Genomic DNA, 72,089 nt, shown 5'->3' with positions numbered 1-72,089 from the left:
TGCCTTCTGTCCTATTACAAAAAATGGACAATGTATATCCAGACCTTCATGACACACTTGCCTGTTTGAATGCCTTAGAATCTTTTCATGACTTGTAATCTGAAAAAAAAACCAAAAAGAAGGTGGCTAAGTTTGAGACAGGTAATGTTAATAAATTTGTTCTCTATTAAAAGAAGTTTAAGCTTCAAAAGCAGACCTGACCAGCATTTGTTTCTATAAATGTTTTTATGCTAATAAAACAGCTTAGCATTCATTGTTTCTCTTGTTGCTGTTACCTCCCCTTGTGGTTTCTTCCTGCACAATCTCTTGCTCAGCATAGTAAGGTGAAAGGAATAAGATTTCACTTCCATTTTGAGCTTGCTGCAAGCCCTTTCTTTTGAACGCCATCACTGAGTAACATTTTTAGATGAAAGATGGGAATAATTTTGTCTTGCAATGAATGCATAAACTGTCACTATATCGTCAAAGACTTTCCTAATTTTTTTTTGCATTGCTACAGATTTATAACTGTAGCTCACTCTTGCAAATTAAATCTAGTCTTGGTGATGTAAAACTTAGGGCATTTCTTGATCCTGTTATAGATGTGTTTTATTTTTTTTAAGTCACCATTAATTCTGCTTGTTGTCATAGATGCATGGCAGCTGGAATTAGTGATCATGTTTTGATCCCATGAGCTGTTACTAATTAGTATATGATTGGCCTCTGAGCATATTATTACATATTAGTGTGTATATGTGTATGTATATATATACACATTCAAACAGGGGACAGTTGATACTCTGTTGCTCTCTTTGCTTTTCTTTTCAGGTTTGTCAGGCTTTCTGAGACTAAATGTTTCAAACTGCCATCAGTAGAAAGCTACTTCAGATCTTGTTTTTCATACACTTTCTGTGAATGCACTATGGCATTTGTGTACATACATACAGAGTAGAATAATTTTTTCCCTCCATTCTTTCTCAATCATTTTATTTTTATGCAATGGACTAACGGTTTTTTACTACATGGGGACCGAAATTAACTGGTTCTTGCTTTTTGATGTATTTTTGTATTGTCTGTATAAAATATGCGGAAAGGTGTAGAAGCTATACAGGAATTATGTGAACAGAGTGTTTGCATTGTTTTAAGACCTATTTAGAAAATTTAAAAAAATGAAAATAATAAATGCAGCCCTATACATCTTCCATTAAAGTAGTGAAGAACATGAGAAGACATTAATTTGTTCACTGTTCAATTTTGATTGAATGTATTACAACCTAACATCTGCTAAATCCTCACTGGTTTGTAGAAAGGGCAAAAATCACACTACAGTTCTTTCCAGAATTAATGGATGTCAGCACAACCTTTTCAGTTACCCTTGTTAACAGTTTTAGAAAGCCAAAGACTAAATGGGCAAGAAAATTGTGTTTTCCTGTAAAGGTCTACTGAACACTGGCAGGTAAAAGGGAGGAAGCTTTTCCATATAGCTGTGTGTATTCTCTTTTTGACCATTTATCTTCTGTTATCTGAAGCTGTCAATACGTTCAAAGCCACTAAACTCGCACTTCACATCCCTGAAAAATCCAAGTGTCATTCATTATTTCATTGCCAGCTATATCAGTTCCTTCCTACAGTAATCAGCTTGGATGTCTGTAAATGCTGCAAATCAACACAGCTTTCAAATGTACAAATGGATTCTAAAGATTGTAAAAATTCATGTATATCCATTGGCTTCTGTTTAATACAATGATCTTGAAGCTGCATCTGGCTCAAAAGGTAAAGGTTGAGTTTCTTTTTTTTTTTCCCCTTGGTTTTTTTTTCCCTCCACCCTTCAAACAGTTTCAGCAGTGCTTACACTGCAGACCCACAGAAATGTCCTTAGGTTAGCAATATAAATTTATTTCAGCCTTCAGTGACAACTCACAAAACAAGCATGGAATGAGAAGGGAAAGGGCAGGGGTGGGGCAGAGGGGAGAAAGAGCAAAGAGGTGGAATAAAAATCACAGACATGCGGGAAAATGGGAGATAGACTTTAAAAAACAATAATGTCTTCAATGTTCTATTACTATAATATGCTGGCTCTTCATTCCTGCCTGAAAATACTTACTCTTATTTTAAAACTCATCATTAAGCACTTATTCAAGACATGAAATCTCTGAAGTATATTTTCTTACAAACAACTCTCAAATTAAATTTAAGAGATTTTCTATGAGTTAATTATGTTCTCATGAAATAAGTTTATCTTTAAGGGCTTGCAAAACAGTGCTAGAGATAGACAGAAAAATATGTAAACAGGCAGAAATGAACCTTAGCTTTGTCAAACAATACTTACCTAACTCTTAGGACAATTATGAGAATTACCGTTTGCACACTTCTATGTTCTGTAAGTGCCAAGTGTTATCAAAAGCCATACTCTATTATTCATCCATGGGCAGAATTTTATTTTCATGCCACTTCTAGGTCACAAGTTGGCAATGAATGGTTGGGGTGCATTTAAGCTTTATTTCGTACTTTGTTCATAACAAAACAAACAGTGCAGAAATCAATACTGACAGAATTCTGTCTTTCAATTAAGAAACAGTACTGAAGATGCTATGTTTTAGGAGGATAGATTTATACTGTAAAGTCATTAGTTCAGTTTTGAGTATATTCTAATACAACTGCTGAATCAGGTGTGCTTGTTGGATTTGCCTTAACCTGTTTAGTTTAAGGACTTTAGTAGTACTACATTAATACATTAAAAATACAGAAAATAAAAGCAAGGTTAGGTGCCTTGTATGGTGAAGCATCTCTCACTATTTATATTTCTACAGACACATCCTGTAGAAAATATTAAATACATATTCTACTAATAATTCTATTTGTCTAATATTATTATATAAAATTTAAACCAGTATTCTGGCATGTGCCTTGCTGGAAACTTGTAATGGTTTTACTGTTTCATTGAAACAGACCATCTGTGGAAAGACTGTAACCAATGCTGTCCAGAGGAAAAAAATCTGCAAGGAAAGACAGGGCAGAATTAATGGCCAGCTGGAGCAGAAAAGTCTGGCAACGTTAGCTGATAAAACGTACCTGTGTTCAGGGAAACAACCAGTTGTCATCAGAAACGCACTCTGATACTGCTCTTACTTCTGCTGCCCCTTTTGGTTGGTGTAACGGAGTGATCTGTATCTGTTTTACCTTAAGTTTGCTGGAGGTGTTGTCTAAGGGTTGCAGAGTGATAAATGCTACTTAGATGTGAATTTTGTGTCTGCGTATGGGTTATATGAAACTTCTGCTGTCTTACATCTTTATTAACTTAGCTGCAAGGCATATAATCTTTGCCTAAAACAGTCATGTGTTTTAACCAGAGCATCTTCCAATTCACAGTTCAGGAAAGCCAGCTTTCGATATATGGCAAATATAATGGTGGATTCTCTGCTATTTTTGACATACTCAGTAAGGGTTGATTCTTCACCCATAAAATAATATACCTTTACAAGGCTGGGGTCCAAGGCTGTAAGGTGGAGAGGAAGATGAGGCGGGAAATAATCTTTATGCTCTTTTGCCATACTCCAACTACATGAGTAATCTTTATTTGGCTGAAAATGGTTTACTTTCTCATTCATTTAAAGCAGTGGCACCATTCCTGTATGTAGTTACAGACTTGCAACTTGCTGGATACAAGTTTAAGTTAGAAACTTAACAACTGAAGTCACCCATTCAATTAAAATGCCTGGGGTTTGACTTCGGTCTTTTTTTGTGAGCCTTATCAGTATATGGAAGAACTCTTTCATAGTACGTGTAACTTAATTAATTTTCCCCTCATTACAGAAATAATTATGCAAACTGTAGCTGTCATCATACAAGCAAATATTTAAAAATATATTGACGTACACCGCTAACATTTTTTTGCCTTGGAGATAAAATTATTTGGTCTTAATTGATAACATAACAAACTTGCACGAAAAGGAATTAGGTAACTTCTACCAAGTAGCTTTGTATAAATACTGTTGTACCTTGAAGCTTTGGAGTTTTCTATATCCAGTTCAGTGCCTGTCATTGTTGACCTCTTTTGCTTTCATAACAATAAAAGTTGCTGATATAAAGTAAATTATGCATTTTATAACTTGATTGATTGATGGATTGATGTCAATCCAAATCCACATGTCTATTTAACAGATAATGCCTCCCTTTTCTTGTGTGTTGTGGCTTAACAGCAACGTCAGTGACCCTTGGAAAACAAAAAGCTTTTCTTGAGGGCATACAATAAATTCAGAATTGCAGTCCAGTGGGTCAGACTGGTTATGTGCAATCATCTCAGATCCAGTACAAAAAGCTAGATGTTTAGACTAAGTGAATCCCTTGAGGACATGCAGGTCTACTCTAACCTTGCTGATTATGCTAAAATGATAATGAATAGCTCTATCTAATCCATTGACTTGAGTGTGGGAAAGACGGTTTAGTAAACTTTGACACAGGGGTAGTGGGAGAAGCTATAGCAAAATACGAAAGTAGTTTTTATGCATTGTTCTATAATTAAATATCAAGATCATCTATCATAATAATTAGCTTTCTGAAAAGCCTGTTGCTTGAGTACTTCGTTATTTTCATAGCTTCTCCCAAGCTCTTCATTCATATTGAATACATAATTAGTTTTCTAGTCTATCTTTCATATTTGCTAGTAGCACTAAGCACAGCATACTGAGGATGAAGGGTAAAGAATGGGAGAGACCAAAGTATATTTTGCTTTTCACTTTAAACTGCTAACTGATAGCAGCTCAAAAATGTGTAGAAAGCTCTCTCCTTCCCCTAAATAAAAGTCTTTAAAATGCAGAATGAGAACCCTATTTTGCTTCAGCTAAAGGAGTCTGTAATTAGCTACTGATACCTTGATACCTGAACATTTGCCTGCCCTACAAATAACTGCAGACATTCAAGGATGGATTAGCTTAGACACTGAATTTTTTAAACGATTCTGATAAGTATTGCACATATGTGAAAGTCTAGCTTCATTGATATAGTCCTGAAGTCAGCCATCATTTAGGTCTAGACTGAGAATATTATGTTTTTCATTCAAGCACAGGGAACAGCTGCTGGGACTTGGGACAAGATCTGCCTGACCTATTTAGAGCAGACAATTTGTTCACAGAATGATTTCTTTGCTGCTTGTGATCTGTTCATGAAACACATTGCTACTGCAAAAATGCTTGTTATTCTGGATTTGAGGGTTTTTTTCATATCAGGCAAAATCACCTTATAAACAGGTTAAAAACTACTCATTGCAATAATTGACATACTTTTTTAAATGTTAATCTTATGAAAATCACCTTAAAGTGGATATAAGGATAATACAGTGCGTTTATTTCCTGTTTCAATGACCTATAGAATCAACTTTTCAGTGCATATTTTTCAAATAAAAATTTCTTTCTGGGTGAATATTCTGCAATGTTCATGTAATGTTTTGGTATTTACTGAAGATTGTAGTGCGGGTATCTTCAGATTGGGACTTGAACAAATAAACGTAACGATTCTGGTCGTAGCAGTGTTCCATTAGTCACTGAAATGTCTGTGAATTTGGATAGTATTAGTATTGCAACTGTGATTTTTTTAGGTTTTTTTTTCTAGTTTTTCATATGAAGCATAACACTTATTCATAAATAATCTTCCCTGTTTTTGTTGACCACTGGCAAAAATGGACTGGTTCATGCATGACAGTAGTGTTTTCAGTGGGAAGAAAATAGGATGAAATTCTGGAATGTTTCTGACTTTTTTTTTTCATTGTTAAGAGAATAATAGAGGGTTTGGATACAGCAGAAGTTACAAATGCTTTCTCTGAACTCACTTTGAAAAACAGACATTCTTACAGTAAGACTTTTGCTCTGTACCCTCCAGAATGTTTTGGGGCATTTTTTAATGTAATTTCTTCAAAATCAGAATTAAAGCATCACTTTCAAGTAATATGCATCTATATACAAGTTATTGCTGTAACACATTGAAAATACACAACAGGAAGTTCTGCTTGTTGTTCAGAATCCGAATAAATTTTTCAAGCACTGTGCATCAGCCATAACAACCCCGAACCAGATTTTTAACTGCAAGTTATTAGGCATATATTAAGTTCATACTGACAGCTACCATCCCTATGCATCTTTCTGTGGTACCTATAAATGTTTATATTTCATTTTCCCTTTGCTTGGGTGTGCATACCTTATTTGCAAGGAGAGAAGATTTACTTCAGGAACAGATATAGAGAGTCATCTCTTCCTGAGTGGGTTTTTTTTTACCCTCCAAAGGGAAGGTTAAGAGATAGCTGATGAGTGACAATACTTTTAAGATGCAGATTCTTCTCTCCCACACCTCTTCATGTTATAGTCCCTTTTCCAAAGAATCTTAATCTAGAGTACTTTGGCATGGTTTGACGGAGTGAAGCTACCTGAATTCCTATGAGTGATGTCTTCAGATAAATGAATTTCATTTGAACAGTTTTGTTGTATGTTAGAACCAGAAAAAAATGGTTTGACAAGGATCTGATTTTTTTTTTTTTTTTTTTTTTTTTTTAAGGAGTATTGATGCCATTTCATGCAAGAGAAATCTTAATTTCTTATTTGAGGTCCACCAATGAACTTCTTAGTTATGATTGGTAAGGCAAATTGACATACAAAGAGTAAAACTGACTACATGGCTACAAGAGCAGTATTAAGGACCTTAATAAAGCTTTTCCAAGATTCAATGCACAATTATTTGAGTATATGTTCCATTCTTCCTCTAAGCATTCAATACAATGCATTAATAGAAAGTGTCATTGTCCTACTCTAACATACAGTTAAGTTGGTATGTCTGTGAAAAGCACAAGATTTTAAAAATAAAAACTATATATAATTTCTAAAGCAGTAACCTGTGAAGAAATATATTTTTTTTAATACAGCAATTTAATACCATTCTTAAAATCTATATTCCATTGCAATTTCTTATTGTTTCATGGATTCATTTTGGGTCTTTTGATACTTTATGCTAAAATATACTGCATGGGTGAAAGACATGTCCAATTGTGTACGGTTAACCTACCTCCTGCTTCTTCCAAATGTATGCTATTGAACTGCTGAGATTGATTCCTTTTTGTTGTATGTTCTGGGCATGGTGAAAGGGTTATCGCTGAGAGAAAAAACTGCATTCTCAAATTTTGCACTCTGTCAGGTGGGAGTTGAGGGGATAATGAGTTTGCCAGGAGTCAAAGATTACGAGCAAGAGGAAGGGTTTTGTGGAATGGAGCCAAAGAAAGAGCAAATTTGAAATCTGAGATGGGAGGAAGAAGAAAGATGAATTTACTATAGCTATCCTTAGCATAAATACTGCAATTTCCCTTTTTTATTGCTGATGCATTCTACTTACACATGCCAGCTGGATTATGTATAGGGAAAACAGCAAAAATGAGGAGGCTGATACCTAAGGGACAGTCAGAAAATGTTAGAGTAATTAAGTTACAGAGCCTATAACAACTGCAACATACAACCTGAACAAAGAACATATATTTTATTACTATATTGCTTAGTAGCCTTCATTAATATATATGTGCTGTTATTATTCAATGGCTAAGGAAAATGGGGAAATATAAAAAACATAGGAATACAGATGTGCATATCCAACACCAAATCACAAGAAGCAGGATCAGTCTTGGAAGGGTAGACTTTGTGTTCTGTAACAAATGAAGAGTTTATTCAGTACAACTAAATAGACTATTGGATTGGTCATGTAGTTGTCATTAAAAATACCCAGCAGTACATGTACAGAGTGCCTAAGCATAATCAACAGCTTATTTCCTTTTTAGTTATTCTGGTTTATTTTTCTTGTTTAGATTTTTCTGCTTGATGTGTTGACTATAAACATCAGCAATGTGATACCTCAACTGTTCTAACAATGTTTACTTTTATTTAAAAGTTGTCTTTATAGCTCATGTATTTTTAATGTTTCTTCAATTGTGACATGAACTTTTAACATTGAAATTTCATTACAGCTTTACCAAAGATTTGAGGACCTAAAGGTTTCATAAACAACACAGGAATGGAAAGTCATCTTGGTTTTCTGGTAATCAAAGGGTGATTTGGAAACATTAAAAGAGGAAGAATTGTTCTTTCTGTTTAACCTGGCTGCTCTACAGAAGCCACATTTCCCATTGTATCTTTGGCTGAACATTTGCTAGCATACTCAGTAATGAAAGACATATATTACATAGCTATTTTTGTTGTTCTGATCAGTGAGATTATGTTGAAAGAGAGCATGATCTCTGGGATTCAGTGCTTGTACCTCTCCTAGTGTTTTCTCATGTTTTCTGCACACAAAATCTACCACTTTACATGAGGAATCATACAGCTAGAAACACTCTCTTTTCTGCAGGCCTCACCTGCAGAATGGCACAATCCATCAGACTTCGTAAATCCCTAATTCAATTTATTCTTCACATTAGCTCTTTTTTGAACATACTATACATGGATTCTTATAACTGTATGTGCTAATGATTGGAGTCCCAGGCATAGCCATGATTTCTCTACCAAACAGCATACTAACAAAAGTTGTTCTTGCCCCTACGTATTTTCCAGTTTATATTTCAGCAGTCTGAACACTGTGAGAATTAGCATGTTAAGAGGTCAGTAACAAGACAGGTTACAGGCCTGAATACATTCCAGAATGACACGGACTCAAATAGTTCACCACATGGCAACTGACCCCAGTGAACTGAGGTGAAATCACATTTAACCATGTAAAATAGCAGTGATATACTTATTTCCAGCACTTTATCATGCAAGGATGAGTAATAACAAATGAGAGTTCAGGAATGACACAGTACCAAAATTTGTTAAGCATTATAACAATCCCTATCCAAGCAGTCTACCAGGCTACACACCTACAGAAGCATGCACCTTCCTCTTCAGTATTTTCTAACTTGAGGTTTGGAATCTGCATTTTTTGTTTACAGTAAACCTTAATACATAATGTAGTTTGCTTTTTCTCTAACTCAGTATAGCAACCGCGTTTTCTTTTTCCACTGTAATTATTCTGGCACAAAGCTAAGCATAGTTAAAGTTAACCTACCTAGCTGTAAAATTCTCAAATTGTGTACTATACTGTAATCAATACCAAAAAATTCTAATTCTATCATCAAAGTTATGAGCAATTCAAACCAGTGTGAAAAATATTTCAGATGACCACCTACCCTGGGGAGCATCTCTTTTTGATAGTATTGGCAAAAGGTATAGAATCATAGCTTAGAAAATAATTCCTGTAACACATTATGTCCATAAAAACTTGCAATGAATAATCAGAAGGGATGGAAATCAAGGTAAAAAATAGCTGGGGCCAAAAAGTTGGTGTTTTGTTTGACTAACATCCACTACCCACACCAGCAAAAATTAATATGCAGAAGAAGTATCCAGTTGGTTTTTATACAGCTTTTGCCAAGGAAGACTTACAACTGGAAGTACCCTGCAGACTTCTAGGAGTCTGCAGACATCAGGTTGCAGACTACTATTATATTTATAGACTGCCTAAGAAAATTATTTGGGAAAGACAGCTGCTAGAAGACAAAATGTGTAGGAATATGTACCTCCACTGGAAAATTTGTATGAATAATTTGAAGTTAAGGTTGAAACCACTCTTTTAAAAATGATACCTTTTTTTTGCATCTATGTTAAGGAAGCATGCAATAACATCTCTTGTACAAACCAGTATCCACCATTCCAATACATAGGATTCAGTATATTTTTGTAATGAGTTCCTTTTGTAGGAATGAGACTAGAGACTGATCCCTTCTTCTGCCCTGTCATCCTGACATTAATTTCTCTGTCATTAAGACTGTACATCTCTTATTGCTCAGCCTTCCACAAAAAGTAATAGTAATCTACTTCACTCTTCTGTAGTTGTCTGATGCCTGCCAACTGATTTTGCCCCACCCCAACCCCTACTCATTCAAACAAGTCTTCCCTATTAATCTCATTTGTCCCTGTGTGCATAGATACTTACTTTTATCTAGGGAAAGATATCTTTTTTTAAAAAAGAAGAAAGAAAATAATTTATTGAGATCTTTTCCAATAGCGTAACATTCCCAAGGGGAATGAAATCTATCAAACAGGATGGTTAGTAACTTCCTTGATGGTGACAATGGTATCCACTTGTTTCAAATGGCCATGAGTAATTCTGTAGTAACTTTGATTTTTTTTTTTCCTCTCTAGTCCTTTTCAGTTTTCTACAACTTAAGCTTTTGTTTTGGCTGTTATTGAGTGTCTGATAGCAATAGTGTTTATTCATAATACCTTCATTCTGTTATTCTGTTATTCTGCTAGATTTCACTTAAGACTGATGAATAACCTGAAAATGCACCTAAACCCCGCATTTTGTTCAATTCTGAGTGTTAGCCTTGGTTATCTTTCTTAGAACAGCTTTCATCTACTTAGTGTCACTTTCCTCCAGATTGATTTTTAAATAGCTATCAATGTTTCAAAAATCTGTTGTTTACAAGGTGCTTCTGGCTCTGCTGGCCATTACTTCATTTAGTGCTGTGTTAGCTGTTTCTGTCTCCCTTTTTCTTTTTTCTTTTTCCTTTTTTTAAAGTCTTTTCTTTCTCAGATAAATTCACGGGTTTTTTCCTATCCTTCTGGCACATCATTTTTATCCCTATCCTTCCTCCATTAAACAAAGAAAATGCGGTTGATACACTGAGTTAGAGAAAAAGCAAATAATATCCTTCTTCCGTTTTTATCAAATGCTTGGTATTGTTATTTAGTGAAAAATCTTCTCTGTAGTGCTTATTTAGAAAGCTTAGGAGTTTATTGTTATTGCTTTCAGATAAATTAAGACCATTTCTGTAATGTCATATTTGCTATGAACTCATCATGCTGAATTGCATGTTTTGCTTCAAATAACAGCAAGTACTAGGCTTTGTTCCTAGCAAAATATCACTAATGAAAATAAATCATATGGTCTGGAAAAGACTGACAATACTATCTGAATGTAATGAACAAAAATACCCAAACCAACATGATCAAGCTCAGGGAAAGTCTACTGGACACAGTACTCCAGGTGCAGCCTGACAAGCACTGAGTAGAGTGGGATGATCCTGTCTCTGTCTCTGCTAGTAACACTCCTGCAGATGCAGCCCAGTATCCAATTTGTCTTTGTTGCTGCAGCAGCACACAGTTGACTCATGTTCAGATTGTTGTCCACCAGGATCCCTGGGTCTCTTCCAGCAAGGCTGCTTCTCAGCCACACAGATCCTAGTCTGTCCTGGGCTCTTTGGTTATGTTGTCCCAGGTGCATGACCTTGCACTTGTCATTGCTAAACTTCATACAGTTCTTGCTAGCCCTCTCTTCCAGCGTGTCCAGGTCTCTCTCTAAAGGTGCCTCTCTCTTCTGACATGTCGATCTTGCTACCCACGTCAGAGTCATCAACAAACTTGGCGAGGGTTCTTTCATCATGCAGATTGTTTATGAAGACGTTGAACAGCATGGGGCCCAGTATAGTTCCCTGAGGTACCCAACATTTGACAGTCTGCCAGCCTGACCACCACCCTGAGAGTTTTCTAACTCTTTTGACACTAATTATAAAAAATTGTATTTCTGGTAACTCTAATATTTTAGTTTATAAAGTGTATACATAATGATCATGATAAACTATAATGAGGGGCTGGTAGTCACTAGTATCAGTGGGAATCCAGTAAGGATGACTCTAACTCTGAGTCTTTATAAAGCAATTTGTGGTTGGCAAGTCCTTTATAACATGGACTTACTAAATTTTCAGCATCCTGTCACCTTTCACATGAAGGGAGTTTTCTGTGCAGAACTGGGGGTCTAGAAAGCTTTATACAGGATAGTGTGTGCAAATATAAGAAGAAAATTTTGGTTGTTTTTCCTCCTGATGAACAGGCTACTTTAAGGTGAAGGAAGAAGGAGGCTGCAGTAAGGAGACAGATGAAGAACGTGGAGTATACATGCAGAAGTTCTGTGCAGGTCAATTTCATCCAGCAAACACAGACATCCAGGAAACTTGAAATAAATCCTGAGATCTGAGCACGTTAATGCAGGCTAAACACCTTCAGTCTCCACTTAGTAAGTAAGGGAGCTTCTGGCTGTTCACTGAGGTTGGAAGATGTCCTAAGGTTTCTTAAAGCGTCACAGACAAAACATTCTTGACTTGGAGAATTTAACTGAATTTAATTTATTCCCAATTAACTTGAACTTTTAATTACTGATTCAGTTATTGAAAAACAAAAAAAGGCAAACAGTATTAAAAAATCAACAAAAAACAACCCCAAAAACCTCTTAGGAAAATACATTTTCTGCCCCTTCCCTAGACTTAACTTCAGTGCAACATGCCTCCACACCTTCCTTGTCTCCATTCCTCTTGCTTTCACCGCATGCTACTCTCGGGCCCTGCAGTGAGGGAATGGAGGAGGTCTGGGTCAGCATGTAGTGGCTCCTTCCTGCCGCTCCTTGCTCTTGTGTTCCACCGCTCCTTCCTTCTCACTTGTTTTTTCTCTTCCACCCTGAGTGTGGCCTGTGGGGTGTCCCTGCTCCAGCACGGGTCCCCCATAGGCCACAGTCCATTTCTGGGGGTGTCCCTGCCCAGGGCTGGTTCTCCCCTGGGCTTCAGCCCTTCAAGCATTACCTTTTCGCTCCTGCATGGAGCGCCTCCTTCCAAGCGTTGGTCTCCAGCCCTGGCCTCAAGAATGTCCCCTCTCCACAGGCCTCCTCCTGTGTCTTCTCACGCTCCTCCTGTGCCACCTACCCCAGCAGCTATGGTCCTTTTTTATATGACTGTGTGCTGGTGCCCCTCTGACTGGCTTCAAGGAAAGAAAATAGCCTGCGAATGAAAATCTGATTAGGGAGATACCTTAGGATCTAAAATGGTGCTGGTTCAGGCTGTCAGGCCAGTGCCTGCAGGAGTAGGATAAATTAAAGGTCTGTCAGGTTGTGGTTTGAAAAGAGATGAGTATTGCTCTCGGTGGAAAAGTGAAAAGTGGGAATAAGACACCTGATTGCCTCTGACTTCATTTATATCATTTGAGGCACAAGAACTAGTTTCTACCAGTCACCTAATGCCAAAATTACCACTAAACACTTTGCAAAACAGAGTAAATATAACAGTTAATCAGCTGTCTGGTTTTGTTTTGTAATTATGTGTAGGCTAAAAAGAGAGAGAATGAAAACAAAAAAAAAACTTATTTTTGCTTATGGAGATTTGTATTTCCCCCTCTGAGCCTTCAGTCTAACAAACAATTATTAAAATTATTTTGGCAGCAGAATGATTAAAGGTGTAATTATCTGGATAGGCCATGGGAGCTTTTAGTGTGTTTGGAAACACTGTTAACGTGGATAAACAGAACTGTTAATCTAAAATCTGGAACAGATGATGATGCATTGATCTGTAAATTGTTAGTTAAAAAATTACTTTAAAAAAATCTGGAATACTAAATATATACAACTTGCTGGTTTAGTGGTGGAAGAGAAACTATCTTAAAAAACAACACTGAAATAATTTTAAAGTCAAAGTTGGGTTTTTTTATTATAAAGATTATTAAATGCAATATTCTGCAACGCGAGTCACTTTACATAATTTAAAGAGTGTACGCCATGGAATAAAGAGTCCATTATGATACCTTAGATCTCTGGTTGGGACGAGTTGCATTTGACAGGTTTTGCTGTCGTGACCAAATTTTGATCTCTTTACTTGGAATATGGACCTTATTTCTGATTTCACAGAAAGGCACCTCAGTTTAATGAAGCTTTATGGAATCTGTCAATTTAAAGTAGAATATGACCAATACTTGTTTTTTGTTACTTCAGTACTTGTCTTATAACTTAGCAGAATTGTTCCTATAGCTAGTGAAAAATTCTGTAAATATTTACATTTGGGTTTTACTCATTGAAGAATAAAGACTTAAAATACATTAACTTTGGTTTGTCTTGTACTTCTAAAACTGTTTGTGATTAAAACATATAATAATGGGAAAAAAATGAGTTTCTTGCTGAGTGGTCATGTGCTTACTTGGTAAGAATTGGAGTAAAAAGTGGAGGAAAACACAGGATTGTTAGAAAGTATAATCTAAAGTAGATTTTCAGCATTTAGAAAATACTGAACAGTATTTGTAGTGTTGTAGAATGTATTTTTAAACACTTGGATGTTTTTGCTTCACATTTTTCATGGTTGGAAGCATCATTTTAATGTTAGCTTTAAATTTCAAATAGGCAGATTTTAAAAATGGAAAGTCTATATGTACTTATTAAATCAGGCAGTCCAGCATGAAAGCTAGGCTAACTTGTAAAATCTCTTATGTACCATCATACTGTATCCATAACTCTACTAAAAATGGATAGTTTTTTCATGATTACTTCAGTTACTTCAAGATTACTTCAGTGGATACCAAGCCATATAGATTTTAATAGTCATACTGATACAGTGAAGAACGTATCATTGACCAATTATTTACTTCTTTACTTTTAGTTAGTCTAAGGTGAGAGTTAAGGGAGTTACAGATTAAAATGATAAAATGCATTGTGTCTAGCCAAATGACAACACTGCTGTGACTAAAGCATTCAGGGTACTTGACTCAGCTTTAAATAGGTTCTTTAATAAGTTATTCCTGCAAAAGCAATGCTGTTGTTAGGTGGCATAAGTGTTTAAAGCATTCCTATATCTCATTGTCACTGTTGCCAGCCAAAATTATCTTCAGTGCTAATAATTTACTGTAATGAATCTAGCAACTGCAATACAAAGTCTTGGCAGGCTAATTTGCACAGCTGAGAAAGACGTTTAGTTTAATACTTGGTCGGGTACCTTGAGGGTCTCCACTTCGATTCCCTCTTCAGTTCCCTCTTTCTGCAACAAACTTTCATGTTAAGGTGATTTAAAATGAAAACAAAAAAAGATTTGAAGCTTTTGTTTTGTCAGTCAAGAGTAAATTAGTAACAAAAAATTCATTTCCAGAGGAGGATTATTCTTAGTCTGTCCTCCCAAAGAAGTAAGGTTTATGCAGGTATAATCTTTCATCTTCTTGATAACTAAATAAACAATTCTCACTAAAGGTAAGTCATTAAGTTTTTCCTATCTTATGGAAATCATCAGGTGGGTTCAAGAGAAACTCAAAGTAATACTCCCCTCAAGATTAAGTCTGTTGTCATCACCTGAAAAAGCAGCAGCGATGTGCACTAGTGGGCCAAGAAACTCATTAATTCAAACCAGTCACAGGACACACTGCCACTTACCCAAAAAGGAGACAGAAGGGAGTCAGGGCGTGAGGAGGTGTGTAAAAGGCTGGTAAAGAGTTGTTCTGAGAAAAGCGAGAAGCAATTAATGTGTTGGGAAAATCTGGGAGATACAGTTCTCTACATGGACGGACTTTGCTTTACTGCTTGTGGAGTAATTCGGGTTTTAGCTATGAAGATTATTATCCATGTCACGTGTTTCGCTTTCTGTTCTTGGTAGTTTTTCAGTCTTCTTCAATAAGAGAGTGGGTAGGCTTGGGAACAACGTGAGATGAGGCAAGGTATAGTCCACAGCCTGGAAGTATAAGCTGAAATCAAATGTGACATGAGTATATAAAAAGAAAGGATAGGGGAGAAAGATTAAATTAAAAGTAATAGATAATATATATGTATCGTAAGCAGCTGTTCTACCACGCCCTAACAAGCTAGCTTCTATGAGGTTGGCAGGAGTACCTCATCAGGAATATACTCTTTTCTAACTGCAAATGTAAGGGGAAAACAAACAACCGAACAACCAAAAACCCTCAGGATGGCATTAATTATATATTAAAAAAATTAATAATCTAGACGCTGGGTTTTTTAAAAATAAATTTTAAAATTTAAATTCTTATCTCTCTTACTCTTTCATTACTATTAGTAGTTTCTTGCAAGTATGTTAGTAGAAGTGAATTTTCAGAAGGGATTTGTAGGCCAAGAGTAGTGTAGGTAACATGAATTATATAATGAATTTTCAGTTAAATATGATTTTCCTGAATTTATGTACGTTCTTATGTAAAAAAGAATCATTACAAGGATTCTTCAACTTGTAGGAAAGTGACAGCTGAGAAAAAAACCTGAGTTCTGATTTCATGCTGTGACTCTACAGCGGAAAAAAATGTCTTTTGAAATGAATTGTTTGGAGAGTTCACATATCCATTTTACATGCTGTTATTGTTAACATTCTGCTAGATGAACAAAACATTGAAAGTTTTTCCTATATGCACCCCAAAAGACAGAAAAAAGTCAGTGCAGTCGATATTTAAAAGAAAAATTAAGAAATCTATGACTGCAAACCATGGACCAGCTAACCAAAATGTTGGTTTTGCACAGAAATACATGAGTATATAATTATAGGTATAATTACTTTCTATGTACATACAAATAAGCATTTAATAGCTCAAGGGCTAGAAGCATCAGTGTGACTTGTTTCACTGACTTCACAGCCTATGTTTCACTGACTTTCAAAATTGTGCAGAATAGCATTTCACTGGTTTGGTTTAAAAGTAGAAGACACAAATCTATGTGCAGTGGTTACTACTGTTGTGTGGTGCACATTGATAAAAAACATACTAGTTTGAGAAATCTTATTTGGTTTCTCTTATCTACAGACTTACAAAAGAGTAAAGGATACATGAACTTACTGATATTTTTGCTGATTATTGTGGTGAAAGAGCCCAGATGCATCATTTAACATGCATTAGAACCTCAGATGCAAAATCCTGAATGTCTTCCTTTTACCTCTCTTCCAAGCCCTCGCTTGATACAACTTTCACATGCAGGATGAGATGCTCAGATAGGTATTCCAGTTGAAGGTGTCCCTGGTATTGCTGTGGGTAGAAGATGACCTTAATAAACCACTAGTCTGAGATACTTTTTATCTCAGAAAAAGGCATGACACAACCGAAGGAGGAAAGAGGCTTGGAATGAGACATGCTCATACTGTTATCTCATGTTTTAGTGTGCAACAGCTTGTAACCCTGCAAGCAGTCTAATACTCCTAATCTATCTTTTTAACTTATAATTGCAAATTTCAGTCAAGGCGAAAGACCAATAAGCCTAACTTCTCCCTGATGACTCACGGACTAGATTTCAAGCAATAAAAGGAGTAACCCCTGGTCACCTCTGGCTATTTCTGTTATTTCAGGATGTCTACCACAGCCACCTCACTTGCAGTTTTTTCACTGAATGTTTTTTTAAACACAAACAGAAAACAACTGAGTAATTTAGCTCAATGAAAATATTAACATTTCTAGTGACGATGGGTCTTGAGCCAATACCTTTTAGAATCTCCTCCTGGATTTCACACTTCTTATACTCCCTGTTCTTCCTGGGTAGCAACTCTAATTATGACCACCAGCTGGGAACTGGCATTATTCTTATTTCTTGCATTTTTGCATGGTTGCATTTGCAGGACACAAGCTGTTCTACCATTTTCTTCAATGGCTTGTCCTTTCTTCTACAGCTTTGAAGTATTTTAAACAGGTTAAGATAGAGTATTTGTGGAAAAACTCATAAACACTGCCTTTTCTTTTCATTTTTTAATGAAAACTGTCAGTCTGTAGACGTACTTGTGATTACATTCTAAATTTGTGGCAGCTACTCAGAATTTTTTCCATGATTTCTCAAACACATATTCATTCTTGAGTGCTTTCTGATACGTTCAAAGGGGAATGTTATGTTGTCATGTGCACAAACACTGATGGACTTGGGGTTTTTGTAATTTATATAAGATCCCACTTGACCATTTGGCAACTTTACTGTAGTTATTTCAGCTGTAAAGATTCCTCTGTTCTACAAATGATCAGTGACAACTATCTCTTAAGGTATTTAATGTGTATGTCTAGACAATTTTTCACTTTCAGGGGCTTTTTTTAGGAACTAAATCTTTAATTCAATTTAAGTGTGCTCGATGGTTTGAAATCCCCACTTTTAGATATATTCTCTGATGTTGCATCCGTAATGTAGGCTTAAAAGGTGGAATTTAGTTATCTGAATAAGTTTGTAAATGTTTTTTTACATGACAGACACTTGTCTGTGCAATTGATTTGTGAGGAAACAGTTAAAAGATGAGTTAAAACTGTGTGAAGTCCAATTTGTTTAAAGGATTCATTCTTGCCTTATAGCACTTTATCAATATAGTCCCAGCTCTGGGGACCTTAAAGATCTGTTTTTTCACAAGCTGGTCTTCCAAATTTACAAAAAGAATTTTTGAGAATTGCTTCAGTTGAAACACTTTTGAACAAAAATAATCCTTCCTTTTTCATGAATTCAGTAATTATTTGAGAGTGCATAAATAAAACTACTAGCTGCAGAAAATGAATTTCCAGCAGAATCTTTGTTCACTTTTCCCAGATGTAGTGAAACAATTACAAAAACAAAGGTTTTCCCAAATCATGCACTTCTCTTCAATCTTGTCTCATTCCTGGGTCACAAGAGACCCTCTTTCATAGCGACACAGTAGTTAAGTTCAGACTAGAACAATGTTATGACTATTAAAATTTAACATAAAGCATAGAATGTTCTCCTCAAAGCTTCAGTTTCAAAAATTAAGAATTTAATCCTTTGGTTCAGCTTTGGGCACATACAGGAAGAAATGATTACCCTAGTATTACTAATGACATCTAGTAATGTATCTGAACCAAGCAAAATGTGCTGCATTGTTTGATTTTAATACATTTCATGTTATCTCATGAAATTTATGTTATGTCCCCATCACCTTCAGACAGAAAACCATACTCGAAGTAAAGGGACCTGCTTCAGTAAAGGTTTGCCCTAGTCCTTTGCTAATGTGAGAACTATGGAGATTTTTATAGTATCAAACTGAATGTGCCCTATGGAACTTTCTGACTTCCTTTTTTCAGTTGACAATAATCTCTAAAGCAACTCCTGCTAGCTTATGAATTGCAGAAAAATTTAATTTTATTTTTGCTTAATAATAGCACCATACTGCTCTAAGTGTGAAGGGTCCCTGTATACTTAAGTGATGTCTCCTTTCACTCATATGGTACAAAGAATAGCTGTTTATTTCCATTTAAATAAAATATAAATTAATTGAAATAAAAAGTAAGTATCTATTATAATAAAAGTACTATTCATTTAATGTAACAAAGAACATACTACTCTAGCTTGCTAACACTGACTTTGGACTGATGCAGCTCATAAAACAATGAAAAGAAAGAAAAGAAGGAACTTTTTTTTTACTAAATTGCCAACATTCTGATGATTTTTGCAAGCCTTGTGCAATTAACCTCAGAGACATTTTGACCCAGGAGCTGAGATAGCAGATTATTTTTTTTACTGACGCAGGTATTATATCTTAAAATTTAGAGAGGGAAAAAAAAAAGTGTTTTTAGAATAATTGTGGGTGTCAAGTTCATTCTGCTTAGCAGAGTACTTAGCAGGGAACTTCTAGGACTGCTATTTAGGTACAGTTTGTTAACTTTAAAGAAGGCATTGTTACCCTATATTTCAGAGCACTACTGCTTTAGGAATATGCAAATGTGAAAGGAATTGTAGTATGAGGGCAAGGGAATGAATATTATTGATAAGCAGCTGAACCTCTTATTGTACTGGAGAGATAACAGTCCCAGAAAATAGTGCAGACTTGAAGTTGCTATAGTCATCAGTATCCACAGAGCTATTGTCTGTATGACTATTTACTGTCATAGTCAAAAGGAGATTGTTATCCCAAATTTATTTAAAATGTATCAGTGGATGAATTTTACAGAATTCTATGAATGGCCAAAGAATTCCCATTTGTGAAGTACGTAATAATTTGAATGTCTGAAAGTAAGGCAGAAGTCCTTCAGAAAAAAGAGCATATAATTACAGTCTAGCATGACTCATGTGTGAGCTGGTAGGTACATTCAAAATTGATTTTTGTCTGTATCTTAATATCTGGTGTTCTGTTTGTGAACTAAACTGATGATGGTATTTTACAGCTATGTTTTCCAGTATGACTAACTTAAAATTGAAACATTGAATATTTTCAAAGTCCTAGTAAGACTCAAAACAGTTTTTCTGTTGTAATAATTCTGTAGTATGTTAACAGAACTTTTTGTTTCAAGTGTTAACATCTAATAACATGATGAAGCAGGAATGAAAATAACAAATGCAGGGCTTACTTACAAGAGGAGAACATTTGGCTGAATGCTGACTTTGCATGAAATTAGACAAAACTTAAGATACACTTTATAACTCTTGGCTACTCTACTGGGTCTTTTCTTTTGCAAAGTATTCTCTTTTTTGAACTTTTGCCATGTTTCCTAGTGCAGTAGATTTTATATAAGTTTATAGAGATACTTATACTTTCTATACTCTCAATATGAAGGTTCAGAATTTGACAAGCAGATATGTTTACATGTGAGACAGGAGCTGAGAATTAAAGTGACTTTATAGCACTTCTGTGTGTTCATCCTACAACCATTCTCTTCCAAGGGGCCATGGTAGCCCTTAGTGCTCAGAGTCACTTCAGCTATAACTGTTGTTCTTTCACCCAGGCCTGCATCAGAGATTAAAAGATGAGTAAAAAAGAGAAAAAAGACAACCCAAAAGGTGTACATATACACTTTGAAAATTTTCAGTTGTCCTCATTTTAAACTTACTACAATTTGGTACTCTCAATAGAGCCCAAAAGCTTGAAAGCTGTCCTTAAAGTAGAAGTAAACATGTTTAAAATATTGCAGCAGATGAGAAATTATATCCTAGAATGACACCCACTGCTATGTTAGCATAACTTTGGGTAGAGATAACAAGTTCAGAGAAGCAGAATGGGCTGCTTTTCCCCATCTGACCTCTTCTGATATTTACAGGATGTTTAGGTCATGACGCCTGTTTGTCCACAAGGTCTTTCCAGGTTAGACTTCTTATGGTTTAACCCCAGCCGGCAGCTGAGTCCTACACTGCTGCTCCCTCAATCCCCCCAGCAGGACAGGGAAGACAATACGAAGGTAAAAGTGAGAAAACTCGTGAGTTGAGATAAAGACAGTTTAATAGGGAAAGCAAAAGCTGCACATGCAAACAAAGCAAAAGAAGGAATTAGTTCACTACTTCCCATCAGCAGGCAGGTGTTTAGCCATCTCCAGGAAAGCAGGGTTCCATCCCATGCAACAGTTACTTGGAAAGACAAACGCCATCAGTCTGCATGCCCCCCCTTCCTTCTTCCCCCAACTCTATATGTCAAGCATGACATCACATGGTATCTGGAATATCCCTTCAGTCAGTTGGGGTTGACTGTCCCACCTGTGTCCCCTCCCAGTTTCTTGTGCACCACCATACTACTTGTCCCTGGGATGGTGTGAAAAGAAGAAAACACTTTGACTCTGTGTAAGCACCGCTCAGCAATAACAAAAACATCCATGTTTAATCAATGCTATTTTCAACAGAAATCCAAAACATGGAACCATACCAGCTGCTTTGACTAAATTTAACTCTATCCCAGCCAAAACCAGTACAAGAATTTAAGTGTTAAGTAAAATCACTTGAGGATGTTCTTTAAGATGCCTGTGCTGGAAATGTATTTACTGGAAGTCTACAGGAGCCCAGTATATTATTTGATCCCTATAGTAACGGATTATTATTGAAGGTCATCCTGGCCCTGCTGAATTATTGACTGGAAATTTTGCCATTGAATTCCAGGATGCTAGATTCGTGCTTTCTGAATTTGACTGACAAAATCATTAAAATTATTTCATTTTAGAGGACTTTCAGCAGTATCTTGTTGAACATTAATTCATTTTTTAATATGAACATATATTTGCAGAGTGTATCTGTATGTAAAGAGCACACTCACTATTTTTGCATACAGAAAAGCATTCGAGTTTGTTGGAGGACATGACTGAATGCAACTAATTATTGATATATAAGATTATATTGTAATAATCCTTGAGCCTCGACTATGTTTAACTGGAAGGAATCTTTATGAATATACCGTGATGAGCTTTAGAAATTCTGCTGCATTTGAAATGCATTAGGCTTATTCTCCACTTGCTTGCTTACATGACAAATGGCCTGCAATTAGTGAGTTTTAAAATAAATCAGCCTAATATGTTCTATTTGCAGTGTATTTCAATAGCATATTTTTTATGCCATCTCTATGCTTTCCCAATGCATTATCTTCTATTAAGGCTTGCAACCAATAAACACATCTCAGTAAAACCCTGATGCTTTTTCCATAGAACCATAAAAGTGCTGCTTGGAAGGGCCTTTGGGAGGTCACCTTGTCCCATCTCCAACTTGAAACAAGGTTATTGCCAATGTTTGAGTGGGTAATTTATGGCTTTTTCTAGCTGAATCTAGAAAAACCTCCAAAGATAGAAGTTCCACAGCCTTTTTGGAAAACCTACTCTAGTGCTGCACTATCATCCTTCTATTCATAAGGTACATTTTACCTTTTCATGTTCTTAAAAATCTCAAATGTTATGTCACTAAACAAGTACAGGACTTACTTAAACCCTTTTTTTCATTATCCTGATAATTCAAAGGCTGTAGACTTCGATTCAAACAGCATTCCTCAACTGAAATGGCAAAACCCCAGTATCATAATGTTGATGTTGCACTGTCCAGTTTTTCAAAATAGTGATTTCTGATGAAACCGCAGACTTAAGATTCTTTGAGGATGTTATAGAAATAAACATTGCCAATAGGTAATCCTAAAATTAGTTGCCAAAATCATGAGATGTAGGAGTCTCCAAGATAGTCTGATTTTCATCCAAGTATTGAGTTTGCTGATTAACCTCTATGCATAGCTAACAGGATTGAGATTTTCATAACTTTTCAGTTTACCCTGGTGAATAAATTTCAGTAGATGGATTTCCATCAGGAGATGTTCATATAATCAAAATACTTCATGAATGGTGTCAGCTGCAGCAAAGTTACATTGCAGAAAAAAAATAGGGAAAGTTCTCCCCTACTCCTTTTTTCTACGTTCTTAAATATTTTTATTCTTCAATGTATATTAAAGTGTCACAAGAAGTTGAAGAAAATCTCTGCAAAAAATATGTTTCCACTTCATTTTTTTTTTGTTTACTTCAGAATTTGGGAATCAACAAATTTCTGTCTTCAAAATCTGTAAATCCTCACCTAAATTGAATTAGACTTCTATTCAGCTCAAAAGTAGGTTCATGCCATTTAGATGTACTGTATTTTGCATTATGTTAGGGAATTTCTATGGTACTCCTCAAGGCAAATTAAACACGTTAGTGCTTAAATATAAAAGAAAAATTTAATGACCCATGCATTAGGCAGAGTCCTACCGCAATACACTGTTTTACATGGAGTCTGCAAAGACGCATCACAAGGAGATTCCTTATACACAGTTGCACCAGCATCCATCCTGAGAGCAGTTGCATGGGGCACCTCGGCCTGGCCATGGGTCCATGCCCCAGCCCAGCTCTGCTGCGCAAAGGTGGCTCCTGAGCACTCCCATTCCAGGACGGTTACAAGACAATGCTGAGGCTGCTTCTTATCACCAAGGAAAACTTCACTCCCTTGTAAGGAGTTGCTCTCTCTGGCATTCCTGCTTTCAGCCAGTTTAACCACTTTGTGTGGTTTGGCCAGATCATACCTCAGTCACAAATTACCACTGCTGAGCAGTTAAAATTAGAATTTCCCCTTCAATTATTAGAGGTTTTTATAGAACTGTCATAAGACATTGACATTGTAACAAAGAACTGAATACAATTAATAAGGTCTCAGCACGTTATCGTCACCTGTCTATGGACATACATATCTCTTCTTAATAGACTGTAAGTTGAAAAGACTGACAGTATTTCCTCAATAAGGAAAAGGAGATGAGGCAGTTGGTCATACAACAAGTTTATGAAAGTACTTTTCTGTCTGTAACACTTCAGTGTGTAAGGTAGTAATAAAAATCTTACTTTAGATCTACTGTATTGCTTCTTGTTTAATTATGTGCTGATGTCAATAGTTCTATATGAGTAATTTCTGTGTGCTGGATCTCAGGCAACAACATCCTGCTAGTACTAAAAGTAAACCAAAAAGATACTCCCACAGTCATAATTTGGTTTTACATGTGAGGCTGTACCTGTTTTATCTGTGCTAATGATCTAGAGTAATATTTTTATTTAACAGACTGTAAGAAAATATTCACATATCCTAGTAAAATTAATCCTGTACTTTTACCAGAACAGCATACTGTGCTTTGCAAGTAGGATGGGCAACAGGAGCTGACAAGAGGTTGGCAGTTACCGTATTTTCTGAAGAATTAAAATAAATTATAGAACACTTAAAATATAGGAATGGTGATACCAGTAACGTCACTGAAAGAAATACTGTACAATTCACTGTAATGTTTATGAGTAGCCAAATTAAAGAGACCTTTACGGATCTGCTTCATGTTTTTCTGCTATACTCTTGAAAATTTTTTTATAAGAATAAGTAGTTACCACCCCAGATAGCTGCTGAAAACAGGAAATGCCACTGCACAAGAGTCACTGTTAAGAGACATATGCTGAGGTTTTGGTACCAATACAGTGAGGGCACAGTGGAGGCTCAGCCTCTACCTGGCCTCTGAGATGACAGGCTGTCCGCATCCACTTGGCAGGCTGAGACAACCTTCTTAAAAAAAGGGAAACAGGAATGTGAGCATTCCTCAGAGGGAGAGAAATTGCAGTATAGGCTCTCTGTTAAACCTTGCAAGAACCACTAAAGGAAAGAGCCTAAACAGGTTTTGGAGACTATAAGAGACTGATCAATATAAAACAAATTTTCAAAGTGTAGGAAACAAGGTTGGTAACTTCATGTTTTCAGTTTCAAATTTCTTTGTTTTAGAACTTAATAACTTCAGAACTAAAACAAATTCCATCCACAATGTTTTGTCTTCAGAAGAAATTGCCAAAATATTTTTATAAATTTGATATGCGGGCCATATGGCACTTTTATTGGTTTTAGCTCTCAAAATGTGCAAGAGAAGTAAGGGACACGAGAAATTATTGGCTTAGTATTCAACGTATACAAGATAATATAAGAAACCATCCTGTTTTGCTCAGATTTTAAAGTAGATGTTAACTTTTTTGATACAGGTTGACGAAAGTGGTCCTTGAGAGACTTTAGCAACATGTGGACTGCCTTCAAAAGTTTAATTAAGCCTGTAGTTCCTGACACATGGCTTGCTGGCAGCATGTCACCTGGTGCTCTGAAATGCTTGTGGCCCCTGAAAATGCTCTGAAAGTGAATGTATAACATGCTGTAATCAATATAGGAGAGCAGTAATCCAAAAGACCAGTCAAGGGTGGAAACTACAGGAAAAATATGTTTACATTCATTCTAAATATAGTAGTTCTAGTTCCACTAAAGAAGTGGAAAAAGTCAGTGGCGGCTGCATATGTCACAGGGAGTACTTGTAATTATAAGCATTTACTGGAAATTTCTATGTCGTGGTTTAGTCCCAGCTGGACTAATCACCACACAGCCGCTCACTCACTCCCCTTCCTCAGCTGGACAGGAGAGAGAAAATATGACGAAGGTTCATAGGTTGAGACAAGGACATAGGGAGATCACTCACCAATTACCATCATGGGCAAGACAGACTCGACTTGGGGGAATTAGTTTAATTTATTACCAATCAAAATTAGAGTAGGATAATGAGAAATAAAATCAAATCTTAAAAACACCTTCCCCCCACCCCTCCCCCTTCTTCCTGGGCTCAACTTCACTCCCGATTTTCTCTACCTCTTCCCCCCGAGCGGCACAGGGGGACGGGGGATGGGGGTTGCGGTCAGTTCATCACACGTCGTTTCTGCCGCTCCTTCCTCCTCACACTCTTCCCCTGCTCCAGTGTGGGGTCCCTCCCACAGGAGACAGTTCTCCACAAACTTCTCCAACGTGGGTCCTTCCCACGGGCTGCAGTTCTTCACAAACTGCTCCAGCATGGGTCCGTTCCACGGGGTGCAGTCCTTCAGGAACAGACTGCTCCAGCGTGGGTCCCCCTCGGGGTCACAAGTCCTGCCAGAAAACGTGTTTCAGCATGGGCTCCTCTCTCCACAGGTCCACAGGTCCTGCCAGGAGCCTGCTCCAGCACAGGCTTCCCACAGGATCACGGCCTCCTTCAGGCATCCACCTGCTCCTGCATGGGGGTCCTCCACGGGCTGCAGGTGGATATCTGCTCCACCGTGGACCTCCATGGGCTGCAGGGGCACAGCCTGCCTCACCATGGTCTTCTCCACGGGCTGAAGGGGAATCTCTGCTCCGGCACCTGGAGCACCTCCTCCCCCTCCTTCTTCCCTGACCTTGGTGTCTGCAGAGTTATTTCTCTCACATATTCTTACTCCTCCCTTTCACAGGCTGCAGTTTCCCGTTTTTTTTTCCCCCCTTCTTAAATATGTTATCACAGAGGCGCTACCCCTGTTGCTGATTGGCTTGGCCTTGGCCAGCGGCAGGTCCATCTTGGAGCGGGTTGGCATTGGCTCTATTGAACACAGGGGAAGTTTCTAGCAGCTTCTCACAGAAGCCACCCCTGTAGTGCCCCCCGCTACCAAAACCTTGCCACGCAAACCTAATACAATTAGTAATACTATTTCTAAACAGCAAATTATCATGTTGGCAGATTATATTGTTTATTAATAAGAGCATGAAAATACAGATAATCAAAAGTTATAACTTTTGTTTCGTAAGAAACACAAAAAAATAAAAAGGCGGAGGAAACTATATTTCAGACAAGAATGTAAGTTTTCATTATCTTTCTTTTATAACATATTTTAAGTTTTCTGGAAAAGTCAGATTATGTTTAAAACAAAACATAATGACTTACAGTGTTGAAGCTCTAATTTAGAGATGATAGTGAGATATGCCTCCCAGTATTTCTAAGTTACTAATCATCCAAGGAGAGTGATATGGAACCGGGAATGCAAAAGACACATGTTTTGTGACTAAAACTTTAAGCACTTGCATTAATACAGACTTTCTGTGAACCTTTGCATGGTGATACTAAACACACAAGTTACCAAGACAGTAATTATGGCAGATCCATGCACTGAAGAAACTTGCATAGACAAAAAGCCTGCAATATAAGGCAGCAAGTAACAAGGCAGAGGTCTGATAAAGTTGCTTATATTTCCCTAGAAGGCCACTGAAGTACATATCTTCAGCACATTCTAGAGTCAGAGTTTTGTCAGAGCATTTTTAACCTGACAATTCAAAAGCGTTATGAAATGTTGTTTTGTGATACATGTGAATGATGTGTAAAGAGTACCGTCATAGAAGGCTTCCCTTTACCTTTGATTTCTGTGGTGGTCTGTCAAAATACACTTCCTTGTTGGTTGCAGGTTTCATTTTACTCACTTCTTGTACAATGCTGTTTTACTGGAGAAAGGTTCTTTCTTCCTTGCACCTGATGTTTTAGAAACTGTCACACCAAGCTGACATCTCTGCCTTGTAAGACTAGAAGTTTGAATTTAGGTCTGTATTTGAAATCCTTTAAATCTTGGGTTAAGTTGTGTAGAAATATACAATAATGCTTTCTTCCAGCAAGATAGAATAGATGGAAATGCCAGTACAGCATCTGCAATCCATCTCAGTTAACCTGTTACTGCCTGGAAATATTCTTTACTGTGGGATTTGCTTCAGAAAGGTAGCTTTATGAGATTATAGTCTCACAGAATATATTGAGATCTGAGTTTCCTCCATGGGCTGCAGTGTGGATATCTGCTCCAGTATGGTCCTTCACGGGCTGCAGGGGACAACCTGCTTCACCATGGTCTTCACCAGGGGCTGCAGGGGAATCTCTGCTCTGCACTTGGAGCACCTCCTCCCCATCCTTCTTCACTGACCTTGGTGTCTGCAGGGCTGTTTCTCTCATGTTTTTTTCTCACTTCTCTCTCTCACAGCTGCCACACTTTTTTTACCCTTTCTTACATATGTTACCACAGAGGCACCACCAGTGTCGCTGATGGGCTCATGTTTGGCCAGCATGGGGTCCATTTTAGAGCCGGCTGGAACTGGGTTTGTCCAACACAGGGACAGTCCCTGGTCTCTACTCACCCCTGCAACCTTCCTGCCTCACCCCCTTCCCAATACAAAAAGCTTGCTACGTAAGCCTAATACACTGGTCAAGACAACCTGCCCTTCCCTTCCCCCATCTCTTGAAGATTAAGTGGATGGATACATTTTACGAAGATGTGGCTGCTATAGTTGGTAGGCAGGTCAGCCCAGTAAGCAAGTGTGTGCTGCCCCTAAGGATAACCATCATCAGTTGACTGCTTGTCTTACAGAAACACAACGTGGTCATATGGGTGACAGCAGGGCAGAGAGGTGTAATAAATATCACTACCTGGTGGTGCTAGGTAAGCATCACTGCCAGACTGGTAGCCAAGACAGAAGTATTAATATCATGTAGAATTCAAACTGGGAAGAGATGGCTCCTGTTCAGCTTCAAAGGCGAAGATGAGTGTTATGAGGGGCAGTGGGTCAGAGGCCATAGCACTGCACTATTACAAGTAGCGAGTGTGAGAAGGTGAGTAGTTTAGAACACTTTCCTGTCCTGTCTCAAGAAACAGACTTATTTCAATGCAGTACTGCGTGCACTCCTCCACCCCTTTTTACATTTAAGTAGCTGTACATACTTTGTAATCTGTTCTGCTTTCAGCTTTTTGAGTGGCAGAGTATCTTTGAACTGTGATAGGAAATGAGAAGTAATACATTATTAATAAGTAAAGAGAGAAAACAGATTATATCAGAATAATGAGCAAGAAAGAATGTCTTTAAAGCTAACTTTTAGATGGGGACAATTTTCTAAAGATTTAGTGATTCTTTTCTGTTCTACTTTTGAGTTCTTCAGACAGTAGCTGGTGATTTCCAGCATCTTTATGTAAATTAATTTGTAAATTAATCTTAAGACATACATCTTGACAGTGAGGGAAACACATGGCACAAAGTGCAGACCTCTGCTTCAGATTAATCATATTTTTGTTAGCAGATCCTGTAAGTGAAGTTCACTGGGAGTATGGGGAAAAAGATAAATAAATAACTTTAGCTTTTTTTTTTCACTCCCACTAGTATTTAATACACAAATGAGATTCAGTGGATTTAAATAGTAAGATTTAGATGGGTGCTAATACAGCTGCATGTTATATAAGTATGTGAGTACTTAAACGTAAGATGGTATATAATCTAGTCCAGTAAATTAAATCTATAAATTTAAAAACATACTGTCTTGCATTTAATATGTAGCCATTGTTTTTGTGTCACCACTTATTTCATATTTTTAACATTCGTATTAAACATTTATATAACTCTGCTGATATTAATTCATATCTACTGGCTTAAAACAGCTTAAAAAAAGAGGTTAAGATGCTTTTTTCAATGAGTTGAGATTTGTAATTGTTTTTTAATTATTTTTAAATTCCTAAAGTAGTAGATTGCTAATGTTTGCTATAGATTAATCACTAGGGAAAGTTACTATATGCAGCCATGATATTAAAACTGTACAAAGTATAGAATATATTAATTAGTCTCATTTCAAAATATGAGAAGGAAAAAAGTGACACCAAGGAACAAAAACTTCTAAAATAAGGCCTGTCAAGGAAGATTTCCAGAGAATAGAAGTAATTGTATAAAAATTAAGTACGTTGTTTTGATCAGGTGACTTTGAATGTGACAATAATAGATCCTAATTGAACATCTTTCTATGCAAAGGCTCTTTCAGAGTCCTAGATCTCGAAAATTATTTTCAGCCAATATTAGATCCATTTAAAAGACTTGGACATGCTTAAAAGGCTCCCTAAGTTAGTTCTAGCTGATATACCTAGAATGAGGTGTGTATAATTCAAGCCTCTCATTTTTTGGTGATGTTTTCTTACTCAGATTATGTTCCCACAAAAATTCCTTTACCTTTGTATTTACATTGTCTTTCACATGAATAATATGTGTATTTGGGGATACTATTTGAAAGATAGGTAAGAAGATAAGCTGTGTTTAACTAATGTCCATACATAGACCTAAAATGTCCGATTGTTGGGCACAAGTTAGATGTTCCTTCTGTTGATGTCATGTGCCATTAGTGATGATAAAAATGCATTTATTTATCTGTCTCATGGGGAAGCAATATCTACACAATATTGTTAGTAATATAATCCCTATTTACTTGATTGGTTTTCTTTGTGTGCATTTTAGTATGTGCACAGGTACTCATAATTATGAATTGAGTGAAAAGGCAGGAGTGTCAAAGGTCTAAAATTGTAAATTACTCTCTTTATAGCATTTATTTGTAAATCTGCAGGCTGGCTGGTGAGTCACTGACAGAATAACAAAAATTGCTATGAATGAAATGCTGTATTTTGGGAAGTTTATATTTTCATTTTTATAAAGTTAAAAAACCCACAAAGGAAAGGAAGACTGTATGGCAATGTAAGTAAAATAAGTGGCACAGTCTGGCTGAACTGGTATACAGCATGTTGTCAGAAATCCCTTTCTTTTAGGAATGAAAATACAGTCTTTTACATTCAGGGAAATCTGTCTGTTTATTAAGGGCTGTCATTTTTGTTTTCATCTGACAAGTGTATCTGACTTGTCTTGTTCTTGAACAATTGAGAACTAGGAGCTACTCCTCCCTGGTAACTCCTGTCTTTCAAAATGTGTGTGGTGCCTTAGAGACTTTCGCATGTCACATATTGTAACCTGGGAAAAAAGATACAGAAGGCTTAGGCTTCTCTATTCTTCCCAAGGAATAAATTCTGGAAATAACAAAGGTAGAGGAAACTGCATCTAAACCACTCTTACCCTGTATTATGATTTTGAGTAGGACTGTTCTAGAAATTTCAACCAGTTTAATTTAGCTGATTATAGTATTTTGGTATTATAAAGAGAAATCTGTCATTCCAAGTAGCTTTCAAGACTGCCAGTAAATGACTGCAGGAATAGGGTTATTTGCTAATACCTGATTGTTATGGCAGTGTTCAGAGAAGACAATATATTGCCGAGCTTCCTGATGTTACAGCTGGTGTACTGGAAAAGTATGGATCTAGATACTGGACTGCATATTGAGAGGATCTGGTTGAGCCATGAGTTTGACTGTAAAATTTTATATATTCCTGAGCACTTAATCCCACTGTGTTTCAGTTCCCCATCTAGACAGAATATTAGTAGTTCATTGACTTTCTATTAAGAAGATAAACCAATTGTTTGCGAAATTGACAGAAAATAAATATACGAACTATAAAACTGCATACATATTATGGGACTAATTTCTGGGATTACTTTCCTGGATCAGCTTGATTGGCAATGAAAGTTTAAGGGTTGGGGTTTTTTCCATTTTGTCAAGCCCTCAGCTTCTGACTTTAGTGAGATGTGCCAGTTGTAATGCAGAATGTCTATATATCAATTAAGTTCCCTTTGACAGCATGAATTTCTTGTTGTGCTGTAGAAGTGTTAATCAATTTTTTCTTTGTTTTAGTAAAATTTGTTTGAATGTGATTTTTTCCTTTTAATTCTTTTGGTGGGTTTTTTGTTTATTCGTTGTACCCCTGCGTCAGTATTCACACAACACAGTACAGAAGGGAGACTTGATTCATGAATTGCAATATATTATTTGCTTGGTTTTGAGGAAGTTTTTATTTTTCCTTTTTCTTTCCCATTCTGTCCCCAAACTATGGTGTGGTAGTAGCAGTCACTTGCTTAAGAGAAGGGGAACAAGTACACAGAAGACCTCAGGGGGTGTCGCTTTGACCAAAATGATCATCTCAGCGTGACATTTGATGTAGTACAGATTGTGCTGGAGACTTATATAGTGGTCACAAATTACTGTTACATAGTATTTTATATCATTTTGGCTGTGTATTTATTTATTTATTTATTTTTACTACCATGGAGAGACGCAGTTTTACACTGGCATATTTTACTACCCAATTTTAACTACTGTTTCCATGGAGACTCCTTCCATTGCAGCACTTTTGCAATTGCTGGTTTTAATAGGCTACCAAGAAGTCACCATTTACCAGTACAGATTAACTAGGCAGGGAATGAGCTAAGTGGAATGGTGTCCAAAGAAAGCAGGGTTCTGTTTTATTTTTGAACTTTTCCTTAAAAATTCCTTTTCTAAAACTCTTTGGCTTAAGAAGCTGAAGATTAAACTTCAAAAATACGCTTCTAGAAATTATCGTTTTCTTAGCTACCCTGTATGAGTGTCTTCACAGCTGTGATAAAAAAAAATCTATCGTCCCTCTGTCAACTTTCTTCCAAGAAAAGCAGAGTTATTGTTAAAAACAAAAACAAACAAAAAAAAATAGTTTTTACTGTTATTCTAACATGACATTTATTTTCAAGTTATATATTATTCACAAACTGCCTGTGGGGTGCAAATTTGTGTTTCAGGATTAGGAACTCAGGATTACGAACTCTGTTTCCTGTGAAATAAATAAATGAATGAATGAATGAATAAATAAATAAATACTTCTTTCCCACGTTTCTTAATTAATTCAATTTCTTGGTCAGTGTTAATCAAAAATTGTGACTTTTCCTTTAAATAACTTTAAGCATTTTGAGTTGACAGCTGCCTGACATCTTGTTTCAGTCTCTTGTTTCATGATCTGCAATTTAATTGTGTCCCTTTGCTTCATTTTTTGTTATTACTGAAATTGAGATAAATCACAAAAGGCAAGCAAAATCTATGATCCTCCTTTTGATAAGGCACTAATAAAAATGAAGTTAATGTGTTCTTTTCATAGCAAAATAGTAGGTAGCTTTGCCAGCATTGATACTTAAAGCCATTTTCTTGAACAGTGACATTCAGGTTTCTAAGACGATGAAAGAAATATTTTATTATTCACTCTGCTTTTCTTCACTGCTTTAGGTTGTGATCTCACAGATGATGTTTCAATAAGCAGAATTTATTTTTTTTCCATTTAAGCTCTTGGGTTTTGTTTGTTTCTTTTTCTTTTGGCCTATTATGGAAGATGGTTAACTTATTAAAAGGCTGATAACACTATTTTTGACATTTGAGGGAGTGGGGATGAGGATGAAAAGTCTGTATCCACAGCTGTTTTCTATTAAAACTGTGTGCTAACACATCATTTTTTAAACATCTTTCTACATACTTTACTTTTTTACACACAATTTCTTACGAAAAAGAAATATTTTTTGGTGTATATTTTAACTCTACATACTTTACACACTTTAACACACATTTTGCATCAGGTTTATTTTCCTTTTCACATAAAGGAAGACTGAGAAAAAAAAATGTTCTAAAGTGAAGTTACCACAAATACTTTCAAACTTGATTGAGGCAGATCTTTGTGCTGATATTGCTAGTGATTGCTTACTGGTCTCTGTAAAATGCATGTTATAAGCTGAAAGATGAAATTAACAACTATTAGCATCTTTACTTATTCTACTTTAACACCAATTCTGCATAATTTCTCTGTATGCAAGGAACAGAATTTAAAGACTGATTTAATTGTAAATATTAAACAGTATTAGAATATAAACAGTAAACATTCAGTGCAATCTTCTACTCTTTTAAGTTAGTTAATTGTATTATTTACTATATATTTGTCATGGTTTAAGCCCAGCCGGACTAATCACCACACAGCTGGTCACTCACTCCCCTTCCTCAACTGGACAGGAGAGAGAAAATATGAGGAAAAGGCTCGTAGGTCGAGATAAGGACATAGGGAGATCACTCACCAACTACCATCATGGGCAAAATAGACTTGACTTGGGGAAATTAGTTTAATTTATTACCAATCAAAATCAGAGTAGGATAATGAGAAGTAAAACCAAATCTTAAAAAAACAACACCTTCCCCCCACCCCTCCCTTCTTCCCGGGCTCAACTTCACTCCCGAACCTCTTCCCCCACCCGAGCGGCGCAGGGGGACGGGGAATGGGGGTTGCGGTCAGTTCATCACACGTTGTTTCTGCCGCTCCTTCCTCCTCACACTCTTCCCCTGCTCCAGCGTGGGGTCCCTCCCACAGGAGACAGTTCTCCACAAACTTCTCCAACGTGGGTTCTTCCCACGGGCTGCAGTTCTTCACGAACTGCTCCAGCATGGGTCCGTTCCACGGGGTGCAGTCCTTCAGGAACAGACTGCTCCAGTGTGGGTCCCCCACGGGATCGCAAGTCCTGCCAGCAAACCTGCTCCAGCGTGGGCTCCTCTCTCCACGGCTCCACAGGTCCTGCCAGGAGCCTGCTCCAGCATGGGCTTCCCACAGGATCACGGCCTCCTTCAGGCATCCACCTGCTCCAGCGTGGGGTCCTCCATGGGCTGCAGGTGGATATCTGCTCCACCGTGGACCTCCATGGGCTGCAGGGGGACAACCTGCTTCACCATGGTCTTCACCAGGGGCTGAAGGGGAATCTCTGCTCCGGCGCCTGGAGCACCTCCTCCCCCTCCTTCTTCCCTGACCTTGGTGTCTGCAGAGTTATTTCTCTCACATATTCTTACTCCTCCCTTTCACAGGCTGCAGTTTCCCGTTTTTTTTCCCCCCTTCTTAAATATGTTATCACAGAGGCGCTACCACTGTTGCTGATTAGCTCAGCCTTAGCCAGTGGCAGATCCGTCTTAGAGTTGGCTGGCATTGGCTCTATCAGACATAGGAGAAGCTTCTAGCAGCTTCTCACAGAAGCCACCCCTGTAGCCCCCCCCTGCTACCAAAGCACTGCCACGCAAACCCAATACAATATTTTACCATATATAAAATAAAGATGATTTACTGAATGAAGTACAAATCAGAAAAAATTAATGTGTACATCTCAAAAGAGTAAAATGAATAATCTATCCTGTTTTGAAACTCTCTACAGTGTAACAGAAATTACTCAGTTATCTTTTCTACAACTAATTGTTAGAAATTACTCAGTTATCTTTTCTACAACTAGTTGTTAATTTAATCTGTTCACATGAATAGAAACCCATCATTTTTGAGGACAACTCACCTTTTGTTATTGCTTTAGTAAAAAATCACTAGAATACTGAAGACAGCAGATAGGTCAATACTACTTTACATTTTCCTGTGAAAACTATTTTTAAGATTAAAATTTGCTTTTTTACTCTTTTGAAAATAATCGAACTAATTTTTTAAAATTATCTATTTTGCTTTGATCTATTGCATCTAATTTTACAGAAAAAAAATGTTTTAATTAAAATAAAAGATAGAAAGAAAGATGCATATTCGGTGTAAATGGCAAGGTTTTGGTGGGGGATACTGCTGGGACGGCCTTTGTGGGAGGTGGCCAGGGGCTGCCCTGGGCTGGGCACTAGTGGCTCTGCAATGGACCCACCACAGAACACATCTGAGCACTTTGCTGTGAATGAAACACTGTATTTCAGGAAGTTTATATCTTTATTTTTATAGAAGGCACGAATGAGCAGAGGAAAGGGGTGTGGGGGAGCAAATGAGTGAATGTGTGTGTACTTGACTGTAAGCCAAGACCAACCCACCACAACATGGAAACAATTCTAACTCTCTTTAAAAAAAAAAAAAAAAAAAAGACAAGTTTTTTCCTCAAATACTGAAAAATTTAAATCTGGAAAGAGCATTATCCAAATGTTTGGGGGTGGAGGGAACACATTCCTGCTTTTTGCAGTGGAGATTCTACTTTTCTGTAGTTGCAAAGAAACAGCAATTTAATCTTGATCTCTTTCCCCTTACTTACTAAATCAGGGGTAACCAACTCTACAGCCATTTTTACATATTTTTTATAGAGAATGAATATTTAAGAGGCAAGAGACCCAAATGAGTCCTTTTTATCATCTCTACTCTACTTTGAAGAAGGTTTTGTCTGGCTGAATCATTTGTATTCACAAATACAACATACATTAAATCCTGATCAGCAATGCCCAAATAATTAATAACAGGATTTTTATGTTCTCTTTTACAGTGCTGTGGTACCAGGGTGACATGGCAATTGCACTACACTTCAAGATGGGGGTTTTTTTCACTCTTTTCATTATAGCTGTACAGGTTAAAATTCAGGACTTCAGAATGTAGATTTGCTCAGTGTGCATTATAAATGTGCTCCAAATATACTCCTATTGAACATGCAGATCATTAAATTAAAGAACAAATATTATTTACTTCATGTAGCATTTTTTTCAGCTCAGAAACAGAAACACATAGGGCAACTTGGTTCATGTCTTGTTTGAGTCAATTGTTTTGTGTATAGTTTCATTTGTGATTTTCATTTACTAGATGAATGTAATTGTTATTTGGGGGACGTTCGCAACATTAGAAAGAAATACTTAAATTTTATGCTGGTTTTACCTTTGGATTTGAAAGTCAAAGTCATGGAGACTTTTTAACTTTTGGAAATGTCCTTCGGAGAGGCGTTGGTCTGTGTTGTGGAAAGAAACTAAAAAACCCCTCACAAATTTTGGGTTGGGATCAGTGTTACTTTACAACTTCTTTAGTTTTGTATCACTTTTATATCTGGGTTTATTTTCAGTTTTGCTTCTTGTTTCTTTATTTGTGGTCAATCTGATATTACTGTGGATTTATTTAATTTTCTTTATTTCCTTTGAATTTTAATGGTTGCTTCTTCCCCATTTTCACAGCAGAGAATAAGTGTGGATTCACAGGTCCTACAGGAAACCTGATTGGAAGACCTTTCTGTCTCTTTCAGAGTCAATCAGTTGAATCTACCAACAAACTCAGAGCAAAAATTTTTTTCACATTAAATTCAGAAAAGGCTATTTTCCAATTGCTAAGATTATTTTTTAGAAATACTTATTACAAAGGTTTTTAGTATTTGTTTTTCTGATTAAACTGATACGAAAAATATTTAAGGAGATTTTTCTTTTCTAATAGCAGCTCTTCCTTATATGTCAGTGGAAACTGAAAACATAGTCTTGTTTAGGTTCATGTATTTGATAACGTAGGATTGCATCTGATTTTTCCCTTCCACCAAATGTTTTTCAACAAGGGCATTTAAAATATAGAAGAATATGTTTGTATATATTCAGATATTAAAAAGCCAAAATAAGGAAAGAGAAATTTCATTTAGCTATCTATTTCGTATACGTTCTTCCATTTAATCTGCATTCGTTCATTTATGCCTCATCACTTGGACCTATTATAAAATTCTGAGGATTGAAAATAGCAATTAAAAATGTCTATTTGGAAGTTCAGGGGTTTTTAATTAGCCTTGATTCAAGGCCTAACCCAGTTAATAGTCAGTTCAGTATAGTTCTCTGGCCAAGCCTAGGGTCAAATAAATAATAAAATTTCCAGAGTAGAAACAGAAATTCTGAATTCAATTTTATTTCATTAAAGCTCTTCATGTCATATTCTGTTTGCATTTAATTTATATCACTTTCAGTGCTAAAATATACAAATATTGCTAAGATTCACAATCAAAACCTGTAAGAAAAAAATGTATCAAAATGTGTGATTGTGAAGAGTAAGAGTATCTTCTGCTGTCTCAAAGAGAAGTCCCATTAGAGCTCTGTTGCCATTAAAGTTGTTCATCTTCATGGAGCAATATAATTGGGTTTTTTCTTTAGCTATATATAGTGATAGTTTATCAAATGTGAACTGACTGCATCACTTGATTTTGCTATTTTCTCTCTATTGAAGCTTTTATCCATTTACATTTGGCTAAACTTTTTGGGACATCTAGTCTTTTTATTGTTATTTCAATAATTCTCTGGTTTTATTACTGACCAAGCGATTTTAATCTTTTGCTATATTTCCTCAGATGCATGGGATCTATATAAGCTAGATTCCTTGTTACAAACTGGAGAAGCAAAATTATTTTTTGATTTGCTTTTAATCTCTCCTAACTCTTCCTTACAAAAGAGTAAAATATTTTGTCAATATTTTGTTGATTCTATGTATCCTTCATTTCCTTCCTTAGTGCATACTAAATTTATTGCATATTGTCACAATGTGTTAATTACTTTAAAAAAGATTTCTACCCAGCACTTAGGTTCACCACATGAGCTTACCATAGTATGCTAGACGTAAAGCATACATTATGCACTATGCAGTCATGTATCTAAATTAAATAAGTTACAATAATTATTATCCAGGGACATCAAGATTTGGTACATTTCTGTGTCCTGTTCTTTCCCCCCAGCTACTGTGAAATTTGGGATGAATGTTCTCTTGCTTTAGAAGGTAGGGAGGTGGTACTGTTTCTCCTATAAACTTTGCCAAAATTTCTTTTTAAAGGAGACTGAATCCTGCTGATTTGTTCCTAATATTAGGCCTACCTGTTTCACTCACTATTGTTTCTCAGAGTACATCGTTTTTTCATTTTTGCCTGAAGAAGGTTTAAATAGCAGAGGCTTTGAATATCCTTCTAGGTAGAGAGTTCCATTTTTTTTTCGTCAAGAGACCAAAATAGTTTATGCACCTTGCTATCACAAAGAAAGAACACTTTTTTAAACACTGTTTCTAAATGAAACAGCTTCTAATATGTATGTTTATGTGTATGTTTTCTAACTGAAAATGGGTCAATCTTTGAGCAATGCCTAGCTACTAATACCTAACATAAGTTACTTTATTTTTAAGAGGGTAGGATGCTAGAAACATTTGAGTCTTTTATTAATGCAGTTTTAATGAAAATGTTACAGGGCTGTTGTCATGGCTTAACCCCAGCTTGCAACTAAGCACCACACAGCCGCTCGCTCACTCACCCCTGGTGGTATGGGGAGGAGAATTGGAAGGGTAAAAGTGAGAACTCGTGGGTTGAGATAAAGACAGTTTAATAGTTAAAGCAAAAGCCATGCATGCAAGCAAAGCAAAATAATGAATTCATTCACTACTTCCCATCAGCAGGAAGGTGTTCAACCACCTCCAGGAAAGCAGGGCTTCATCACGTGTAATGGTTACTTGGGAAGACAAACGTCATAATTCTGAACGACCCCCCCTTCCTTCTTCTTCCGCTCAGCTTCATATGCTGAGCATGACATTGTATGGTATGGAATATCCCTTTGGTCAGTTGGGGTCAGCTGTCCCGGCTGTGTCCCCTCCCAACTTCTTGTGCACCCCCAGCCTACTTGCTGGTGGAGTGGTGTGAGAAGCAGAAAAGACCTTGACCCTGTGGAGGCACTGCTCAGCAATAGCGGAAACATCCCTGTATTATCAACACTGTTTTCACCACAAAACCGAACCACAGCCCTGTACTAGCTACTATGAAGAAAAATTAGCTGTACCCCAGTCAAAACCAGCAGAGATGTAAACACCTTGATCTTGCATGGCTGATGCTTTTTTCCTTGAAATGTGGCCTTGAAATGCAGGTGCCATGAGTTAGAATTCTTGTGGGTCAATTTCAATTTACTGGCTTAATTTTTCTGAGTTGCTCACTGCTTTTCATTTTTTCATTAGAAGAAAATATGCTCCTTTCGACAAGTTCATCTCCTTACATTCAATTCCTACCACTTTTCCAGATGGCAAAACTCTTATATTTTAATAGCCAAACTGTCCAAGATGCAGATATGTGCAAAATCTAACTGTATTTTATTTCTGTCAAGGGAAACACATGGCATCAGTACGTTCTGATGAAACAACACCACACTAAACTTACATTGGAACACTGATATGAATACTCAAAGTATGGCTCTTCTAAATAGCACTAACTCTCCATTATGTTCTTTCTTTTGCTTTTTACAGTGGTCAGTAGTTTCTTTGTGCATTATATCAATGATTATGTAGACTACTTGCTGTGAAGAGACCTGTCCTGGTTTAACCCCAGAGGCAACTAAACACCACACAGCCACTCACTCACTCCCCTCCCTGCCCCAGAGGGATGGGAGAGAGAATCGGAAAAGTAAAAGTGCGAAAGCTTGTGGGTTAAGATAAGAAGAGTTTAATAAATGACTTAAAATAAAACATAATAATAATAATAATAATAGTAATAATAATAATAATAGCAACAACAATAATAATAATTATTATGATGATGATGATGATGATGATGAAAAGGAAAATATCAACAACAACAACAAAATAAAACCCAAGAAAGATAAATTATGCAAATGAAATACAACTGCTTACCACCCTCTGACCAATGCCCAGCCTGTCCCCAGGCAGCAGTCTCACAGCCAGCTTTCCCCCTAGTTTATATACTGAGCATGATGTCATATGGTGTGGAATATCCCTTTGATCAGTTGGGGTCAGCTGTTCCAGCTGTGTCCCTTCCTGACTCCCTTGCACCCCCAGCCTACTCGCTGGTGGGGTGGTGTGATAAGCAGAAAAGACCTTGATTCTGTGGAGGCACTGCTCAGCAATAATGAAAACATCAACACTGTTTTCAGCACAAATCCAAAACACAGCCCCATACTAGCTACTATGAAGAAAATTAACTCTATCCCAGCCAAAACCAGGGAAAGACCTCTGTGTGTCTTTGGAGTTCCACGCAATGAGATCCAGCATACTCACTCTGAGCAACTGTTGAGTTTATGTCCACTTTGTGCTGTGTACAACACTGAGTGGGTTGCCAAATGATAAAATACTGTTCCAAATAAAATTACATTATAATACTTCTCTATGCTGTGCCAATAATCCATGCTTTGTAAATGAAAATGTAAAATGGGAATTTCAGTTACTATTAGACTGGAGCTAATCCCAATAGCAAAAGTGGCACTTTTCATTAATTGTCTTTAAGCAATGTGAAGAATTATTGATTTTTATTAGTATATTCAAAATTTTGCAGTAAATAATTATTGGATATATATAATGGCAAATTGAGAGCAGTTTATTAGGTGTATATCTAATCCCCAGTTATTTCACACTTGCTTAGTTAGGTCATCTAATGAAATAGAAATTTCAGCATATGTGTCTCATAACTAACACTGGATGAATCACAAAATACAGTACAGGTTACAAGTGATCCCATGCATCAAATGTTTTAAAATTATTCACTTTCACACTGAAAATCTCCCATTATATTCCTGAACAATAAACGTCCTGATGAAGAAGTAGTGAATATTATTGCATAGACGAGCAAATTTGCTCTCTTATTATTACCCTCATTCCATGAAGCTTAAAAGATTACCTTGAAAAGATTTTATTCAAAATTGTTGATAATCTAGAAATGTTCTCCCAGAACATTTTTGTGACCCTGTCAAGATGCTTCCCATTTTGTTTGTCATTAAATGTCAAAAATATAAAGCGAGGAACTAGAAAACACCATTTCAGGTAGAAAAGAAATCCTTCAGGCATATCCATTTTCCTTGTTAATCATAGGAAAACAGGTCAGAAAACTCTTACAGTGTATAGTATCTTTTGAAACTATACAGATAATAGAAAAAAGTTGCAGAAGATTCAGATGAAAATCAAGAGATAACCGAGTAACTTCCAAGAATATCTGAAATTGTGGCACACACTAAAAACTTTTGTTCATAACTAGATTTCTGTCTTTCTTATTAAGAATTATACCTTTGCTACAGATCTGCTGAACTTTTGAGAAGTCTTTCACTTACAGGAAAGGCATCTGAAATCTGTCCTATCCAAGTGAATTTTGTCCTACCCACTACCCAGGACTACTTACATCACAAAGTGCAGTAGCAGTAAAGCAAAGCTGAACTGCCTGGGAGAGACAAGAATAGAATTTTAATATACATAAAAAGCCTCAGCAGCTGACTGTCAACCATTGTACTTACTCCCACTGCTGTACCCTGTAGTAGACACCCATTCCATCCCTCAGTTCCCATCTCCACAGACCTTTTGAGCTCTGGAGCTGTGGAAGCCCATGCTGTTGAATCTACTGGTTTTGGACTACGTCTACTTTTCCTAAAATTAATTGTCTAGAGGGTTGCTATGCTATCATATACCGAGAGCACAGACTCCCAAACACAAGGAAGACTAGGTAAGCTATACTCCTTGCCTGGTTGTTTTGTGAAACTGGGATCCTGAGAGCATAGACACTCTATAATATTGCTGTGCTGCTTCTCCTGTGAACGTAGAATAGTCAACATTTTTTTCATTCTCGCCTTGCATTTCTTCATAGCTTACTAGGAGACTCCTACGAAGATATGCTTAGTGCTTCTTACTCTGGTCCTACAACTGCATGCAGATTTCCTCTACTGTTACCTTGATTGCAAGCATTTAAGTACTTCAGGGTGGTTGAATGAAAGTGCAAAGAAGAATTTTAAATGAAGTGTAGCTGTAATGATTAAAGATGGAAATCAGGAAATACAAACAGCTTTTTAGTTTATGTGGGAAAATGATCAAGACTTTACCTGTCTTACAAAACAGATGTTTTTATCTTCTTGGCTACTAGTGTTTTTAGGCAAAAGGATAGCTTTGTCTAGACTGGATATTAGGAAAAATTTCTTTACTGAGAGAGTGGTGAAGCATTGGAACAGGCTGCCCAGGGAAATGGTTGAGTCACCGTCCCTGCAGGTATTTTAAAAGCCATGTAGATGCGGCTGTTAGGTACATGGTTTAGTGGCGGACTTGGTAGTGTTAGGTTTACGGTTAGGCTTGATGATTTTAAGGGTCTTTTCCAACCTAAATGATTCAATGAGTCTATGATTCTAAGATTAATGGACTGTTTGTATATGACACACCCTCCATTGATGAACTAGTGAAACTGTGGAACAATCATGTCTTGTAGATATATTAATGCTAGTATCTTAAGCTACAATTAGTATCAGTCTTTATGCACACAGATTTATCTTCTGCTCTGTTCCAACTTGCAGTCAACAAGTAGAAATTAAAAAGACATAGATTGTGAAGACAGATCCTTTTTTAAAACAATGCACAAGGTGGATGCAGAAGAGCACACAACTTCCCACAATAGAAACACCTGTTTATATTTTATTGGAAATGTTAATTTAAGCCATCCATAACTCTAGAAGGAAAGAAAAAAATCAGCAAAGCATCATTGCTCTGGATTGTTTCAGGGGTTATCTGTAGCTGAGAATTGTTAAGACTACGGTAGGGCATTCAAAGTTTGGGGACTAGCATCAGCTGTGCTAATACATCAATGTAGAAAAAACCTAATTATAATGACTAAGTGCCACTGCTGTAAACATCTTCTTTTCTTGCCCCACGGGCTCTGTTCCAAGTACCATTGTGGCAGGTGGCTGAAATGTAAGGAGATTCCCAATATAGACAGGTTTGTCACATTTGTAGAAAAGGAGAGCCACAATTCACTTTCCATATTATGTGATCTTGCACAAAACTCTTGAATCGTGTGACGATCTTGCCCATTGACCTTCAGAATTCAGAGGTTATCCTTCAAATCAGTTATCCTTTAGCTAAAGAGAGAGGGAGAGATAAAATAACCATGCTGGGTACATAACTAAGAATACAGGCTCTTAGGTACATTATTAAGGCATAGGTTTTGCTTTGCAGGTTGGTTGTTAGTGTTAGTGTCCTGATATTAAAATACTCTCTAAATACCCAAGATTCCAACTTCTAAAGCTAATAAAATTCAGAAGTTACACAATCAAGATTTTCTGAAGTGAACAGTGAGGTTTAGGTGTCTGTGTTTGAGAGTGTAACTTGAATCACACGATTCTTCAAAGCTGGATTCCTCAATGTGTTCTGAGACCAGGATCCTCTAAGGCTCCTGTAGCCTGTATGCCTATGTTTGAGAAAATCAGAGCTGGCAGTTAGCTCAGAAACTCCTGGCTGATGTGTTGTTCCTTCCTATTTTCTTTACCACAATTTCAGTATGTCCTTGGCAGTAGCAATGCCATCTTCAAAGATTTTTCAAGTGCATGAACATAGAAGTATTTTTTGTCGTTCTAAAGATAAATGGCAAAAATCGTTGTTCAGCTAATAAAACAATGTTCCTTTTAACACAAAACTGGAACTATCAAGAATTGATGCAAAAATCACTAGAAATTTAAAGAATACCCTTAATTCTAGAGAAAAAAAAGGGGGGAGTAATATGCTATATAATGTTGTGAAATATAAGTGATGAATTTGCTCTATAACATTGAACAGCATCTCTGCTTTTTAAAACCATGACTATTAGGAGACTTGGAGAATGCTTTGTTCTTATTGCTTTTCTTTTGGTACATGATATTAGACAAGGGTGTCAACAAAATTTGGAGCTCTCTTGATTTTTCTAACTACTTTTCTCTCCCAACCATATCTGATAAGAAAGACTCATCAGAGTGCTGTGAAACTTCTACCTTGTTTTAGGAGTAACAGGAACAAACACCTGTTTGTTCAGGTGTTGGAAAATATCTGGATTCTTCTTTCTGCTCTGTGCAACAGGAGTCAACCTCCCATCTTTTCGGAATGTTCACCTAATCATTTTTGAAGGCTATTTGCGGACATGCTACCTTCTTCTTAATTCTAAACTTTGTATGAATAGGATAAATAATTGAATGTTCCAGTCACTGGTGCAGTGGGTGTTTATTCTGCAGACAACAGTTATTGATTAAAATTTTACTGTCCTTGGTTCCAGTCCCCACTCTGCTCTTCCTTTCCACATGCAATTCCCACAGTTTAGTTTGTGGAGTCCTCCTCAAGAAGCGTGAATTCCTTCATATGCTCTGAATGAGGAACAGTGGGTGCCTAGGTGTTCTTGGGAACTCTTGTGGGAGGGCGAGTGTATATGCAAAAGGTCTGTAAGACCCTTGACACTTGTTCCTCAGTTCTAACTCTTGATAACCATCTGGCATGAAGAAATTAAGTAATTGTTTTTTGTAAGAGGCATCTGTCATTCAGAAGGTGGATCTGTCACTTTTCTACGGGTGATTTGATTTAACTGATTTTCTCAGAAATCTACCTAGGAGCAAAAGAAGTGGCCAGAGGTGTGGTGGTCACTTCTGGTCTGAAAATTGTTTATCTTCTACAAGGCAGCAAACAGTCTGTTACTTTTAGAATTACAGAATTACAGTGCTTGCAGCACTTCATACATTTCCTTGGAAACAATGACACCTGAGGAAATACATAAAGATATCTAAAGTTGCTGCTCCATGTATAGCTGTAATAATGCACATGTATTATTCCATGGTGTATGTACATTATGGAAGTCAACTGATGGTGCATATCTAAATTATATAATCTATTTACTCTGTTGTACATATACCACAGTGCTTATTGACTTAACAGAACAGCAGAAACAACAGCAGAAAAGAGAAATGGAAAAACATGTAATGCTTGTTTCTTTCTGAAGACTTATTGTTGTAGACATGTAAAACATCAGGTGATGAAGTACCTTAGTCTAGAAAAAAAATTAACTCAGTTTTGGAAAAACTGTGTACGGAGTACACCTGTGAATATGATTACTGTTTTGTAAATCTCTTAAATCTCATGTGAGGGCTTATATGGGGGCATATTAATACATACAGGTGATTTCAGAGTTCTTTTTCAATTAGCAGTGCATGCAATTACTTGAATTAGTTATTTTACTCATACTTTTCCCTCAAAGCCCAATAAAATGTGATGACATTTTAGAGGTATTTTTAAGTTCTAAACAAGTTTTGGGATTTTTGCGTGGAGAATAATTAATGCACATATCCTTTGTGAACAAACAACGTATGAAACAGGAGGGAATTGTGCATGTTATATTCTGTGTGCCCATGCTGAATGGTGTGTGTTAATGTGTGGTTCATACTTGCTTTTAAAGTGACTTGTTGCCAGTATGTGCCTTAACATTTGAAGGTAAACTCAAAAAATCAGTTTAGATAACCCCTCTGATTATGGCAGGATTTCTGCAGAACTATAATATATCATCTGTGGACCCCTCCTTTAAAACACAAAAGACTTTCCAGTCACTGAAGCTGTCTACCTCCCCAACCCTAGTGCAGTTCTAATGTGAAAGAGGGAGAATGAGACAACAGGTGATGCCAGACACCTGTATTACGCTGACCAGGTAAACTTGTGACATGGGATTGAAAGAGGAGTGAGTACTCTGGCTCTGTACAGGGCTACAGTGCTTCCCATATCTTTGGCATAGATGTAAAGAGTGACAGTGAATTCTAAATGCTCCATGATGTGAAATACGTGATTCAGCAGGACTGTAGAAGAGAGACAGGAACTCACAGGAGAGACTGAAGTTCCCCTCTGCCTGTAAAGTGACTTTATTTTTTGTTTCTCACTCGTTTCTACCCATATCTTGTGTATTCCAACCTTTACCTCTCAGCTGAAATGGCTCTGGTGATTTCCTTGGGATCTCTGTCTTCTATATGGTGTAGCCTACAGCTTCTGATGACTTAGACTGTAGAAAGGAAAAAACATAAAGCCCAAGCAATTAGAGAGGAGGTGGCTGAAACAGAGTCCTTTTTACATACTTTCTGACTCCTTTTTATATTACAATGTTTTGATGTTTTTGATTACAGAATTCTTCTTTACAGGAGTGACTACACCACAAAGATTTCTAGTGTGCTGTCAGAATTGAGGCAGTAGAGAAGTTTGACCAAGATAGTAGAAGTAAAAATGATTGTTGACAAGGTAAGGAAAAAAATACACAGAAACTTTCAATGCCTGTTATGCAGAATTGTAAGTATGGCATTTATTGATATTTTTATCATAGAGCATCAATTCTTAAGGGACACTGAACTTTTAGTGTTATCGCCCTGACATTTTTAGAGCCCTTTCCATTAGCACTAATGCATTTTGCAATTGTAGTTATTACTGGAAAACGTTCACTTCCAGACTTTATGTAGAAATATTTGAACTAGTGACAGAAGCAAAACTGAGAAACACAACTCAGCACTCCAACTGAAAATAATTTAAATGAGCAACAGATTAATGCTTGTATTAAATACAAAAGTCTAATGCTTATATACAAAAGTTTCTTCACAGAAATATTTTAAAACTTGCACTTTTGTATGCGAAAAATGCTAAAAGCTAAAGAAAAACAGTTCAGATAAGTAAGCTTTTAAAAGAATGCACTTGAAAGGAGCAATGTTGTTTGTATTTTACAGTGCATACCTAATAACAAGCAAGGTAGTTTTCAAAGTTAGCATTCAAAAGGACATATAAGAATAAAAAATACTATTAGAAAATACTATTTGCAGTAGTATAGCTGGTAATCTGGTTTATACTCCTTGTACCTGAAGAAGGAGGGAAAAATACATTGGGTATAGCTGCACAGAAAAGATTGGCCCAATATGAAAATTTTTGTTTGCAAACCTTAAACGACGTTGCTCTTAAAGTTGGCAGGACTTCTTGAAGCAATAGTACTTCGACAAATCTTTAGTTACAGATCACTTCAGTCCTCTGGCCACTATAGTCCATGTCTCTTCACATCATCGCCAGCTTGAGGTAGTTTTTCAGATACCTTGCTACTCTAGTTTTTTGTTTGGGCACTCCTATGATGAGAAGATTAACCAGCATCAAACAAGCATAAATTGGCTGTCATAACATTAGGAGTCTCTAAATATCTTTCTCCCTTTTTTTTTTTTTTTTTCATTCTTTGCATTAGAATAACATTTACTGGATTCTTAACAAAAAGAAAAGATGAAGATTAAAGGCTTCCAGGCCACTTTAGATATCCTTGGAATTACATGAGTGCTATTAAATTTTTATATTGTGACATAGTACAGCTAGAATTTAGGCAATAATTCTTCTTGTTATTTCAAATGGTGTAAAATATTTGAGAAATTTGGTTCTGAAACACTTGTCTATATGTTGTTGTATAATGCCAATCCAAAGTTGGTTTCAGTAATTTCACTTTAAGGAAGAATAAAGTAATGTTGGTTTGAGTTCCCACCCCCCACCCACCCCCACCCCACCCCCAGCCCCCCAGTGCTTTAATTGCAATTGATTTTCTTTCTTCAGCACATATGTGCAGTATTTCCAAAACTGGTTGAACTAAAGGTGCCAAAACCTTTTAAATTAAATTTGAAAATTTTCTGGAAAGAGGAAATGTGTATCCCATCAATAACATAATTTTCCATTTTTACCCTTGCATGTTTAGAGGGTGGACGATTAAAAAAGGGAATCCACAGCATGGCTACAGGGAAAAAAGTGGTGAGAGGTATTATTTACTATAAACCTGTTTGTACTGTTTCCTTTTCTTCTATCTAATACAGCCTGGAACAAGCAACAAACCTGTATTTACATTCCTTTAAAAAAATTTCTTATTTTACAGAATAGAGAGATAATTCTATCCTTTAGGATAGAATTTAAAATGTTCAGGTACTATGTTGCTTTCTAATTCATGAGTCAAATGCATATTCAGTCCCAATGTCCTGACACAGGGAGATCACAGAATAGAACCATAGAATAGCCCAGGCTAGAAGGGACCACAAAAGATCTTCTGGTCTAACCTTTTGTGGGAAAAGGAGCTTAGATAAGATTATCTACCACCCAGTCCAATCTCATCTTGAAAACCTCTAGTAATGAGGACTGTACCACATCCCTGGGGAGGTTGTTCCAGAGATTTCTTATTCTCACTGTAAAAAAAGTTTTTCTTACCTTTTCCCCTTGTCCTCTCCATGTGGCTCCCTGTGAAAGGAGAGCCTCCATCCTCTTTGTAGCTGCCCTTTAAGTACTGGAATACTGTGATGAGGTGCCCCTGAGCCTTCTCTTCTCCAGGGAGAAGAGATGTAACTGCTTCAGTCTTTCCTCACAGGGCAGGTTCTGCAGCCCTTTGGTCATCTTCGTGGCCTTCCTTTGGACCCTTTCCAGTCTGTCTGCATCTTTTTTGAACTGTGGGGACCAGAACTGAACACATTACTCCAGGTGCAGCCTGAAAAGTGCTGCATAGAGTGGGATGATCACATCTCTATCTCTACTAGTAACACTCCTGCAGATGCAGCCCAGCATCCAATTTGCCTTTGTTGCTGCAGCAGCACATTGCTGATTCAGTTACAGCTTGTTATCCAACAGGACCCCCAGGTCCCTTTCAGCAAGGCTGCTCCCCAGCCACACAGATCCCAGCCTCTCCTGAGCTCTTTGGTTATGTCATGCTAGGTGCAGGACCTTGCACTTGTCTTTGTTAGCCTTCATACAGTTCTTGATAGACCACTCTTCCAGCCTGTCCACGTCTTTCTGCAAAATGTCTCTACCTTCTGATGTGTTGGCCTTACCAACACCACTTTGGCCAAGGAAACTTGTCGAGGGTGTTTTCAATCCCACCATGTAGATTGTTTATGAAGATGTTGAACAGCATGGGGCCCAGTATAGACCCCTCGGGGACCCAGTAGCATGTTGCCAGACTGAATAAAAAGCATTGATCAACGCCCTCTCAGCATGGCCTGTTAGCCAATTTCCCACCCACCTCACAGACCACCCATCTAATCTGTATTTTGCCAGTTTGTCCAGAAGGAAACTGTGGGAAACGATGTTGAACACTTTGCTGAAGGCCAGGTAAACAATATCCACTGCTCTCCTCATGTCAACAGAAAGTGTTACCTTGTTGTACAAGATGACCAGGTCAGTCTGGCATACTTGTCTTTGGTAAATCTGTGTTAGCTTTTCCCAATCATTTGCTTCATTTGGCTTTCAATAGTTTCTAAGAGGACTTGTTCCATTACTTTTCCAAGGACTGAAGTAAAACTAATGGGTCTCTAGTTTCCTGGTCCTCTTTTGGGCCCTTCTAGTAGATGGGTACAATGTTTGCCCTCTTCCAGTCATCAGGGATGTCCCCTGATCTCCACAACTTTTCAGATATTATTGGCAGTGGCCTTGCAACAAAGTCAGCCTCTTCTCTTAATGCCCTGGGGAGTATTCCACCCAGGTGCATAGATTTATGTGGGTTGAGCACTTTGCAAGAGGCCGCCGACCAGCCATTCCTCTACGACTGGTGGATTGACACATGAATTGTTGTAGCTACTTGGTCCTGTGATCTGGGGTCCAGCTATGCCCGTAAAGACATAGGCAGAGAAGGTATTGAGAGCTCTGCCTTGTCAGAATTATTAGCGACTATTTTCCCTGCCCCATTTTGAATTGTGCTGGTGTCTTCCCTGTGCTTCTCATTACTGGTCATGTATTTGAAGAACCCGTTCTCCTTGTTCTTGACATCTTTGGCCAATTTTGGTTCTATCTGAACCTTAACCTTCCTGACTGCATCTCTGCATGACCTAGAAAGGTTCTTCTATTCTTAATGGCTATTTGGCCACCTTTCCATAGCTGGAGAGGTGGGGTTTTTTTGCTTTTAAACACACCTAAAACTTCATTGCTAAACCATGGTTGTCACTTGTTCTGCCTTCCTTCTTTCCCTTTGCAGGGGATGGACTGTTCTTGTACTTTTGGGAGGCTATTCTTGAATAACTACCAGCACTCACGAGCTTCTTTGCCCTCCATGGACACTAACCATGGGACCCCTCTCAGCTGAGATCTGAGCATATGGAAGTTGTCTCCTGTAAAATCCAAGGGCTTTATCCTACTACTGGTCTTCAGTGTGCTCAGTAGGATCTTAAACTCCACAATGTTGTGGTCACTGTATTCAGGGCTACCACCGGTATTTATATTGTCAGTTCTCCGTATGCGAGCAGTGAATATAGCAATGTGCTGTCCCTAGTCAGCACGTCCAGTGTCTGTAGCTGGAAGCAGTCCTCAATGCATTCCAGGAACCTGACAGAGAACTTGTGCACCGCTGTGTTGTTTTTCCAACAAATGTCCAAGTAATTGAAGACGCCCATGACGACCATGTTCTGTTGGCCCAAGACTTCTTCAAACAGCCAAAGTAAAGTTTCACCAACCTTGTCATACTGATTGGCAAGCTGGTAACAAACACTTAACATAAGATCCCTCTTGGTGATGATCCCTTTAATCTTGATCCAAAGGCATTTGATATAACTTCCATGGTCTTCATGGCTCACCTCCATACACTCATATTTCTCTTTTACATAAACACCTCCTCTTCTTCCTTTCCTATCTTTCTGAAAGTTTGTAGACATTTTGGTTTTCCGGTCATGTGAGTTTTCAGACCAAGTTTCTGTGGTTCCTATAACATTATAACTCTCAGACAGACATCCAGTTCCTCCTGGTTTTTTTCCAGATTATATGCATTGGTATACATGTACTTGAGGTGGCTGGACTTAGGGTTCTCGCCTTTGGAAAGGGTTGAGGAGCAATTCCTATAGCTCTGGTAGGTGCTTTCGTCCATCTTGTTGATTATGAATATACAGGAGTCACAGCTTAGACCCTACCCCCAAAGTTGCTAGTTTAAAGCATGATTCATTAAGTCAACAAGCATGCTAGTGAAGATTCTTCTGACTCTTCTAGATAGGTGGGTCCCACTTCTGGGATGCTGCGCGAACAGCCACACCGCTCCTCTCAGACACTTCTCTCTGTTTGCATGCCCTGTTTGCAGAGCTCCTGATGTCAAGTTCCAAATGGTCCAAGATGTCAAATTCCTCTAAGTTTGTTTTTCATGTGTTGCTATGGCATTTCCTTAAGCTTTGTTTATGAGGAATAATGCTACTAGCATTGGAAACACGTTATTATATCCTTTCATGGTAAGAAAGTAGCAGCACTTTTTCAAGCCAGAGAATATTTTTATGTTGTGAAGTAATGCATCTGAATCTGCAGGGTAAACCCCAGAGCCTCTGTCTTTAACATACAATGATAAACATAGACACCCACAGACCAGGGTCCGGTGTGATGCAATATCATGACTTTATGGCTTTCATACATATTTGGCATGGGAGTGACAGATTATGTTTCTTATGTAGTACCAGCTGTACATTATGTCTTCCCTTAAAATGGTCCCAAGACCCATATGAACTTTATTATTCTGTCTTGAGAAATGCATGCAAGCCAATTGATTTGAACAAGAGCACTGAGGGAACAAGTAAGTCCTTTTTTCTCAGAATTACTTCATTCTCATGTATGACCAAGGTTGTGTCTTAAGAAAGAAAAAAAAGTATATGACCATATTGCAGAGGTACCATTCTGTGTATTCCAGTAAGTAGAATGACATCAAGATAACTGATCAAAAAAATGAGTTTTCTATTCTTCCCAAAAATAGTTCTAATATTTTTGTTTGTTTGTTTATTCAATGGGTAGGCCTTCAGCTATTCGTGTCATTTAAAGGTTGTGGGGTCATTCCCTCACTGGTTTTTTACTGAAAAAAATAGATTCTATATTTTTCTTCATGTAATACAAAGACTTTCTATACTGTCATGTTTTTGGTTTTGAACTCTAATCAACGTGCAGTGTAAATTTACGATATGTACCTACCAACTCCCTGTATAGGCACTTACTGTGTGCTATCACAAGATGACTCATTCCACTATCTGAGTGTCACAAGTGTGATCAAACATATTTTTAATGTGCTCCAACGATCTACTCTGCACACTGTTGCTTTTGTTTGTGTCATATTAGTTGTTCTTAGTACAACAAAGCGAAATTAATTTCTCTACTAAGTGGAGATCTGTAGATTTTTAAAAACTTGGAACATGTCATGTCTGTATAAACATAGAAGACAAATTACTGTACCATGACCCAGCTGCTGAGGGCACTTGACTCTCAATTTTCAGTACCTTTAAAGATTTTATGACACACACATATTGTCAAGAACAGGTATTTTAGTTTTTATTTTTATTGCTGTTATGCTAGTACATTGTAAAGACCTGAATAAGACATACAGTGTTGGTTACTGAACAGGAAATTTGTTGCACATATGCCATGTTTCACTGAAACTAATCCTAGCCTGTAGCCATACACTTGACATGTTTTATGTATTCCGTTATCAGTGTAAGTACTGGGAAAATTAATCTAAATTCAAAAGCACAGTGGGTAAAGATTGAAAGTTCATTTTAGTTAAATTGAGGTATTTATTTAAAAAATGAGATTAGCTTTACAGTTTAAGTAGTATCTTCTTACAAAGTATTTTGATTTTGGACGTGCAATGAAAAGATATAAAGTTGCATATCAGATTGTTCATCTTAATGATATCAAATTAAGCTTACTGGTGTATAACACTAAGAAAGATTACATTTACATTTCAAAACAGGTTTATTTATATTTATTTAAAATAGGTGTATGTTTTAAAGAGGACCATAATTACCCACAGACAAATATTTGCAAAGAAGTGAGAAACTGGCATGATAACTTCTTGGTACTTTAAACGTTAGAGAAGTATTGACTTTGACTCTAGCAATGTTGAGTAGCATTGAGATATTTCAAAGAACCTCTGTTCTTCTTCGTGACCCCTGTATATGGACTTGAACATCTGCTGCATTCTGGCTCAGAGACACAAATGTAGGAAACAGTCCCAGTGAAGTCTCTTGACTGTTCTTACCTGCACACAGAGACAGACCAATTTTTTTAATGGTAGTTGCTATGTCTCAGTTATTTAATATACTGTTCATAAATTGGGCAATACTAATCCGTACTTCTTCTCACTGTTCAGTTTTTGCTTTATAGTGTCTGCTAGTCTTTTTATGTATGAGGATCACCCATATCTGTTTCATAAAATATGACACACTTTTTGCAAGCACACTGCAGCTCAAGTAAGAGAAATGGTAAGATCATAATTATAAGCAAAATAGATAATTATAAGCAAAATAGATAGTATTTTACATGTATCAAAAATGGTAGTTCAGAAATGTAACTGTAATTCAGATTTTAGCCTGTTTGTTAAAATATGTTCCTCCTTTGAATAAAGGCACAGTAAAATTTAAAACATTTTAGCAGACAGTATCTGTGTAAAAGAAAGATTTTCAGATTAAGGCCTCTTTAGATGAAAACACAAGTCATCCTGCCTCTGGAAAAGTGAACTGTTGACAATTCAGCATCTGAAGGTAGAATTTACTGTCTGGTTAACACATGCTGATGAATGTGGTTTTTTGATCCTTTGATACTAATGTGATGAACCTCCTGTGTATCAATATGATTAAATTTCTAATAATACATGATTTCTCACGGAACATCCACTTCCAGAAACTTGTTACTTAAGAAAAAGCAGTAGGAATTTTTAGACAATGCTTGTCTACTGCTCACTACAGTTTCCTGCCACCGCTTTTCAGTTTAGGTTCCTGATCTGTTGTCCCAGCAAATGGTTTGGTACAGTAATTCCTTTCTTCTGTGAATGTTACTTAGTTTACAAAACCCATCAGGTTTATGAAGTGCTTCCTGAGTGCCACTGTGCTTTTAATCTTTTTTTTCCTTAGCCTTTGTTGCACCTACTTAGGATGTGGTGGTTTGGGGAAAAGTATACCTTTTTGCACAATGAGGCTCAAGTTCAGTTTGTTAAATAACCTTAATGTAATAAACTGAATATATAATGCTTGCCAACTGAAAAGTTGACTCGCAAAGGCTATAAACAGCACTACTTTAATCCAGGGCACCCTAGGCAAAACGGAGTTGGCTCACACTGTGTACTTTGTAAGTTCACATAGGTTCACCTTGTGTCAACCTAGTTTGAGCAAGCTGGTACTTCTGAGTGGCAAAGCTCAGAAATGCTAGCTGGAGTCCTTGAAAAGTACAATTCTGTCAGCTGATGGTTTTGCCCCTACAGATTAGTAATGACCAGAGCAATTAGACCTACAAAGCTGATGCAGCTACACTGCTCCGGCTCTGGAGCTGACTTCGCTGGCATTTGTCCAGGAACCCCCACAATGGCACTGTGTAAAAGACATAGGCAGTGTCTTAGCCCCTTTCACTGGAACCTGTTTGATATTGGCATTGCTTCAGTGGGAGGAATAAATGTATGTGTCATTTATCTGGGTAAATGCTGTCAGTCTGAGGTACAGAACTTGCTGTGTCTGTGGTTTAGTGTTTTGCCAATACCATTGCTTACAGCTTATTGTTTTATTTTGGGTATTGATGCATTTTTCATTATCTCAGAGGGAACACTAGGTTTCAATGTTGCTTGCTTGTGAGAGAAATGTAAATATAAAACTCACATGGGTAGCGAAATACAGACACATGATGAACTGAAACACTGGAATATAAGGGAAATGTTTAGGCCAATTATACTGGAAGATTTGGATACAGCTACTAAACACCAAACCTTTGATATTTCCAATAGATGCAGCTATTCTAGTCTCTGATCAGTTTCTGCAAAGGCTAAGTAACTTCCATATATTATCAATTTTATATTATTAATCATATTTTCATCATTTCTTATTTGAATCTGTATGTGGTTTTGAGGGGAATTTGGCTTTTAGAATTCAAATTAGTGGATAATTTACGCTTAGGGTAATAGGAATAACACTCAAAACTTTTCTGTTAAAAAAAAATCTACACAATCGTATATATTTCTTTAATCAATTATTTAAAGTAACTTTAAGAATTTTAATTTAGAATGCAGTTGCTGAAGTTGTCTTTGAAACAGTCAATTTTAACTTTAAGGTATACTAGAAGAATATAAAGATATCTCTGAATATATTGTTAAAATGCTGAAAAATTATTAAGTAGTTTCATCTGCATAGTGATTTATGTAACTACATTTCACATATATTATTTTCATGTGTAATGAAAAAAATTAATTAGAGTTATCAAAACTCACAAACTTTTTTCAGTTACTACAAGATTTATTAAGGCAGCTGTCAGAATTTTGTAAAATGTAGGACAGGAACATGGATTTTTGATGTATTGAGGAATGACTTGTACATAACATAGAGTTGTTCATTCAGAAATCAGCCTGTATTCCAATAAACAGACATTTTTAGAGAAGGAGGACTTCAAATCTGATGTCTGTACTGTCAAGTGTTTCATTTATGAATTCATTAATTTTGAATAAATGGAATCACATATGCTCATCCCATTATAGGCTGCTGTGCTTTGCCAAGTATAGAATCTCTATTTGTGTAGAGGATATCAAAGAATATCCTTCACTAGAATAAACCTGCATAACTCTACTATAACAGAAGTGCTATATGGCTGACATGTGCCAGCCACAGCATTTAAACAGCCCCTCTCCAGAGTGTCCCCACCCAAAGCCACCTGAGTTAGGCAGTTCCTTTCTACCTGTCATGGCGTGGCCTCTTGTCCCTCCTTTCAAGACTGTTCAATACAGCTGTGCACTTTCCTTGTTTTATCTCCTGTACCTTCCCTCAGTTCCATTCTGCTGTTAGGAATATACAGTACAAAATATGGTAAGATTATGTTACAAGTTTGTGTAGATATTCCATGTCTCTGTGTGTGTTGCAAGCAAATATCATTGATATGTGTGTCAAAAAGCTGGTTAAAAATCTTCTGTATAACCTTCCTAATCTGTGATTTTCACAGTGAGTCATTTAAAGGAAGCACAAAATCTAGTGCTCCTAATGCATTTGAGACATTTTAACTGTGTATAAGGCATTAAAATCTTCCTTATTTGAATTGTACAATCTTGAGTTTTAATGTCTTGTGAAAACACATTTTCTTGTAGTACTGAACCTCTGGGATTAAGAATTAATAAGGGTTTTTTTGTGGCTTATCATAAATACAGTAGCATCTTGTATCTATTTGAGGATCAGGGACCCACTGTGGTAAGTCTGTGTGGTGGGTTGACCCTGGCTGGATGCCAGGTGCCACCAAGCCGCTCTATCACTCCCCTCCTCAGCAGGACACGGGGGGAGAAAATAGGATGAAAAAACCCCTCGTGGGTCAAGATAAAGGCAGTTTAATACAGCAAAAACAAAGGCCGCACGTGGAAGCAAAGGAGAACAGAAGATTTATTCTTGACTTCCTATCAGCAGGCAATGTCCACCCGGGAAGCAGGGCTTCAGTATGTGTAGCGACTGCTCAAGAAGCCCAAGCGACATAAATGACGAATGCCCCCCGCTTCCTCCTTCTTCTCTTAGCTTTTATCGCTGAGCAGATGTCCTATGGCATGGGATATCCCTTTGGTCAGACTAGGTCAGCTGTCCTGGTGTCGCACTAAATGGCTGAGCAATTTGGCAGAAAATAAACCCCCTTGCATTCCAGCTTGTCCTCAGATATCAGAGGGGCTGGGGGCAGCTAGGCTTAGATTCTGGGTGATGCCTAATTTCCCGTATTACAAGTCCGATCGTGTTTTACACAGACACATATATATATAATCTCAATGATTACAGATGCGCTTGTAACTCCATACACTTTCAGTCTAGCCGTGTTGCATGAACTATCATGGCCACCCTTAAGGAATTTGGTCACGTTCAGTGACAACTCTTATGGCTAGATTAATGAGTAGTGTAGTTTATTAAAACAACAGATGCACAAGTTCTTGTGCCGGTGGTAGAACTACGGCCCACAAAGGTGGTACAAATAGCAAGAATATGAATAACATAGCCTGGCTACAAGCGTGCTAGATCACAAAACAACTCTATAGAGGTTTCTAAATCTCCTGGGGAAACACCTGGTATAGCCCAGTGTTAATATGAGAAATATAGCCAGCTACAAGTGCATTAAATCACAAAACAACTCTACAGAGGTTGATAAATCTCCCAGGGGGGACACTTGGTATAGCCAAGTGTCCGAATCTTACCCAAAGGCATCCCTATTAGCGGGGAAGAGAGGTTCAGTGCATCAACTGATCCCAGATGTCAGAGCAGGTCTGCGATGGTATCTTCCCTAACATCCCTCCTCTCTTAAGCCTTTTTATACTATTTTTTACTTTACAGGTGGAGCTTGAGTGACTCTAGTCATATATTTCTTTGTTGTAATTGGTGTAAAAGATTCTTGCTTTGCTTTTATAGGTATAGACCAAGAAAAATTCAGAGTGCAGACTTAGTGACAGGTGGTCACACCTTGGAGGTGGGTAGCTTTGGGACGGAGGTGTGTTTTTTAGTATTATAATGAGATGACCATGAGTATTTTGTCAAAAGGTGACAGACTGTGGGCCCATCCCCAGGTAATCCACTACAGACCATTACACACACTAAATAGGTTATTGTATCTTTGTGTAATAGCATTGTCTTTGATCAGGTACATATCCTAGTTATCAGGGTGAGTCTCCATCTCATTGTTCTATAGTACCTTCCAGTTCCTGTCTTATCACAGAGCCTGGCTGCGGTGCCTCCACTCCGCTCCACCCTCCGTACAGTTTCTCTTAGAGTCAGCACACCAAGCTCCTCTGGTGTTGCCAGCACCTAAGGTTGCCTAGAGAACTTTTGTGGGATGGAACTCTTGCATGACCGCCACACTCCACCCTGAAAGTTTCTTCAATGCTGTACCTTTCCTAAAAATGCTAATATAGATTTAATTTCTAAGTCACCTCCAGCAATAATTCCACACCTGGCTATGTCCCCCCCCCACGATCTTGCCCACCCCCAGCTTACTGGTGAGGGGGGAATGTTGGAGAGACAGACTGGATGCTGTGTGAGCACTGCTCAGCAGTAGCCAAAACACTGGAGTGTGATCAACACCTTTCTAGTGATACCAAAGACTTCAACAAATTAGTTAGCAGACAAAAGCAGACCCCTTTGTGCAGACTTTGTACAGATGAGTTAAGACTGATAACTGCATCACACAAACTGAAATATGCATTAGTTTTCCCGGAAACAGGCTGGCTGTGACTGGCTGTGGCGATTAGCTCTATTGGGTTATGTTAATGTTGTCTACCTGGAGACAAAAGTATACTGAGATCTAGCACCTGATACAGCCTCTGGGTCTCCTGATAATGGCTGATATGCAAACTTGAGACTTGGCCAAACAGCAAAGTCGGTAAAATGCCCCAAATGGGTGCCCTAAGGCTGACCTACCTCATTATAATGCTAAAAACCACACCTCCTAGCTAGAAAAGCCCCCAACCCAAATAAGCCCCCTACTCTCTAGGCATGCGTAGTGAATTAAAAGAGAACTGTATCTTTAAGATGAAGTAAGAAAGATCCTAACTAATAGTTAGCTAAAGGGTGGGACCAGTAGGCGTAACTAACTTTGTTAACTGTTTAAATACCTGTCATGATTTCAACTGGGTGTGCATGCTAGGAGGAAGGATCCCCCATGCACCCAGCGCTGCAATAAACCAATGTCGGCTTTCTAAACTATCATTTGGTTTGGAGAGTTTTCTTGGTTATGATTTTCGGTAACACTAGCACCCACTGCAAAGCACAGCACTATGAGGGCTGCTATGGGGAAAATAAACTCCATCAGCCAGACCCAATACAATATCCACCCCTTATTCCATACCATTTGCATCATGCTGAGGTCCCACATAATTTAATACTTATATATATATATCTTCTAACCATCCCATTGTATTTAATTCTCATTACTGAAATACCTTCTTACCAACACTTACAACTTAAACTACATCCTTAAACCTTCTTTATACCCAACATACAGATTTATACAGTTTCATTAACTACTATCCCCTGTTCTCTAACAGGTAGATATTACTCTCCTATTCTATATGCTTCCTCCACTCCTCCAGATGTTCACAAACAGGCTATGACCTGGGCCCCATCTGTCAAGATGGATGGTCAGGTCAGGAGATGCAGTACATTCGATTGTTGGGCACCAACAACACCAGCTTAGTTTGAGTCATTGGGGCACTCGTTTGGTTCCTTGTGAAAGTCACTCTTTGTCATTCATGTCATTCCTGCTACATTACTTCCTACAACATACAGCTCACGTCACAGGTTATGTTTCCCCCAAGATTAAATTTACGTTGAGGCATACACTGGGTCTCCCCATCCTTCCTCATTACCCAGCAGGTACACCTAGGTCCTTCAGAAAAGACAATCCCATGAATGGGTTTGCCTTTTCCCATGGAAGGAGCAATCCACACCACCTGCCCCAGCCACTTGCCTAGTGCACTTCAGGGACCTTATCTCCTCCCACAGTATGTACGGGTTTTGTTTGGGCAGGACCAGGATGGTTAGCAGTTCCTCTGGTGTTAACCAGCCAAGTGGTTTCTGCTGAATTTGTATCCCAGTGCTTCCACGCTGTGAGCGACTGAACTGTGAAACATTTGTCTCAAAGATTGCTCGTTAAAGGTAAACAAAGATTGTTTGTTTAAGCTAGACCCGTAATGCAATAAGGACAGCTGCAAGGCCACAGAGGTGTTTGTGAAACATCATCCTGCTGAGTCAAGCGATAGTCTTCTGAGGCCTGTGTGCATATGCAGGAATGCAGAGACTTGCAAGTAGGTACCGTTGTTGTGGAAACCGCGGCCCTTGAATGGGGGGATAAAAGGAACTGTGGAAAACAACTTTGCATGATGGCCCACCCGGAAACTACCAAGAGGCTTGGACCCCCGGGAAGCTGTGGATCCACAGTGGTGACTATTCTTGCAACTCTACCTCAACCTCTTGCTTGATTTCTGCCTTTTCCTTCCACTCTATCCTATTGCTACTATTTTCCACTTTTGATAATAAAAAGATGTTTTAGGCATATGGCATTTGACCTCATTTATGTCTTAATCTCGTTCTTGGGATCATATTGAAACCTTCCCCAACATTGGATCGGGACACACACCACATTGCCCAATGGTCTCAACATAGTCTTTAACAGTCCATTATATGTCTCAATCTTTGCAGAGGCTTGTGGATGATAGGGGATGTGAAACACCCACTCAATGTTGTGTTTCTTTGCCCAAGAGTTTATGAGGTTATTTCAGAAATGAGTCCCATTCAATTCTTTCTGGGGTACCATGTCACCACAAAATTTGCCTTTTGAGGCCTAAGATGGTGTTTTGGGCAGTGGCAGGGTATGTTTCTAGCCAACCAGTAGTTGCTTCTACCATGGTGAGTATGTAGTGCTTGCCTTGGTGTGTTCATGGCAGTGGTCCAATATAGTCAATTTGCCAGGCCTCGCCATATCAAAAACCCAGCCACCGCCCTCTGTTCCAGGGGGATTTTACTCGTGTGTCTCACTTGATTGCAGCACGTTTCACAGTCATGAGTGACCTGTGTGATCGCTTCCATGGTCAAGCCCACCTCTCGACCACAAGCCCATCTGTATGTTGCATCTCTTCCTAGATGTCCTGATATTTTGTGGGCCCATTGAGCTACAAACAGCTCACTTTTACGCTCCCAGTCCACGTCCACCTGAGCTATTTCAATTTTAGCAGCCTTGTCTACCTGTTCATTGTTTCGATGGTCTTCAGTGGTGTGGCTTTTGGGCATGTGAGCATCTACATGATGTACCTTTAGAGCCATGTTTTCTACCTGGGCAGCAATGTCCTGCCACAATGCAGCAGCCCAGATGGGTTTACCCCTGCTCTGCCAACTGGTCTTCCACTGCTGTAGCCACCCCCGTAGGGCATTAGCCACCATCCAGGAGTCAGTATAGAGATAAAATAGTGGCCACTTTCCTCATTCAGCAATCTCTAGGGCTAGGTGGATGGCTTTCACTTCTGCAAACTGACTTGACTCACCTTCTCCTTCAGTGCTCTCAATGACTTGTCCTGTGAGACTCCTGGCATCCAGCCAAGGTCAACCCACCACAGTCTGCTAGGGAATGAAAAGGCATTTCTGCTCTGAAATCCTAAAAGATTCGTTATAACTTTACTATTTGATATTAAATATGCCCTTATAATAGGAATTTGTATCACCCTCCACCACAATGCTGTTCTCTTTTTAATGACTCTTTTGCTTTATGAATTATTTTGAGCTGTAGGAACAAGCTGTGCTATTAAACACAGTGTCACAAAATATCAGGAACCATCGCTGCCTCTCAGTGTGTCAGGGAAAGACTGTCTTGAAAGGGCAACATTTCGAGTTTATGAGACTAAAAGGCAATCAACGAGAAAAATCAGTGCTATAGTTCTTATGTTCTTGGTATCTTAGTTTCTAGGCAACTGATAAATAAACTAGTTTCCCATAACTGTTTCAAAAATGGCTATCAGAACATATGAAATGTGGTTGAGATGAGATAGATATTAGGGCAAAGAGAGAGGTGTTTTTCCATGTAAACCTAAGCCTCTTTTTCCTTCACTGGATTTTCTTAGAAGGCCAAGTCATTTCCTTCTTTCCAACGACTGACTTATTGGCTGTTCCCTCACTGTTAGGATCACAGATATTGTGACAATTAAAAGTATCGGAGTTCCTCTTCCTGAACTTCCACTGCTTCTTTTTGAGTTGTTTTAACTGTTTAAACAGCCTATTCTTGAAGTCATCTTCTGTTCATTACACCATGTTACAAATAAAGGAATATAAGATCCTATCCAATTCTTGATACTACAATTTTTTTTAATTATCCTTCTCAGAATGACTTTACTGTGTAAAAACATTCTACGACTTATTTTATTCTGGTTTTACTCAGCACCATTGTGAAATGTTATTATTTCCCTCATCAGCCTAAAATAATTCTGTAGTGTCCCAAGACAACCTCATCAGAGCTGCTCCATGCATGACTTAGTTGGTTATGATTTGTACTGTTTTTTCAAGCTGTCTTCTTTTTCTTCCCTTTTGAAATGTTCAAGCCAGAGCCATTGTACAATTAAAAGGATCAAAAGCATGTGTTTTTTTTCTTGGATCAAGAGTACGTGTTTTTTTTCTTTTTCCTTTTAGCTTTATATCTTTGCAGAGAAAAAAAAGAGAAAAAAAAAAAAAAGAGGGAGAATGCCAGATGGAAATGCTCTGCATTATAATGACCAGGTAGCTTAGAGGGGGAGGAAATGCAAACTTTCAGAAGGCAGCACAGTGTTTCTGTTTCAGCAGAAGCAGTGTTTGTGAGTTGTGTCCCTGAATGACGACAGATAACCATTCTGGTGTATGGAGCAAAATGCTGCAATTCTGAGTTATGAAAGACTTGTGAGTTATCGGTAGCCAGTATTTACTAAACCAAATGCTCAAATACCCACTTATGCTGTGATATCAGTTAGATTTATGTATATTCTGCATTATAATCTACATCTCAGCATGTTTTGTTGAATCTGGAAAGCAAAGAACAAAAAGCAAATAGTGTTAATTTTTTCAAGTCTATAAAAAAGATTGATTAGGCAGTGAAGGCCAATTTATCGTTGTGAAAAGGCACACAGAGAAACATGCTTGAGGTGCTCTTCATTTGACAAACCTGCGAGCAACAGCACTTTCTGACAGTGCAGTCTGACAACACTTTATCCATTTCAGCTACAGGTATTATATTAGCTCTTCACAAATCTCCATCAAACGATCATGAAATATTTAACACCTTATGAAAGACCTTCAACGGCACAGTGAAATGTCAGAAGGGGAAACTCTCTTTGTACTGCTATGAAGTAGTACATCAAATATCTTCCTAGGGGGCTGACAAACTTGAAAAAATACTTTCACCTAACCAAAATATTAATTATCAAAGGCAAGAGGTCTACAAACAACTTCTGTGTTTCCTTTGTTTCCTCTTTTTAGTTTGGTTGTTATTGCTATTAACTTCACCTATGAGTAAGATGAAAAAACCCACATTGACTCACTTGTTTTAATTAATGTAATTTGTATAGCTTACAAAGTTAAGAACATATTGAAAAGGCATTGTACAAATGTTTGTACATTTAATTGCTTACATTAACCTGTTCACATGTCCAAATATTGGCATTTGTGGCCCAGATATTTTTGTGCAGAAGGGAAGCTTACATATAAAAAGCCTGGATCTTCTGACTGTTAACAAATGAAATTGCCAATGAAATACAAAGAAAACCACTGGATTCTCATTTATTAATTAGGCATATATTTTCTTACCAAAAATTATCAATGCAAATTGTATTCTGTATGTTAAAAGGAGAGCTATGTTTTTTCAATACTTTTTATTTATGTTTTTCTGCTGTCCATTTCAGTCTTGATGATTTTTTTTTTCTTTCCAAATACTTACAAGCCCCATAAATACATGGGTTTTGTTGTAACAGCCAACCAAGATAAATGGTCTTGTACTGACATTTCTGACAAAGCAACATAATACCATTTGCCCCATCTCACTACATTTTAATACATTTTGTGTACAACTTCACACTAACATAACAAGGCATTTATATACTCAGTGTGACTCATATAACCAAACTATATAAATCTCATTTTCTGTCCATACAAAACTTCAAACAAAAAACATACTTCCCTATCTCAAGGGTACATGAAACACAAATGTGACAAAATTGGCTGAAGAAAGCTTTGTTTCAGTGACACAGTAATGTCCACAAGGGGAAAATCCTGAAAAAGGTTCCAAACCTGACAGCTCTTAGAATAATTAAAATCAGCACTAAGCATCTATTCTGTTAACCTCTTCGTAAATTCTAACATCTGAGACTATTTTCCCTTATACAGAGAAAAAATGAAGTATAAGTAAGCACAGGTTGGTTTGAGGCCTGAAAACAGACTACACTGTTAAATCTGTTTTAAAAAATAGGGTTTTCACAGTGAGAGTTTAAAAGTCTGGTCAAGGCATTAAGAAAACTTTGTCATACCATGCTTACTGCTAGAAAAAGTAATACTTATCTCATACATTCTTCCTGTTTTTCTATTTTCACTCATTCACACTCTCTCCCATTTGCTATACATCACAACTCCCTTACATGTGGAGATCACCCTCTACTGACATCTCTTTTCATGCCAGTTTATAATTCTCTCCAGGCAAAAAATCATTCATTTTCTTTGTTTTTTCTTCAGCTTTGGCACAGCATTACTTTCTCACTTTTATTCTGGATGCTTACTTTTTCTGCCACAGTCTATGGATCCTTACCCAAGGACCAATTGACTGTTACAGTGATTCTTGTTTTGTCTTGAAACCTTGAAAGGATAATAAGGAATGCTTCCCCAGATGTTTCTACAGAACGGGAAATTTTCTTTAACTGCATTGTAAATGGAAGTTGTCTTAAGACAGCCTGGAATTAGGGTGGGGATAATGGTTATTAACTCACTCCAGTAAAAACTTGCATGAAACAGATATTCTCGTTAAAAGTTTTCAACAACCACTTCGAAGTTAGGAGAGATTTCAAGTATTGATTTGTGAATTTAAAGCAACAATTGTTTTAGTTTTTTCATAGGACAATAATAATGCTGAGTTAATAAAATAACTGAGTCCAGAGCTTATTTAGATGATGAGTATGATTTCTCCAGGTATCCCAAGTAGTCTTGCACTTGCAAAGGAATACTGCATTCACTATATGTGTTAGCGGACTCAGAAATCCTAATCAGCATCTTTGAAGAAATCCAGCTTTTAAAAGTTTAGTGCAACTTAGAATAAAGCAAAAGATTAGAAGTGAATGAATGGATCTTGCAGTTGGCAGAAAAGTTATGTGAACTAAAGTAATTGTTACTGTTTTCAACATATATGAAGATGAGTTTTCTCCCAAGGAATATGGGTATATTCCCATATGGAATATGGATATAATTAAAAGACTGGTCTTTTCAGATGTAAAGTAACTGATATAATTTAACAGTCCATAAACTAGTTAAATGCTGAGAAAAAGCATGCTGACAAGCTTTCTTGATGCTGTTGTCTTCTTCTTTTCTTTTTTTTTTTTTTTTAATTATCAAAGTAGTCTCATTAAGTGTAGGAGCTACCATTAATTTTTCCAGACTTACTAAAAAAAAGGATAGCCATGGGTTAGTTTGTTGTTCTGCTTTTATTAGCAGCAGTCCTTGAAGTTCCCCTTGATATGATCCTTGCTTTAAAATGTATTTCTCACAGACAAATTCAGACTCCTAAACTCCAACATCAACAAGCTTTCTGGCTCATAGTTTATGAGACCACTTAATCAAAGATACCTTAAGATATTTTTTTTCATAATATCCACTACTGCTGAATTTTCTTGAGAACTTGTCTCAAAAAGGTACTGTTGTACATTTGAAAGTAATATAATTCACTGTATATGCATGTATTCAAGTCTGAGAATATGCCAGACAACTACGCAGTAGTGAGGAGGTGTGCAATGTCTCAAAGGACTTTATGGTACATATGCATTATGACGTTCTTTTTTATTGGTATATTGGAAACTGGCTTAAAATGGAGAGACCCCATGTTTATAGCCAGATGTAAACACTTTTGGGCCATTTTCATGCTTCAGGAACTCTGTCCTCTATAAGCGATGACAGTTCTGCTGAATATTTTTTAAATATTTACTATTCTAATACTTTTTGCATAGAGCAGATGCTTTTCCATAAAATGACTGCCCTGACACACTAGTTTGAACTTTTCGCTCATTTGTTTACTATCAGTATTTGAGAAGACAAGCTCATCATACTGGTAATGGCTGTGGGAGCCCAAACTGATTTTCGGCATCTGAATTGCAGGTGAAGAGTGTAGCAATATACGCTTTTTAAAAAATATGTTTGTAGCAGTTTATAGCCTTTCTACTGATTCTGTTCTACTGGTATTTTGTGATTATCATTGTTCAGTAAGTAAGGAAGAGAAGAAGAAGAGGGAACCACGCACTCTTAAAAGGGAGACATGCAGATACTTATTGTGTCCCAGGTGTACTTATGAGAGAAGAATATACACAAACAAAGATGGAGGGAAAGAAAGATAAATGTGTGATATATGTCTTGCAGTTACAGCAGTCAGTGGGAACATGATGAATGAGATCCAGGTCTTTATTTACTTCAACAGTATGTAAGCACTTCCAGGGAAGTTCTCTAATCATTGCTTTATCTGACTAGAATAAAACATGTATGAAACAGTCTTTTATGAGCCAGCTCTCATGTCCCATACAGTTATTTTCTCATTAGTCTTGTCTCTTTCCCTGGCTAAGAATTGTTTCATACTCTTCCATAAGTCTAATTAATCTGAATCAGTACATATCCAACAAAAGGACCTCTAAAAGCAGCAAAGTATGCTTGAGATTCACTGTTTTTTTCTGCCTATCCTTAGTATGTCCCACAATACCTCGTCCACACGTTCCCTGAACACCTCCAGGGATGTTCACTCCACCACTACCCTGGGCAGCTTATTCCAGTGCCTCACCACTCTCTCAGTAAAGACATTTTTCCTAATATCCAGTCTAAACCTCCCCTGGTGCAACTTGAGGCCATCTCCTCTTGTCCTGTTGCTCGTCACTTGGGAGAAGAGACCAACACCCACCTCTCTGCAACCCCCTTTCAGGTAATTGTAGAGAGCGATGAGGTCTCCCCTCAGCCTCCTCTTCTCCAGACTGAGCAACCCCAGCTCCCTCAGCCGCTCCTCATAGGACTTGTGCTCCAGACCCCTCACCAGCTTCGTCGCCCTTCTCTGGACACGCTCCAGCACCTCAACGGCCTTCTTGGAGTGAGGGGCCCAAAACTGAACACAGCATTCGAGGTGCGGCCTCACCAGAGCCGAGTACAGGGGCACGATCACCTCCCTGCTCCTGCTGGCCACACCATTTCTGATACAGGCCAGGATGCCGTTGGCCTTCTTGGCCACCTGGGCACACTGCTGGCTCATATTCAGCCGGCTGTCGACCAACATCCCCAGGTCCTTTTCCGCGGGGGCCTTTCCAGCCACTCTTCCCCAAGCCTGTAGCATTGCATGGGGTTGTTGTGGCCAAAGTGCAGGACGCGGCACTTGGCCTTGTTGAACTGCATACAATTGTCCTCAGCCCGTCTATGCAGCCTGTCCAGATCCCTCTGGAGAGCCTTCCGACCCTCGAGCAGATCAACACTCCCTCCCAACTTGGTGTCGCCTGCAAACTTGCTGAGGGAGCACTCAATCCCCTCATCTGGATCATCGAGAAAGATATTAAACAAGACCAGTCCCAAAACTGAGCCCTGGGGGACTCCGCTTGTGACCGGCCGCCAACTGGATTTAGCTCCATTCACCACAACTCTCTGGGCTCGGCCGTCCAGCCAGTTTTTAACCCAGTGAAGAGTGCACCTGTGTAAGCCACGATTCGACAGCTTCTCCAGGAGAATACTGTAGGAGGCAGTGTCGAAGGCTTTACTGAAGTCCAGGTAGACAACATCCACAGCCTTTCCCTCACCCACTAGGCGGGTCACCTGGTCATAGAAGGAGATCAGGTTGGTCAAGCAGGACCTGCCCTTCATGAACCCATGCTGGCTGGGCCTGATCCCTTGGTTGTCCTGCACATAATATGGTATTCCCTTCCATATGATGTCATTCTCAGTATATAAACTATGGGGAAAGCTGGCTGTGAGACCGCTGCCTGGGGACAGGCGGGGCATCGGTCGAAGGGTGGTGAGAAATTGCATTTCATTTGCATCACTTGCCTTTCTTGGGTTTTATTTTGTTGTTGTTGTTGATATTTCCCTTTTCATTACAATTTTATTATTATTATTATTATTATTATTATTATTACTTTATTTTATTCCATTTAATTTATTAAATTGTTCTTATGTCAGCCCATGAGCTTTCTCACTTTCACTTTCCCAATTCTATCCCCCATCCCAGTGAGGCAGGGATGGGAGTCAGTGAGTGGCTGTGTGGTGCTTAGTTGCCAGCTGGGATTAAACCATGACAGCTAGGTTTATACAAAATAATAATCACAGAGATTTTAAGCATGCAATGTCATGGCAAAAAAAGTCAAATCTGGGGAAAAGATGATGCATTCAGTTTTGCCTCAACAGCAGTGTCTTGGAAGTAGCAGGTTCTGTTACAGAAATAAATCTGATGATTTCTCCACCGTTAAGACCTGCACATTAAAAAATCTGCAGGTGCCACTGCAGTGGAGTCTGGCATCTTTGCATTAACACCAGTAACAATATAGTGGTAAACAACAGAAGAAATTGATCACAGGAAGGTCTCATTATGCCCAGGTGTGTTTCATCTCTTTATTTTACACTTGATTTTGGTTCAGTCTCTCTACAGAGCGTGGCTTTGGGATATACTCAATATCTCACCACCACCCAAAAAAAGAAAAAAAAACCCCAACTAATTTTAAATTATTGCACCTGAGATTTCATATTTAATAAATATATTAAAATCCCAGTGGTTAAGCTGTCTGTTGAGAAGCCATAAGTGCACATCATAAATGCATCAGAGCTGGGAAAAAAATAGTTAGAAATGAGATGTCTATGGCTCTAAAAGATTTTAGAGTAATTTAATACATTCCATTTATTCAATAAGATATGAAGGAGTTCTGTAGAGGGAAAGGGAGAATTTATTGCTCTGGAAGGAAAAAAAAAAAGAAAAAAACCCAAACCAACCAAACAAAAAAGCCCAGTATGCTTCATCCCACAGCAGAATATTTGTTTCAATTCCTGCTATGAGGAGCTAGTAAAAAAAAAAGTATTTCACATATATTACTTAAAATTCTTTGTGCTGTATGTTTGGGGTTTAGCCTGGCATTTCTTTATAACCTTACTGACTAGAAAATGCTTACTAATGTATCTGAAAGTATATTGCAATATTTTCGTGAACTAGCATCTGAATTTATAAGCTGAGCCACCACTGTACCATGAGAATCCTCTATTACAGAGTCACAGAATGGCTGAGGTTGACAAGGACCTCCTGAGATCTTCTGGTCCAACCCTCATGCTCAAGCAGGGTCAGCTTGAGCAAGTTGCTAATCCTTCCAAGATGCCCTTCTTTTTCCAGAAAATTTTAAAATGAACGTTTGGGTATGAAATAGCTACTTCTTTAGGCTAGACAATATTGTAGCAAATTCCCCATCCAGTCATCATTTATGCCAGTTTGCTGGCAGTAAAACTAATGACTTTGTAGATAGATTTTTCAGGCTGTTCCACAGAGATTTATGTGGACTATGTTGCATTGTGAAGTTTAAAGAATGAACCTACTACAGAGTAATAATTGAGGGAGCAACAGAAACTAGGAAAACGGGAAATTAAAAGAAACATGTAATTGTACCCAGAGATGGTAGGAATATTTCTACTCTAATGAGGAAAAAGCAGAAAGAGGAATTATCAAGAACCAATAGCATAGTTACTGGTCTTAGAGTTTCCCACCTTGCCCTTAACTTTCATCCGACCTGCTGCTCTAGCTCCTCATAGTATTTCCAGATGGAAACAATACTTTACAACGATGCAATCAAGTGACAGATCTCTAACAGAAATGTCTATAGCAATCCTAATTCAAGTAACCTTTGTTCAAACTGGTCTATGAAATTTCAACTTAATTCACCATGAATATTGTTTTCAGCTAAATTAAGGTATTTTCATTATTTGATTGGGTTTTGTATCTCTGGAGAAGGCCTGCAAATCCTTTTCTGCGTTAATGAAAATGAAGAAGCTTTGTGGAAAAGCTGAGACCTTCTTAATTATTGCATGTTTAGCATGAGGCATTCTTAAAGGACTTCTGGCACTCTGCATAAATTCTAGCTCCTAATGGCATCTTCATGAATATAAATGTAGAAGCACTACAGGGAACTTTATCACAAGCTTCAAATCAAGTTGCTTTTTTGATGCACTTTACCACAGCAGTAACAAAATGCAGGCTTTTTGAAAATCAATTCTGGGTCATTTTTATTTGATTTTAAGTCAAGAAAATTAATTCCAGGTACCTTTTAAAATGGTTATTAGTTCCATTTTTGTTATTGTGGATCAGAAATTTCCTGATTGATTTTTCTAGCAAGTGGTGTGCTGGAAATCAACTTACAGAAGTGTATTTAACAGCTGTTGCATGAAAAGTAGTTATGTTTCTGCCTTTGAGGATGAAGCAGAAAAAACTCCCTTCTATAGCCATTACTGACTTAGAATCTAACATAATATGACATGTAGATTGTAGGGTGCAGTTCTACTGGTACATAAGAGAAATCTGTAATTTTAATGTATTGATTTTATTGCACCTTTCAGTAGTTTTAATCATTGGGTATGGTACCACTTTGCTTGTGTAGTTATCTTCCAAACTCTGTACTCCAGATTCGTAGATGTGAGAGAACAGCAGAAACACTGTCAGATGGATAGTGTAATATTAAGCTGTTTTCACTGCATTTAAGCTGTATTTGACTGACTACAGAAGTTGTTCATCCAGTACTAAAGTCTGGCTGTATGGAGCAGCTGGAGGAAAGGGGACTTGGCTTACTGCACAGACTGTGGCATGTTAGAAACAGACCTGGAAAGCATGTGACCTCAGCAGCTGTATCAGTTTCACAGGCCTGACCTGGACAGAACTTCAGCAAGACCTTTAGAATGAGAACATAAACATACCTTTGTGATCGTTTTGGCTGGGATAGAGTTATTTTTCTTCATAGTAGCTTGTATGGCGCTATGTTTTGGATTTGTGCTGAAGACAGTGTTGATAATACAGGGATGTTTTTGTTATTGCTGAGCAGTGCCTCCACAGAATCAAGGTCTTTTCTGCTCCTCACACCACCCCACCAGCGAGTAGGCTGGGGGTGCACAAGGAGTTGGGAGGGGACACAGCCAGGACAGCTGACCCCAACTGATCAAAGGGATATTCCACACCATATGACATCATGCTCAGCATATAAAACTGGGGGAAGAAGAAGGAAGTGGGGGTTGTTCGGCGTGATGACGTTTGTCTTCCCAAGTAACGAAGTAACCCAAGTCAACTGCGGGCCGATGGGAAATGGTGAATGAATGCCTTATTTTGCTTTGCTTGCATGTGCAGCTTTTGCTTTACCTATTAAACTGTCTTTATCTCAACCCATGAGCTTTCTCACGTTTACTCTTCTGATTCTCACCCCCATCCTGCTGTGGGGGGAGTGAGTGAGTGGCTGTGTGGTGCTTAGTTGCCGGCTGGTGTTAAACCATGACAACCTTAAAAAAATTCAAACAGAGAACAACTTTTGCCATTTAGAAGAACCAAATGGTTGCCTATTGCAGGGCAGAGCATTCAGCAAAACTCAAAAAAAATTAAATTAACTGTGTGTTATCCTGAATAACAGCAGGATTAATTGTCATGTGGTCTCTAAGAAATGCACCCAGAAAACCTGAAGTATCAAAGTTCTTCACACCACAAGAAGGTAAATGGAATGCTTAAAAGAACACTGATAATCTTACAGCCACTCACCTTTCTCTGATTAATTAAGACTGCAGGGAAAGAATTGATGAAGGAACTGAGCCTAGACATAATTGCCACTGATCCTACTTGCTACTACAAAGTCCTGATGAAGACAAGGAATCAATAGGACCTAATTTAAGACTTTCAGTCTCCAACTGACTCTTGAAAAAAAAGACTAATAACTTCCATTATCTTCTAATAATAACAATTTCCTCCTTTGCTCTTAACCTATTATTATTAAACAGGGATCTTCCAGACTCTGTGTACACACTTTTGTGTGTAACTGGTACCTGTGCTTTACAGTCACCTTTCAGAATTCTTCTTACGGCATTTTTGAGTCAGAAGGCAACTATATGGTGAACCCAGACATACAGGAATTTTATGTCCTGGCCCCTCAAATTATTTTTAGCATTGCAAAGTTGTCAGTATCAAATAGACCACTGACTGCTTATGACTGATGGCAGAGGATAAAATTTGAAGTATGCTGCCACCATGAGAGGTGTCACCTTGTTCAGATGTAAAGCATTCTTGAATAAAAACTAGCCTGTCAAAAAAATTGTCAGCACTTTCATGAGACTAAAAATGCTTTTAGCAATTTTGGCAGCACTTCAGGTCTCAAAGGCTGGCAGA

The sequence above is a fragment of the Gavia stellata genome, chromosome Z (genome assembly GCF_030936135.1).
Source record: "Gavia stellata isolate bGavSte3 chromosome Z, bGavSte3.hap2, whole genome shotgun sequence".
Classification (NCBI taxonomy): domain Eukaryota; kingdom Metazoa; phylum Chordata; class Aves; order Gaviiformes; family Gaviidae; genus Gavia; species Gavia stellata.
This window is presented reverse-complemented; position numbering follows the sequence as displayed.